General features: G+C 45.4%; 2 protein-coding genes across 2 annotated transcripts; one reads left to right on the forward strand and one right to left on the reverse strand.

Annotated features, from left to right (window-relative positions):
• The first annotated feature begins 14589 nt into the window (after window positions 1-14589).
• On the forward strand, window positions 14590-16183 carry LOC105043062 (LOB domain-containing protein 16-like). Its single transcript, XM_010920477.4, has 2 exons — window positions 14590-14987; window positions 15699-16183. The coding sequence occupies exons 1-2, from the start codon at window positions 14718-14720 to the stop codon at window positions 15996-15998; spliced, it is 570 nt and encodes a 189-aa protein (XP_010918779.1). The 5' UTR covers window positions 14590-14717; the 3' UTR covers window positions 15999-16183.
• Window positions 16184-44659: 28476 nt separating this feature from the next.
• On the reverse strand, window positions 44660-45901 carry LOC105043102 (LOB domain-containing protein CRL1-like). The gene is made up of 2 exons (XM_010920522.3): window positions 45444-45901; window positions 44660-45287 (listed from the first exon to the last, which is right to left on the reverse strand). Exons 1-2 carry the CDS (start codon window positions 45720-45722, stop codon window positions 44856-44858), a joined length of 711 nt encoding a protein of 236 aa, XP_010918824.1. The 5' UTR covers window positions 45723-45901; the 3' UTR covers window positions 44660-44855.
• Between the last annotated feature and the right edge of the window lie 26188 nt (window positions 45902-72089).

The raw sequence follows: 72089 nt of genomic DNA on the forward strand, positions 1-72089 counted from the left end.
CGTGAACTAATCGTATCGTGAACTTATTGATGATAACGTGAAATCTTCCTTTATTGCAGTCGTGGCAACTCATGCGTAAGCTAGTCACTCGGTATGATGGCCTGCAAGTAAAAGCATCCATCACAACTTCGTATTTTTGATGTGATTGTTTTCTCTCTTCATAATTAACATTTCTCTCAAGAATCTATTTGAACGGTTAGAACTAAAATTTTATAAAATTTATAAATTAAATCAGTACAATCATAAAAAATATTATATTATAGATTAAATTAAATTAAATTTATAATTTTTTAAAATTATTTTTTGGATAAATAAATTCAAATCTCACAGAAAAAAAAAAAATCTATCGGCTCCAATTGGATCTGACCGTCTATTTGTATGAGCAATTGTATCCTACATCGTAAGCATCAATATGACTGTGCATCATATCAACCATCCTGATGCATATAGTGTAAGCTCCATTCAATCGATCATGAGAATATAGGGAGATGTTATACATCATACCATGCGCCATGATACGGTTGTGTTGGGGGAAACCCACCGACCGACCGACCGACCAACTGTCGGAGGGCCCGAACGACCAACGGCCCGACCGACCAACCGGCCGACCAACCGACTGGCCGACCGACTGGTCGACCGCCCAACTTTGGCGGACGACTCCGACTGACCAGCGGGCATACCAACCGATTAACGGTCGGGGCGCCCCGACCAACAGCCGGGAGCGCCCGACTGACGGACGCTACCGACGGCCATTCAATGGCCCATCGCCGACAGAGGATATGTCGGGCGTATCTTTCCCGACCGACCGAACCCAGAGGTCTGATGGTCGACTCATGGGAAACTCACCGACCGACGGAGGAACCCGACGCCACTCCGCTGGCCACCGACCTAGGGTCGGCCGACTCCTCCGATCGCCGTACAGCCGCCAGAGCCTGTCGGACCTGACAGCGACATGCGGCACTGCCACCTAGGGGCATTATCCCACCTAGGGCATTGTCAACCCTAGCGATTTGACAGCCCCCGCGGCGATGTGATATCTTCACGGCGACCCTGACAGTCTACAGTGAGTTGACAGTTCCTCACTTGTCTGCGCCATTAATGACGGCGCCATACCGTGCTCCACTATATATACCGGGGAAGGCAACAGTGCAAGGGATCGATCCGCCCGTCTCTCCCACATACGCAGGCTCGCCCCTCTTTCTCTCACTCTCTCGATTGAGCTCTCTGTCTACATTTCACTGTTGCCCAGTCACCTCTCTGACTTGACCGTCGGAGGGTCCCCGCCGGAGCCGCCTCCGATCAGTGCGGACTTCCTTTTGCAGGTGCACGCTCCCCGACGATCGGACGACGAGGCGATTGGCCGCAATAGATTGGCGCACCAGGAAGGGGGACACAGCATGACAAAGATAATAGCTCAACGATCGAGAGTCACTGAGTCGGCGAGGCGCTCTTCCGTCGGGAAGAGGCCTCCCGCCTCCACCGGCGGCGGAGCCTAGCTCTCCGCGCCCTGCAGTGACCGCGGAGGCCCAGATCGCGGCCATTGTACGGCAGATGACCGTACTGACCGATGCAGTCAAAAGCCTCCAGCAGCCGCCGGCGGCCCGGCCTATGCCTTCCAGGACCAGCCGCCGACGACCGCGCCGATTCCCGTCGCCCCCATGCGAGCGCTCCCAACAGCACTCCCACGGAGAGGAGGAGGGACGACCACGACGCGACGACCGACGGTCCCAGCGGCCCTCTCCCTCCCCGTTGGAACGGGCAAGGAAGGAGAAGCGGCCGCGCATACCGTCGGCCTCCCTTTCAGAATCTTTCGGAGACTCCACTCCTGGGGTCTCCCAGCATCGACGAGCGGACGATACGAGCGACGGTTCAAGAAAATCGACCGCCGACTCACCCAACTGCAGACGGACGGCCAGAAGTCTTCCAACGACCTCGACTTCCAGACCGCCCAACCTCTCTCCCGACTGGTTCTCGACGAGCCGATTCCAAGTCGGTTCAAGATGCCGCACGTGGAGCCATACGACGGCTCCACCGACCCAGTCGACCACCTCGAGAGCTATAAAGCTCTCATGACGATCCAAGGGGCAACCGACGCTCTTTTCTGCATCGGCTTCCCCGCCACGCTCCGCAAGGCTGCCAGGGCATGGTACTCCGATCTTCGATCGGACAGTATCCATTCCTTCGGGCAGCTCGAGCACTCGTTCGTGGCCCATTTCAGCACTAGCCGAAAGCCGCCGCGAACGTCGGACAGCCTTTTCTCTCTCAAGCAGGGAGAAAACGAACGCTCCGACACTTCGTGGCGCGATTCAATGTGGCCACGCTCGAGGTCCGGGACCTCAACGAAGACATGGCTGTCTCAGCCATGAAGCGGGGCTTGAGGGCGTCCCGATTCACTTATTCTCTGGACAAGACCCTCCCCCGGACTTATGCCAAGCTACTGGAGCGCGCATACAAGTATATGCGTGCGGACGAAGGAGCGTCCGACCAACGCTTGGCCGAGCCCAGAGGCCGAAGGAGAAGCGGAGAAAAGGTCGGGAGCCCGCCGAACCAAGCAGGCCCCCGACCGATAGTCGGGTCTCACCGCCCGACGAATCCAAAAAGCCATCCGAGCAGACTCCAAGGCCGGTGCGTCCCAGGTACGACTCCTACACTCCTCTCTCCGCTCCCCGTGCGCAGATCCTGATGGAGATCGAGGGAGAGGAATACCTACGACGGCCTCCGCCTCTGAAGGCAAAGGGCCTCGACCATCGGAAGTACTGCCGGTTCCATCGGAGCCACGGCCACGACACCGAGCGGTGCATCCAGTTGAAGGATGAGATTGAAAATCTCATCCGCCGGGGGTATCTCGACAAATTTCGGAAGGGATCCGCCGACTCAACTGGTTGCCGATCGACGCCCACAGCCGACTGAAGAGGCGCCGACCAACCAGCCGACGGCCGGAGTCATCAACATGATCTCCAAGCGGCTGGACCGGGGACGTCTGCAGGAGGGGAGCCGACGAAAAGGCCACGCCCGGACGACGTAATCACCTTCACAGAAGACGACGTTCGGGGCATCCAAACCCCTCACGATGATGCTGTTGTTGTGTCGGCGACAATAGCCAATTATGATGTAAAACGAATTTTTGTTGATAATGGAAGTTCGACGAATGTTTTGTTTTACTCGACCTTCTCCCGAATGCGACTGTCAACTGACCGACTTAGGAGGATCCCTGTGCCCCTGATCGGCTTTGCCGGAGACACCGTCACGACAGAGGGAGAAATTACCCTGCCCGTGACGGTCGGTACCGAACCACGGCAAAGCACGGTCTCCCTCACTTTCGCGGTCGTCCAAGTCCCTTCGGCATACAACGCCATACTCGGACGACCCGGACTGAACGCCCTCAAGGCGATCGTCTCGACGTACCATCTCCTTGTTCGATTCCCGACCAAAAATGGAGTCGGGGAGATGCGCGGAGATCAACAGCTCGCCCGCGATGCTTCCAAATCTCCGCTCAAAGCGACGAGACGAAGGATCCTCTGACATCGACAAGCTGGACCAAAGGGAGGAGGAAGAACGGGGTTCGCCCGCCGAGCAGCTCGAGGCGATCCCGATAGGAGAAAGTCCCGACAGGAAAGTTTGGGTCGGGTCTCAATTGCCCGACCGACGCCGACTGGCGGAGCTGCTGACGGCCAATGCCGACATATTTGCTTGGTCGGCAGCGGATATGTCGGGCATCCCTCCGGAAACGATTACTCACCGACTCAACATCGACCCGACGATGAAGCCGGTGAGGCAGAAGAAAAGTCCTTTCGCCCCAGAAAGGCAGAGGGCCATCGACGAAGAAGTGGACAAGCTACTCGAAGCAGGCTTCATTCGGAAATCCACGTATCCCGATTGGCTCGCCAATGTCGTCATGGTCAAGAAAGCCAACGGGAAGTGGAGGATCTGCATCGACTATACCGACCTCAACAGAGCCTGCCCAAAGGATAGTTTTCCACTTCCGAAGATCGACCAGCTGGTGGATGCGACGTCGGATTTCGACTGCTCAGCTTCATGGACGCCTTCCCGGGTACAACCAGATCCGGATGGGCCTGAAGATGAGGAGCACACCGCGTTCGTAACTCCCAAGGGCCTCTACTGTTATCGGATGATGCCCTTCGGATTGAAGAACGCCGGCGCCACCTACCAGCGACTCGTCAATAAGGTCTTTAAAGACCAGATCGGGCGTAACATGGAGGTGTACGTGGACGACATGCTGGTAAAGAGCACGCAGATCCCGGACCATGTTCAGGATCTCGAGGAGACCTTTTGCACCCTTCGACGACACCGAATGAAGCTCAACCCGACCAAGTGTGTTTTCGGGGTGACCTCAGGGAAGTTCCTCGGATTCCTCATTTCTCAGAGAGGGATCGAGGCCAACCCTGAGAAGATAAAGGCAATCCTCGACATGCGTCATCCGAACACCAAGAAGGAGGTCCAACAGCTGAACGGAAGAATCGTCGCTCTTAGCCGATTCATTTCGGTCGGCTGAAAGGTGCCTCCCGTTCTTCAAGATTCTGCGTCAAGCGGATGGTTTCTCTTGGTCGGATGAGTGCGAGCAGGCCTTTGAAGACTTGAAAAGGTACCTGGCCTCCCCGCCGCTGCTCGTAAAGCCGCAGGTCGGGGAGACCTTGTATCTCTACTTGGCCACATCTTCCGAGGCGATCAGTTTGGTGCTCGTTCGGGAAAACGAGTGCCGAACTCACCAGCCCATCTACTACACCAGCAAAGTGCTCCACGGCGCCGAAGCCAGATACTCGGAGACGGAAAAGATGATTTTCGCCCTGACCGTCTCCGCGCAACGGCTTCGACCGTACTTCCAGGCCCACGCCATCGTGGTACTCACCAACCAGCCCCTGAGGGCAGTACTGCGCCGGCCCGACACATCTGGACGACTCGCTAAGTGGGCAATGAAGCTTAGCGAGTTCGACATTCAATACCGACCAAGGCCTGCCCTGAAGGCCCAGGTCTTGGCCGACTTCATCACCGAATGCCCGACGACCGACCAAGGGTCGGGAGCTAAAGACCCGGGACGAGATACGGTCTCTGAGCCAGACCCGATCTCCACCTGGGTACTCCACATCGACGGAGCCTCGAACGCTCAGGGAAGCGGGGCCGGGCTCCTGCTCACGAATTCGGATGGGGTGGTCACCGAATACGCCCTCCAGTTCGACTTCAAGGCCTCCAACAATCAAGCCAAATACGAGGCACTCCTCGCCGGCTTGAGATGGTGAAGGAGCTGGGCATCGACAGCCTCCGGGCATTCTCCGACTCTCAGCTGATCGTGGGGCAGGTTAAGGGCGACTTCGAGGTGCGAGATCCGACCATGATCAAGTATCTTCAGAAGGTGAAGGACCTCGTGGCACGCCTCGAGTATTTCGAGATCTCCCACATCCCCAGGATGGAGAATGCCCCGCCGATGCTCTCTCCAGATTGGCAACGTCGGCCTATGACTCTTTGGGTCGGACGTTCGTCGAAAACCTCCAGCAGCCGAGTATCGATCGGGTCGAAGAAGTGCAGCAACTAACGTCCGAGCCAAGTTGGATGGACCCGATCGTCCGGTACCTGACCGACGGGATCAGTCCTGAAGATCCCGCGGAGGCCAAGCGACTCCGATGGTCGGCGTCGCAATACGTGATCATGGACGGCCGACTCTACAAAAGGTCGTTTTCCCTCCCTTTGCTTAGATGTTTGGGGCCGACCGACGCCGACTACGCTCTCCGAGAGGTTCACGAAGGAATTTGTGGGAATCACTTGGGGGGCAAGTCTCTAGCCTTCAAGGTCCTGCGACAAGGCTACTACTGGCCGACCATGAAGAAGGATGCGGCAGAGTTGGTCCGGAGGTGCGAGCCATGCCAAAAGTATGTCAATATTCAGCACGAACCGGCCAGCCAAATCGCTCCCATTGTCGCTCCGTGGCCCTTCGCCCAGTGGGGAGTCGACATTCTCGGTCCATTCCCACTAGCGTCGGGCCAAAGGAAGTTCATCGTTGTCGCCATCGACTACTTCACGAAGTGGGTCGAGGCCGAGCCCTTGGCGCAGATCACCGAGCGGAAGATGGAGGACTTCATCCAAAGGTCCATCATCTTCAAGTTCGGGTTGCCGCACACCATCATCACCGACAACGGACGGCATTTGACAACCAAGACTTCAGAGATTCTGCGCCAGGTTCCACATCCGCCATCGACTAACTTCAGTTGGGCACCCACGGTCCAACAGTGAGGTTGAGGTGACCAACCGAACCTTGCTCCATGGACTCAAGACCCGACTGAATGAAGCCAAAGGTCTCTGGGTTGACGAGCTGGGCTCTGTTCTGTGGGCTTACCGAACGACCCCCCGCGTCCCGACCGGGGAGTCGCCGTTCAGTTTGGCCTACGGGATAGAAGCTATGATCCCGCTCGAGATTGGCCTACCATCTTCGAGGGTCGAGCAGTACCAAGAGCCAGACAACTCCGAAAGTCGGAGGGCCGACCTAGACCTCCTCCCCGAACTACGAGATGAGGCTCAAATCCGAATGGCTTCATACCGACAGAGGGTCGCCCGGTACTACAACGCCAAGGTCAGACCAAAGCTCTTCAGGCCTGGCGACCTAGTCTTGAGGAAGGCGGAAGTGTCGAAGCCCTTGGACCAAGGGAAGCTGGCTCCCAACTGGGAAGGACCCTACAAGGTTGCAGACACCTTCGGGCCGAGAGCCTATCGGCTGGAGACCCTTGGGGGGAAGCCCATTCTCCGGACTTGGAACGCCGATAACTTGAAGCTGTACTACCAGTGAATTTTGTAATTCGATAGTCGGAATACAAGTTCAGTTTGAAAATCGAAGTTTTAACTCTTCGACTAGTGATCGACGCTCAGCCCCAACGTATCGACGTGGACCTAGCACCGACGACACTCCGGCCCTTACAAGGACCGATGCATCTACAACGATGGGGGTTAACACTCCTTCGACTTTGCGTCGGGCCCTCATAAGGGCCGACGGACTCTTACAAACGGGAGTTACACTCCTCCGACTTTCGGCAACACATCCACCCCTGACAAAGGCCGATGCATTTGTTGCGACGGAAGTTCATACTCCTTCTACGGTCGAATTTTCGGGCAAGATCCATCGGCCGACAGGCCGATCGGGCCCCGACCGAAGAAAGGCTAAAAGCCCACGCGACCATTGTCGCGGCTTCCGACCAGGCTACGGCCGGTCGAGGGATATTCGGCTTACCACCGTCTATCACACGACGCGACCTTAGTCGCACCCACGACTTGCCGACCGACCTGCGGCCGGCTGAACGACATTCGGCTCGCTACCGTCTGTCGAAGACACAGAACCCGACGCAAGATCATGGGGACCCGACTTACTATCGTTTCTCCGACACTGCGCCGGACGGCGACCGACTAAACGCATCTATGGAAGTCCGACTACCGAACCTTTATCAGGTCCGGTCGGCTCCCGACTCAACGGATGCACCCGACCAATGACTTCGACTATCGAAAACCGACCTAAAGTCAGGACGTACTCTACTTCGGGGCTGCATAAGTTGCCGAAGTCCTACCGACTTACGTGAGTTAGTGACTTAACTAAGTTAGCGACTCACGTTCGACATTGCAGACATGTTTGGCATTACAAACAAGGGGAGAAGGCAAAAGGAGATTTCATTCATGACTTAAAGAAACTTTATCCATAGATAAAAGAAAGTCTACAAGGAAAAGGCCGAAGCTCGATTACAAGTCAAAGCAAAACGCAAAACGAAACAAAATCGACTAATCGTCGGAGTCAACGTCCTCGACTGGGCAACGATGCGAGTTGGTCGGCGGTTCTGCACCGACTTCAGCCGTCGGGGCTGACTGGTCTTCGGCAACCGGCTCTGCGACGTCTTCGGCTTCCGCCCTGGTGGAGAGACCTTCCGACGCTGGTCCGGCCGTCTCCTCCGCAGTTGGGGCCTCCGACTCTGGCAGAACCACACCGCTGAGATCGAGTTCGGGGTACAAGCTCCGAACGGCTTCCCGAGCATCCTCGTACCCAACTTGGTACGAGAGGTAGCCGCTCTCCAAGAGCTCTTCGCGGTACTCCTCCGAGTCCCGGAAGACCTCAATCGCCCGACCCAAAGCCTCCTTTGCCGACTCTGCCTCGGCTTTGGCGACGTCTGCGTCGGCTCGCACGGCGGAACAGCCTTCTTCGGCCTTGGCGAGGTTCCCGAGACTTGCTCGGAGTTGCTCGCACTCGGCTTCCAGCTCTTTGCCGACACTGTCTCGCTCGTGACGGAGCCGACGGATGGTTCGGGACTTCTTGGCCGCGTCGTCCCTCGCCGACTTAAGCTCCGACTCCAACGACGCATTGGTCTCCTTAAGCCCGGAAACCTCCTCCGAAAGTCGGGAGACCTCGCCCTCGAGCCGGTTCTCCCGGTCGACCGACTGCTGAAATTGGTCGACAAGGATGGTCTTCTGGGCTTCGAGCCCCGTGACCTTGTCTCTCCAGGCCGCGCGCATGTCCCCAAACTTCCGATATCCGGCTTCCAGCTCGGATATGTTGAAGACCAGCTGCACGAAAAAGAGCCGACTGTTAGTAAGCCGAACTCGTAAGGCTGCAATTAAAAATGGAGAGAAGGAGAATTTACCCGAATCATCATCGGATAGAAGGACGACAGCATGTCGGAGACACGCTGGTTCTTCATCGCTTCGATGTCGGCGGGAAGGAGGAGTGCTTGGCACAATCTCCTGGCCAAGTCGTGGTTGGCCAGGCCCGACGCACCCTCGGGAAGCGAAAAGTCGGCCGACCCGCCCGCCGACCGACCTTCGTCACCCGACGCCATTGGGGCCTTGCCTCGGCTGGCCGTCCAGGCCCTGACGTCGGAGATCGACAGCAAGCTCGAACCCGACCGAGTCTCGACCGATGGAGCTGCAGTGGCATGCGTCGGTCGCTCAGGTTCGCGGACCTCCTCCCGAACCTCCGGAATCTGCTGGGCGGTCGGCGTGCCCTCGACAGAACCGGCCGCTCGACGGTCGGGCGAAGCAGCTCCCCCGACTGACGGTCCCTCGGACGGGACGTCTGCAAGCACTGTCGGTGCCGACAGTGCGATCACCGGCTCCGCCTCCGACCCGACTGGCTCGCTCGGTGGAACCACGCGGGGCCTCTTGGGAGGCTGCGACGGTCCAGCACCTGCCACCGGCCTCTTCCTCACGGCATGCTGACGTATGTCGGCTGCCGACAGTCGCGTCCTCGGCGGCATATCTGAAAAAGACGACGAAAGGTCAGAGCTAAAGAAGAAGACAGAAAAGAAAGTGAAGATGTCAGGAGAATGCAAACCGACCTAAACGGGGGACCGGGCTAAGGCCGGCGTCGTACAAGGCCTGCTCGGTGATGAGCTCGCTCTGCTTCGGCACCGAGATATCCTTTAGCCGATGGAAGTTCTTCCGATCATCGGCCTCCACCCGACTGTTCTCATTGGGATCGGTTCGGGGATTCCCCCAACGGACGGGAAATCCCCAGGGAGCGGAGGACGACACAAAGAAGAACTGGTTCTTCCATCCGTGAATGGATGTCGGAAGACCAGTGATGAAGGAAAGCCCTTTCCGAGGGATAAAGTACCACCACCCTCGGGCTTTAGGGTGGGGTCGGAGGACAAAGAAAACTCGAAAAAGGGAGATCCGAGGTTCTGTCGGCAAAAGCCGACACAGGAGGGCGAAACTGACTATTAGCCGAACCGAGTTCGGCGCAAGCTGTGCCGGGCATAGCCCGTAATAGTCCAGAACATTCCGGACGAACTCCGGAATCGGGAATCGAAGGCCGGCCCGGAGATCCTCCAGATAAAACGCCACCTGACCCTCGGGCGGGCTATTGACCCGACCATCGGCGCCAGGGGCGAACAGCCGAAACTGCTTCGGGATGCAGTACTGCTCCCGGAGCCGATCGACGTTCGGCCCCGAAAGTGAAGAAGCCTCCACCTCCGGGGATGACCGAGTGTCTTCGGTCGGTTCCCCCGACCGACTACCTCGTGGGGACGTCCTGGCCATGAGTTCAAGGAAACGGCGAGGAAGAAAGAAAGAAGGAGGGGAAAAGCCTACTCTAGCCCTTGGAAGGAGGAAATCGCAAATGGGGGGCAGAGCGGAGAAGTACCTGGAGCGGAGGCTCAAGCGGCAGAGTCTCGACTGTAAAAATGAGAAGGGTAAAAAATCATGTGGGGGGTAACTTTGTATATATAGTGCCCCCCAATGGTCGAGATGAAGGCACGACCGACGAAGACTCCCCAGATTTTGCCACGTGGCATCATCAGGGCCGTTCGACGGTCCGACGGTTCGACGCACCACCCTTCAGATTGCGCCACGTCACCTCCATTCGCTCCACCGAACGCGAGCCAATGGCCACACGCCACGTGGCGGGACGCGACGTTTGGTGTTCCCGAAGGGACGGCGGGAACGACGGTTCCTCTTCCCGATGGGACATGACACCTGGCGCCAGTTTTATCGCTGACACCAGCGAGACATTCGACGTGGCGGGATGTCCGGCGCCGACTGACACCTGACGTTGATGGGACGAGACGTCTGACGCCGACTAGACGTCGGACGCCAGCGAATCGCTCGGCATTTATGAGGCGCCTGACACCGTATCAACCGGCGGTACGGTCGGATCCTCGCATACGACGAATCCACTCCTAGTCGCCAGCTCATCACCCGACTTAGGAGTGGAGGGGGGCAACTGTTGGGGGAAACCCACCGACCGACCGACCAACTGTCGGAGGGCCCGAACGACCAACGGCCCGACCGACCAACCGGCCGACCAACCGACTGGCCGACCGACTGGTCGACCGCCCAACTTTGGCGGACGACTCCGACTGACCAGCGGGCATACCAACCGATTAACGATCGGGGCGCCCCGACCAACAGCCGGGAGCGCCCGACTGACGGACGCTACCGACGGCCATTCAATGGCCCATCGCCGACAGAGGATATGTCGGGCGTATCTTTCCCGACCGACCGAACCCAGAGGACTGATGGTCGACTCATGGAAAACTCACCGACGGAGGAACCCGACGCCACTCCGCTGGCCACCGACCTAGGGTCGGCCGACTCCTCCGATCGCCGTACAGCCGCCAGAGCCTGTCGAACCTGACAGCGACATGCGGCACTGCCACCTAGGGGCATTATCCCACCTAGGGCATTGTCAACCCTAGCGATTTGATAGCCCCCGCGGCGATGTGACATCTTCACGGCGACCCTGACAGTCTACAGTGAGTTGACAGTTCCTCACTTGTCTGCGCCATTAATGACGGCGCCATACCGTGCTCCACTATATATATACCGGGGAAGGCAACAGTGCAAGGGATCGATCCGTCCGTCTCTCCCACATACGCAGGCTCGCCCCTCTATCTCTCACTCTCTCGATTGAGCTCTCTGTCTACATTTCACTGTTGCCCAGTCACCTCTCTGACTTGACCGTCGGAGGGTCCCCGCCGGAGCCGCCTCCGGTCAGTGCGGACTTCCTTTTGCAGGTGCACGCTCCCCGGCGATCGGACGACGAGGCGATTGGCCGCAACAGGGCCAAATGGTTCTAGCTACTAGAATAGTCAAAAGAAGTGAAGGTCTGATATGAATATGTTATCAATACAAATAGGCGATTATCTGACCATTTAAAAGAGAGTGGATAAATATCTGAACATAATTCAAGAGAAGGATCTTTGGCCAATCAAACGCTTGTTTGTTATTTATCTTTATCTTTGCATTTATCTTAGATTCCAGTGGGCATGCTGGCGCTATCGCACGACTCTACAAGAGATGCCATGCCTTTCTGCCTTGACGGAAAAGAGCATCAAAATCATTGCTAGGCTAAATTCTCGAATCATCCTTGCCTTTGGTCTCTCTCACACTTGCAGTCTTTTTTGACATCCAAGAGGAAAATTGTCCCCATCTATCGTACATGTGGCATGCAAAACGGTTTGTCATACATAAACACTTGAAGTGTCCAAAGTCGAATGGTTTTGCTGGTCCATTTCCACAAGAAATTTCTACTCCCCAGGACCCAGCAACAGTGACTTATGTTCTAGCACAAAGTCGTCTTCTCCAAGTAACTCTAAGATGCTTTACTAATAAGTATGCCTGCATAAGATAGCATAACATGATCGCACCTGGTGAGAATCACTGCCATTGGAGGATATGTACGATGAAATGTGAACTACTATGAATGATGTTGATAAAAAGGCAGCTATATATGTGAGATAAAATCTATATTTTTAGTAGTTTAGTCTACAATGGAACAGAACATACCACATCCAAATTGTGAGTACTCATACATGCATGTATTTAGTTCCACATCGATTATTTACCGAAAAATATTGGGTACTTATAAGGAATGAAGGAATCTAAATAATAAGTCTTTGTGGATGACTTTCTTGATTGTTATAAATGATATCAGAGTCGATTGAGCTTATGGTCCATATAAACTAGAGAATATTGCAGCACAAGTTCATTTAGGTTGACGATGGACTATTCATGATGCTTATAAAGAGATGTATAGTTTTGAATCCTTAGTCTGGTGAAGACGCTAGGACTTAAATAGGAAAAATATATGAGGCTTATGTGGGTATGTATTTAGTGCTAGGAAGATCTTGTATGCTTATACAAGATCAAAAAATCTAATAATACCTATTAGCTAGACTTTTTGGGTGAAGCTCTGGATTGTTACATAAATACTGTTATTTAGATAAATAATTCGTAGGTCAAACTCTTTTTTGCCACTTGCAAACACCATATTATATGCATATTTAAATGAAAATGTAATTCTAGACCTTCCTTCAAAGTACTACCGTTGTCCCACTGATTGAAAACAGAGGATGTCAGATAGAAATTAGAAAAAAATGTAGAAATTTTACATGCATGGTCTATTAAAGATTGTGTCATGTTATTTTTACTGCATTCATATCTAGTAATGGTTAGTGACATCAAGCTCTCGTCCACCTGCAGCTCCTTTACAGCCTAGGATGCATATCTTGTTTCTACGCACTTTATTGGTTGATAAGCCTCTTGTAAGTTTTGCCGTAAAACAAAATTATTGGCTTATGAGGTAGGGCTTTCAGTTTTATTTCTTCTATAAGCCAAATTTAAAAGCTATAATTTTTACATTATCCCATATCCAACATCTCCTATAGCTTGGTTAAAGAGTTAACTCGATTGGTGTAAAATTTGTGAGGATCCATGCGGTTGTGTATTTTGTCCCATATCAATTATTTGCTCGAAAGATTTTAGATACTTATACAAAATTAAAGAATTCAAATAATATTTTTTAACTAATCTTTTTAAATGAGATCCTGAACTATTACAAATGATATCAAAATTAATCTAGCCTATAGTCTATGTAGATTAAAAAATTCTACAGTACATGTTCATTTGGATTAGCCATGGATCGATCGTAATATTTATAATAGATACATGGATATGAACCCTTAGTCCGATAAGAACATTAAAGCTTAAATGTAGAGAGTGTTTGAGGACTTATGCAGTTATGTATTTAGCCCTATATTAATTATTTGTTAAATATATAGATCTTGAGTACTTATGCATGTCGATAAATTAAAAATAAATAATATCTTTCTACTAATCTTTTTGATGAGATTTTAGTTTGAATTTATACTCAATTATTATATTTTCAAACTAATGGCTGAAGGAAATAGTTATATAGGATGCCAACTAAAACTAAGAAGCCAATATCTTGGTTCCAAAGAAAGTAACACCAGCTTTGGCCTAACTTATAGGCCGCTAAAACCTATCCTAGTCCGTAATTAAATATTTTGAAGTTCCTCGTCGGTGATTAGAAATAAAGAAATTGTGAATAATTCAAAGTGGTTACGTGTTTAATGTTGCCTAAGTTCATCTCAATTCCTCAAATTCAGGAGTGCTATGATCCCAAAAGCTGAACATGATATGGGCAGTAGAACATTTTTTATGGTAGTGCAAACTTAGAGATGGTATTTCCGTCTCATAAACCGTTTCTTGTAAGTTCACAAACCAGAAAAGATCAAGTTAAAGTATGCCATTTTCTAATATTGTTTTCAATTTTACTCATATAAAATATACTCGTAATTTGTCTTTTGTCAAAGCCCCACGTTTGTAATAGCACCTTTTTTTTTTTTTTTTTTTCTTTTTATTAAAAAAATCTTGAGCAGTAATCTATCAAGTTTGATGTATGAACTGAACCCTAATTAAAAAAATACCCCATCATGAGAAGAAAGTGACAAAACCATCATTTGGCCCACACTCGAAGGGTTGACCGGCAGGTGCCCGTAATCCGAGCCACGCGAACCCAAAGCAGCACTCTCGTCGGCAGTCACCAAGTGCGGCGTTCGGCGGAGAAAAGTTTTATATAATCCATTAGTTTATCAAAAACCCAACCACTCGATCACACTCATCCCACCATCCGTTTTTATTCTACTCCTCCTCAACAAAATCACCACCCATCTCCCCTCCAAATGTATCCCAGAAGCCACCCATCTCAAACACACCATTGATAGTTCTTGTCCCCTTAGAACCCTGCACCCTTTCCCTTTCCCATGTTCTCACCCCCACCCTCTCCCTTCTATAAAACCCCCCCCCACCACTACCCTCTCCTCCCTTCCACTCTCACATGTATATCTCCTCCATTTATAATACTTAATTTGTCTAATTAATATTTATCTTTTAGTGTCGGTTCTGGTGTGCTGGATTGCAGTGATCTCCAGCTAATGGCCTCTCCATGCGGCGCGTGCAAGTTTCTGAGGCGCAAGTGCACCGCGGACTGCATCTTCGCTCCCTACTTCGGCTCGGAGCAGGGGGCTGCAAGGTTCGCGGCGATCCACAAGGTGTTCGGAGCGAGCAACGTCTCCAAGCTGCTGCTCCACGTTCCGCTCCACGACCGGTGCGAGGCGGTGGTGAGCATCGCTTATGAGGCTCAGGCAAGGCTGAAGGATCCTGTTTACGGCTGCGTCGGCCACATCTTTGCGCTTCAGCAGCAGGTACTACCGCATGTTTCTTGCTTGCATGGAACCCATGCATGGGTCCGCTTCCCAAGGCCGATGATATGTCTTCTTTAGTACCATTTCATTACATGATAGATAGATAGATAGATAGGAGGTTGGATAAATTTTGTTGAGATTAGTTTTATTACCACCTCGTTCTGCAAGAAGGAAAAAAAGTATTAAATGATGATAAATCAGAGGTTATAAGTCATAGTTAGCAACTTCCATTTGAACTTGAGAAAAATTTTGGTGATTTGTCTTGGAATATTGATTTTAATATTTAATGGTTTATTTGGATTTGATGATATGGAACCTCTTAATATGGCATGCAATATTCTGTGCTAGCTAGCAATTGTTAGTTTAGGATGCCGACATCCTTTTTTTCTTTTTAATTCTTCCAAATCATGAGACTTTACTGGCAGCAAGTATATCATGTGTATTTATTATTAATATAGGATTGCCGACATAGGGTCATTTCTAGAAGAAATTATCATTTAAATTTACCTGGAGGAAATGGATTAATATAATGATCGTGATCATCATTTGTTTACTATTCATGGATGAAATTGATCCATGCCACACTGCCGAATAAAATAAATCTGAAACAAAAACAACTCAGATAATTACTTTTTCTTTGATGCGTATATATGGGTTAAAAGTTGATGTATCGGTTCCCTTATATATTGTTTCATGTTGAAAATTTTGTAGGTAGCAAGTTTGCAACTGCAGTTGATGCAAGCCAAGGCACAGCTAGCTCAGAGTCTGAAAAATTCACAAACACCAGAGAATCAATACATAGGGAACGCTGCCAACCCTCTAATCCGACCATATTCGAACACCAAGTCCTCGTCGCCACAGAGTTCGCTGGACTGCATTGATCAAAATCCTGATGGACTGTTGCCCATGCAACAGATGCCCTTTAGGGGCGAACTCTCCACACCGAGGGTAGTAACACAATATGAAGTTGGGGAGCTCCAAGCCTTGGCTTCGAAGATGATGAAGAATTGATCGTTCTCCTGTTGGGAAGTCATGGAGCCTGCGGTGTAAATACAAGAGTTTCAGAAGAGATTTGGTCCTCCGACAATGCCCATTTTTATGTTTGCTTTGGGAAAAGAGAGAGAAAGAAAGACAAAATAATAACATGTCAAGAGCCGTTGCATCTCTACAACTCCTAAATCTTTAATATCTTCTATTTAATTTGGTTTATCCTAGTAATTGATGACTTCTTTGGTTTGGCTTAAGAGAAGTTGGTCATATTTGGTTCCCCTTCAATAACTTATGCTAAAATTATTTCTGAACATCAGAGAATCCTATAGACAAAATTTCCAAATTGTCAAAGCCAATTATTAGTTTTCATGTAAGCACGTATATACCTCGTTTTGTAAGTTTAAGTTTCTTTAGAGGGAGAAGAGTTTATGTTTGAATTTGGTGCCTATTTACTACAGCAGGTTTAATTAAAGCCTTTGAGAGAGTTTTTCTTTTCTTCTAAAATTAAAGAAATAGTGGGTCATGTAAAAGAAAGATGTTTGTTTAGTTGATTTCTTATATCGTTAGTGTACATGGGTTGCCCTAAGATAAGTGGGTCTTCTAAAAGCTAATGATTGGTGGATGCATTTTCATTTGGCTTGAGGTGTGAGTAGAGAATATTACTTTTTGGTATTCTTCAATTACGTAGGATGTAATTTTAGCTGAAATTCAGTGTTACAAAGTACAATAATGATCGAAGAACATTTGCACCCTTCGATATTAGATGCTTTAATGTACACACATGCAAGCATGCATGCCATTCATACATGAATAGATTGACAGATATATAGATACTAGATAGGCAACTAAAGGTGGTTTCCAGATGGAACTTACATTATATTTGTAAAGCTCCAACTTTTTGAGTTTATTCTTGGGCATTATATTAGCTTCATGGTGGGTCATCAGTGGCTTCATTGATATATACCTTCCTAATCAAGCATTAATTTTCACCTTCAACATAATGAGGTTGTTAGATATAATAATAATAAGAACTAATCCTCCACCTGAGTTTGTTCTTCATTTCAAGGCCTCCTTGATGCAATCTAAAGGATAAAAGGCTATCATTTAGCTTTACCTAACACTTACTCTAAGAAAACATTAGCTTTGTTATGTACGAAGCCTAGTTTGTACATATAGATAATGCCGAACTTTACTGTAAAATAACTTTGTTGCGCGCATGGGTGGACAACCATGTTCCCTTGATTGAGAACACATTGTAACATCAAAGGAGTAGTTTGCAGATACACCTCATTTCTTTGAATCCAAAGACCCTGTTCAAACTCTATCAAAACTTTCCATGGCAAAGACTTTAGTGGGTCAAGAACCAATATCAGATCCAAGATAAGAAAGCCATTCATGTGGCCCTTGTCTTAACCAAGGCAGAGAAACTATTATATGCAAAACTAGGAAGCCTCAAGCCCCACTTACATGTATAATTGAGGGCATAATAAACTAGCTTTGCACACTAATTATGTTCATCAAGCTCAAGGATTTTGATCATAAATAAATGAACAATGCCAATTTGCTACCTTTTGGTAAGGTGACAACAATAGAGTATGTGTAGACGTAGGCCTAGGTGAATCATATATATACAGCTTCCTTACCGAAAGGCAATGTTATAATGATCTGCCAAGATTGCGAAGGAAGATGACATAAAATAATCAACACATCCACCTCACATTATAGATAACTGAGAAAGGCTAGCTATGGCACCATGTCCATGTGAGCAATGGGTAGATATAACAATAAACTACTACTAGTCCCACATTAGGCCTAACGCAAGATTTGTTTACAAGCGATGACTACTAGCAATCATATTTTCGAGAATTATGGCTTCTTTGTAAGAGGAATCCAACCATGGCATTAGATATATGCACCGACTTCAGTGAGAATTCGAACTATTTTATTGCCATCAATCTTTGACCTTCCATGTATGATTCCAAGCTTTGGGTTTGGAAAGGTGTTGAACTTGAGGAACGGCGTGTATGTAAGTCTGTGTTTGCGACCTTAGGTTTTAAGTCTAGTGCTTTGATTGGTCGCAGCAAACGTATTACCATGTGCATTGGGAGAGACGAAGAAAAGAAATTCACAAGAGATATTAAAATGAGCATGTATTAACAAGTATTTCATTCTTCCAATGGGTGCAGCAACAACCTCAGCAGACATTAAGACATAATTTGAACGCAAAATATGAATATATATGAAGAGTTGGACTTCGTTGGAGGCTCTTTTGACTCTTCCTATGTTTGGACACAGGTTTTTATGAGCTGTATAAGTTTCTCGCAAAAAATTTAAAAAAATAAAAATAAAAACAATAAACGTAGCAAATGCAAGTTGACTTTTTGAAGCAGAAGAAGCTTTTATTTTACCACCCGGTGGTAGCTCAGTGGAATGGACCGTGGCATCCGTCCCAGGTGATGCAGCTTCGAGCCTGCAGGATTCGATTAATGAGGGAGATTTATCCTTCTCGTCCTATGCGGGTGTGGACGAGATATGGTATTGATCCACTATATGCTGAGGTGGGGCGAAGGGTGACGTACTCACCCAACTTAGAGTCGGCTTCGGCTGTGCTCAGGCATCGTAAACACTATATGCTGAGGTGGGCGAAGGGTAATACTCACCCAACTTAGAGTCAGCTTCGGCTGTGCTCAGGTGTCGTAAGGAGGGGATACGCGTTTACTGTTTCCACATTGAACATTCACTCCGGAGTGGGACCTTCATGGTTACATCCCAAGAGGATTGCTATGCAGGTCGCCCCTCCTCACTCCATTTTTTGTTTGTACCCAAAAAAAAAAACAGGAGAAGCTCTTATTTTGATTATTCTATCCAAGCGTAATTTGATGCTCAAGCTGGGCAAGCGTAGTCGAGCATAAAAATTTAATGAATTAGTCCAACAACATATAGGAACCATTTTTCTATGTTTGTATTTTTTATAAGATCACTTATATAAATTTATTATATTTTAGAAAATTTAGTTTACTTTATTTCTAAAATTTGTAATTTTAAAGTTAAGGCATATGTAGGAATTTGCATGCTTTTCCACTTTATTTTTGGTAACAATATCCTTTTCCACTTTAACTGCTAAGCTCTATTCAAGATTAATTGTAACGTTCATTTCCTCTTCGTTTGTGAAAGTTGTAGATCTAAATGAAATTTTTTTTTTGAGAAAAACTCTAAATGCAAGTTGAAGTATCTTCAAGTTTGTCAAGTTCATGTAACTTCTGTGATATATAAGTCCATATGATATAAAAGTCCATCAAAATACATAATTATTGATTTCTAGGCATTTTTTTAGGTGATATAAATCACATTTTATGTCAGGGATCTTTAATTTTTAAAAATTCTTTTATTGATTTTGGAATATAGGTGATTAATCGTCTCTTCTCTCGAAAGAAGAATAGTCTGTATAGAAAGAGAAATGGAGTTTGAGAGAATATTTGCTCCTCTCGATTCCAATATCAATAATAGGCACCAAAATTGAAAATCCACATTGTTGAGTATGATTGATACCATAAAAAAATTTTCAAAATTAAAAAGGTTTAAGTATTTTTATTATAATTCATGCGAGTGTGTATTTAGTCCTATATCAATTAGTTGTTAGAAAGATCTTGGAGATTTATATAGGTCTAAGGAATCTAAATGATACCTTCTAACTAGCATTTTAAGTAAGATTCTGGATCGTCGCAAATGGTATCAAAGCAGCCAGCCTATAGCCTGTGTAGACTAAGGAAAACATATATAGCAACGGTTTATTAGGGCCGACCATGGACTAATTATGGTGTTTACGAATGGATATATGGATTTGAACTTTTAGCCTGATGGGAACATCGAGACTTAAATGAGAGAAGTATTTGAAAATCTGTATGGATATGTATTTGATCCCACATCGATTATTCGTTGAAAAATCTTAAATATTTATACAGAACCAATAAATCCAAATATCTTCTAGCTAGTATTTTTGGTAAAGTCTTTCGTCATAACAAATAATATCAAAGTAAACCTAACTCATAGCTTATATAGACCAGAAAATAGTACAACTCCTATTCATTGGAGCTGACCATAAGTCAATTATAGTATTTATGAATGGATGCATAGATTTAGATCTTTAGCTTGACGAAAATATTTGGACTTAAATAGAAAAATATGTAAGGACCATATAGGTATATATTTAATCCCACATCAGTTATTTACTAAAAAGATCTTGAGTATTTATATAGGATCAAAAAATTCAAATAATATCTTCTGACTAATCTTTTTGGATGAGATTCTAGGTCATTACAATTTTTGTGAGTTCTAACCAACACATCATGTGGGCACAAAAATGAATAGTTACCAATAAATATTGTGCTAAATGTATATAGATAGAGAAAATTAATATATTTTAGTAATTAAATTATGGTAAACATGGTCTTACATCATTTTAGCTATTCATTGTTATGCTAGTATGATGCATAGATTAAAGCCAACCAAAATATGTGAATTTTTGATTTGAAGATATTGTAGTATAAAAATTTAGATTCCCATTATTGATTTGGAGTGAAGAGGATGTAGATACTTATTTTCTTGGGAGGAGCAAAAATAAAATCCATCCCCTACTATATCTATATATGCACATTTAAGTGAAAATTGATTAAATACAATAAAAAAGATGAAACGACAGAAGTTTAAAAATTGACTATAGTATTTTAAATCAATTTTAAGATTTCATCTTCCATAAGGAACAAGGGGACAGATTTTTGAGTTACAGTTTCTTCATATTTTTTAAAAAGATATTCTATCCATACCAACTACTCTTATGACCCATCTGAGATAAGTACCATCCAAACCCAATTTCATGAGATAAAATTACCCTGACAGAGTAAATGTGTTTTGTTGTTGGGCATTAAACCTATCTACATGGATTAGGCAAAAGTGATTTTTTCCTAATGTTATCGAAGGAAAAGTTTAACAACTCAGCCAATATATATGACCAGAATTAAGATCCTGCAATATATATTCAGCTAGTTGCATAGTTAACTGCACCAAAGCCCATCTATATTAAGCATGAAGGACCAAATGAGCAAAGAAGAAGCCTAATGGAAAAGCAAAGGGGAGGAGACCAGAAAAAAGTGGTGAAAGAAAGAAACAGCTAGCTTGAGTGAAGCGAAAAAAGTGGTAAAACAGGGTCCTAGCTCGTGACTAGCATGAGTCCAACCCAATCTAATGAATGATAACAATAATTGAATAGATGAATATAAAAAGATAGACAAAGCAAGAAACAAGAGAGAAAAAGCATATGTAAGCTTAAAGACAAGACAAACACCAAACAGCTCTCGCGCCACACACAATATAGTTAATGACCAGGTAGATGTAGTGATGATAATTTTAAACCTAATCTGAACTTTAGAGTCTCACAAGGACTCTGCATAATTACACTGAAGTTATATAAATTATACAAGACATTAAAATAACACTTCGTAATGTTGCAATAGGGTGCCAATTGGCCCGGTTAGTATAAAAGCCTTCCAAGTGCAAAATGTGTCTTTCCTTATCTCCGTATTTGGCGAGTCTCATCTATTCTAGTTTGTAAATAAACAAATAAAATACTTCATTTTGGAATTGTCCAAGTATTTTCCCCAAAAAATAGCAAGATGTGGTTAACTAATTATTTTTTAAAAAAAAAAAAACGTCCAAATAAGAGTATTTGAATGACCAGTATCATGTAGTGACATGCAGTTCTTTTATGCATCCATGGCAAATAGTGGCTATACGTTTGCACAAGAAAAGAGAAGAAATTAAAGAGCGGCCATATGCGTTGCGCACGATTTACTACATGCTGTATTTGAATATTAGTTGAAGAGCTAAAATATGTCTCAGTACAAGACTCATGTCCCCAAGTCAAAATTCCTCTTCCCTGAGGTACGAGGGGAGTAGTGCTATTAATTGGGCTTGGAAGAACTCACGAAGGTGCGACTCAATCATGGCATGCCACGCCAAGACTAAGTGAACACAAGAAATTCAGCTTTAGCCCCTCTACAAGGACAAATTTTATGTCACTGTAAAAAAATTCTTTATATCTGTACAAGGCTTTCAAATAACGAGATATCGATTAATATACTGGATAGCCAATATCAAAATGAATCCTTCCAAACAAAATCTTGCTATATCTCGCCCACGATGGAAGGTGGAAAATTTTGATATCGAATGATGATTGTTTTCAAATTTCTTTCAACTCATAAAATTATTCGAAATAGTAAAAAATAAAAATAAAAATAAAAATATTATGGACAACATATTTATATCACATTGGTTTGTTTTTGATAAAAAAAATATATTTATATCATATGGTTGATGTCTTACAATCTATCAATTTATATTGGTCAACTTTTTGTGTCCACACCTACACGGAATCAATATGTACGAGGGACAGGAATAAAATATACCTCCATGACCATGAAAAGCTTGTCTTGTTGACGGCCATACATGTCGAGCTAATAATTTTTGGGTAACCTCCCTGCGTTTTTTCAGAGTAATCTTTAAATTTACTCAGTATTAAGTTTGGAAAGCGGAAAGAAAGGAAGAAGGAGAAGCCGTTGGTTCAAAAGTCTACAGAACTTTTCACGAAGAAAAGTAGAAAAAAAGAGCCAGAAGAATTTTGAAGCTCTCACCTGCTTCTCCCTTTCATTATCTTTCTTTTGAAGGCCGAACTCGAGAGACGACAAGAACTAACCGTTGGGTGTGCCTCCTCGTAGAATCTAAGCCATCTGATCACGTGTGTCATTATCCTATAGAGGTAACGGACGCTCTTTCTGACGTGGGAAATGAGAAGAGAATATGCCCCTACGTCAGGGCTCCTTGTTTGGTTTGTCTTCGTAATTTGTATACCTGTGGGTTGGTGGAGTGGGGCTTCTCCAAAAGCTGACAAGTTGAAGGGCTTTGGCCAAAGGGAAGAGAGTACCCACGGCTTTAGAAATAATTTGTTTATGCATCCTATCAGGCCACAAGTGTAATATCCGATCCATTTGGGCTTTGGATCAGGCTCAAAACCTCAAAAGCCCAACGCAAAAAAAAAAAAAAAAAAGAAGATTCCCACGGGAAGTCTTCTTCTTCCTCCGATGGCTCTTAATCGGAGTCAAAAACACTGCCGGAGAGGAGTCAAACTCCTCCCTCCGATTCTATTTAAGGGGAGACCCCTTCTCCCTTCTTCCACCAAGAAATCCGAAGCGAAACAGTGAAGATCGCCAGAAATCGCTCGCGAAGCCATCACCGTGCTCGCCTCAATTTCTCGCCGGAGACGTCACCGGAGCTTGAAATAAGCCCCGATTCTCTCCCTCTCTTCTTCCCTTTTCCTCCCGTGCCAGTGTGCATGATCGTTGGCGACTGGAGTCGTCGGATTTTGTCGGAGAAGAAGTCACCTATTTTTCATTATTTTCGGATTTCTATCGACCGAACCTCGTCACCGACCGTCCTTAGCTCCATCGCCACCTTCACCTATTGCCGACCTCCGACCATGCCACCGCCTTCGTCGGAGCCCGAGCCATCGAGCCTCTCCCCTCAGTCCCTCCTCCGTTCGGCCAAGAAGGAAAGAAGAAAAGAAAAGAAAGAAAGAAGAAGAAGAAAAAAGAAAAAGAAAAAAAAAAAGAGAGAGAAGATTTTCTCTCTCCCTCTTCCTCCCTCTTTTCCTCTCTTCTCTCTCTAAAACTATTTCTCTCTCTTGATTGATTTCTCTCTCTAAAAAGATTAGACAATGAAATTTTTTTTTTAATATTTTTAATCTGATTCTAATGAAGAATCTTGATCCATGATTATCGAGCAGATGGTCACAAACTTATAGTAAATAATTATAAATTTTGAGATATAAATTTATATTTGTTTTTGGATTTAAATGCTCTGAACCAATATTGATTTAATTATCTGATGAATAAAGGAATGAAATCTTTTTATTTGATGGATTTTAGATGATTACGATGAATTGGCTTCGTATTATCGTGGGCTCCATCCCTCGGTAGCATGGCCGTGTTAAGTCTCGAATTTGGGACGTGATAAAATAGTTTCAGAGCTTAGGTTATAATCAGTAGGGATTATGATATAAGTGATTAGGATATGATAGAATAATATCAGAGCTTAGATTATGATCATTGAGGATTATGATATAAGTGATTAGGATATGATAGAATAATATCAGATCTTAGATTTAAGATCGCTGAGATTATGAAGTGATATCAAAACTTTATGTATGATCAATAGGATGTGACAGAGTGGAGTATGGTGGATAATATCAGAGCTTAAGATTATGATCATTAAGGACGTGATAGAATGATATAAAGTTTAGGTTATGATCACTAGAGAATATGACTTAAGTGATATTTGAGTTTAAGGTTATCATTATTCGGGATTGTGACTTTAGTGATATTTGAACTTGAGGCTAAGATCGTGAGAAATATGATAGATATAAAAAAAGGATTCAATAATTTGATTTCGAATCAATAAGTATTATGATGAAATTTATATATAAGTGGCATATGATATCTATAATAGAATTGACGAGTTATATCTTGGATTTCAATTAGTAGGGTTGACTTGAGTATGAAAAGTGTTGACCCTGAAATGAAGTGGGAGGTATTGATATATTATGTTGGGTATATTCGATGACATTGAAATGCTAAACTTATATGGATAAAGGACATGATAACTTTGCTGATTTTGATGTTAATTATTTTGCAAAGAAAGGTTGGTTTGGAAGTTGTCTAAATGATTGTAAAGTAAATCGAAGGTTAACTCCAATTAATTCTAGACATATTGGATTCTTGAGGAGTGGTGAAGCTTATGTAATAAGTTCAAATATAGAGGGTGAATGAAGATTTAATTTTGATGTACTATGCTTAAGAAATAGTAATGACAAGAAAACTTAAATTTTTGCCTTAAATTTTATATGAAATCTGAAAGTTGGAACTATCTTTGATTGATTTAACATACAAAGATATTTTTATTTTTGATAGACTTAGATAATTTGGTAAGTTGAGATCAGAGTGCGCAGCAAAAATATGATGGTCTGAATTGATTAGAAATATTAATCCTTTAAATCAAAAGATAATATAGAATACATTAGTTGTAAATAAGGAAGGATTTTATTATAATAAAAGGATACTATAGATTTTAATCTAATCTGATCATAGCCCGATAATTTTTGTCAGTAGATTATTTTATTGTAGATAATGTCAAGAAGAATCCTAAATATCTCAAACAACATAACTTAATTTCGAGGATAAAATTATTTGAAGGGGGGAGAATATAATACCCAGCCCATTTGGGCCTTCGACCAGACCCAAAATCTTAGAAGTCCAACGAAAAAAAAAAAGAATTGAAGAAGACTCCCGCAGGGAGTCTCCTTCTTCCTCTCGATCGGCTCCTAATCGGAGTCGGAAACACTGCCGGGGAGGAGTAAAACTCCTCCCTCTGATTCTATTTAAGGGGGGACCCCTTCTCCCTTCTTCCCACCGAGGAGTCCGGAGCAAAACGGTGAGGATCGTCAGAAATTGCTCGTGGAAGCCGTCACCGTGCTCACCTGAATTTCTCGCCGAAGATGTCACCGAAGCTCGAGGTAAGCTTCGATTTCTCTTCCTCTCTTCTTCTCTTTCTCTCTCGTGCCAATGTGCATGATCGCCGACGATCAAAGTCGTCAGATTTTGTTGAGGAAGAGGTCTCTTATTTTTCATTATTTTCGAATCTCTATCGATCGAACCTCGTCATCGACCGTACTTGGCTCCATCACCACCTTCACCTATTGTCGACCGCCGACCATGCCACCGCCCTTCGTCGGAGCCCGAGCCACCGAGCCTCTCCCCTCGGTCCCTCCTTCGTTCGGCCAGGAAGGAAAAGAAGAAAAGAAAAGAAAGAAGAAAAAGAAAAAGAAAAAGAAAAAGAAAAAGAAAAAGAAAAAGAAAAAGAGAGAGAGAGAAGATTTTCTCTCCCCTCTCTTCCCTCATCCTCCCTCTTTTCCTCTATTCTTACTCTACTTTTCTCTCTACTTTCTCTCTCTAAAATTTTCTCTCTCCTTTTTTCTCTCTTTAAGAAGACCTATGGATCCCATATCAAGCCATCTTTTTTCCTTCTAGGGACTTGTGATCCCGAATCGATTTAGTACCTGGAGGATTTATCTGACTGGTCGTTCAGTCAATTATTTTTTATTATTATTTAATTTTTTAAATATATAGAATAAAAATTAATCCTGATTTAATATTTTAAATAGGATTATCTGATTCATTTAAGGAAGACTAAAGATCTAGGATGATTGAGGTAAGTGGATCTTATGCTCCTTATTTATTTTTAATTCTCCATAATTTTTATGCATATGATCTTTTATTGATGAAATCATATTTTTTATAAAATAAGGATCAGCATATGTGATATAAAAAAGTATATTTTATTATGAGCATTGATTTCATGAATATGTCTTATGAAAATAGTATAATTATGAAATATGAATTTCATTATTTTTTCCATCTATGTATATGTATGTTTTAAGAAAAAGATATAAAGATTTCAAAGGCTCTGAGATAGCTATGAACGAATTCCTTCGGGAAGGTCGACATCCGGAGCTAGCATCCATATAAAAAATGGCCCCGTCAATGGGTATAAAGTTGGCATACGAAATAAGAATTCTATCGATTAAGAAATATGATCCTATCACGAGTATAATAGTGACCTTAGTACGAATATCTTGGAGCAATATTTTAAACATGATACGAATACATGATAAAAATGATTTATAATTCATGTTTATGAAATATTCATGATTTATATATGCATAATTGGTTTATGACTTGTTTTATTATATGCTCTATGAAATGCTTTATTTTGTATTATCTGTTATTTTCTAAATATTATATTATCATGAAAAATTTATGTTTGATCCTATAAGAAAGCGTAAGTTCTACTTACTGGGCTAGTATAGCTCATATTATTTTTATTTTTCTTTTCTTATACAGAGAAATAGGGCTAGAATCGATGAAAGAAATCCAGGCTTTGGAGATCTGCGATGCAAGCTTGAAAATTTTATAGATGAAATTTAGTTATATGATGATCATGAACTTATAGTAAATAATTATGAATTTTCACATATAAATTTGTATTTGCTTTCGGATTTAGATGCTCTGAACTAATATTGGTTTAATTATCTGATGAATAAAAGAATTGAATCTTTTTATTTGATGAATTTTAGATGATTATGATGGATTGGTTTCGTGTTATCGTGGGCTCCATCCCTCGATAGCATGGCCGTATTATATCTCGAATTTGGGACGTTACAACAAGTACAAGCTTTCAGATAGATTGGGTTGAAGAAGATCAGCTAAAGAGCCACCACAATCATTTGGCCTTTTTCTTTTTTTAGTTTTTAGAACACTGCTCCTTATGGAGTTTTTCTCATAAGTGGTGCAATATTAGGCATGTTTTGAGAATTGGAATTGGAGAAAACATGGCTAGATTCTAGTTGAAAAATAGCAACCCAATTCTAAGTCAGGTTAGAATTTAAATTGAAGATGCAAACAATCTGATCAATCCAAAATTCTCATATTAGTTGTTCCAATCTTAGAATCTGAGTATTGCCTGTATATATGTTTATGACGTGAATCAGATTGGTGTAAAAGGTCACATGCATATGCTTAAAACTAAAATTTCCAGATCCAAGACTTAGGTGGTGCACCTCTTAAATGTTTAGATCTCTTACTTTCTATATCCAAAAGATAAATAAACAAAACTAATAATCACTATTCTTAGGAGAATAATGATATAACAAGGAGCAGCCCTCATAAAACAAGAATAGGTTGTCCGGGATTTCTACCCATAAGAGAGATGTGCTATCAAGGTGCATAGCCCGAACATGGATTACTAAGGTGCCAGCACTATTCCTAAATGTGGTCCATTGGTAGGTTGAATGTTACTTTAAATGACCTTTATTATGGAATCGACTAAATTTTGGAGAGATTTGGATGAATTCATAACTTTTGTTAGTCGACTAGTGGAGTAACATGGCGAAAAAAGATGATATTAAAAGGATACAATTTCGTTAAATTACCTCAGATGACGTAGGTAACATCTATTCAAAAGGAGCATGACTAGTTGGGTTAGAAGTATAAGCAAGTTGTGCCATGATAGATTTCCTATAAATATTTCTAAATTAGTCTATTATGAAAAAAAAAACATATTTGAAATGTTATAATTGCAAAAGTTATGAACTGAAATAGAATTTGTTGGGTATAAAATATCCTCCAGCCGAAGTTCGTGGCGAGGGTGACCCTCCGGGGATCCAGCTGACGAGCCTCGATCGGACTCCTACGGGAGCCAGATCTCGTCTCAGACTCCAGCTACAGGTGAACTTCGTCCGGACACCTACGGGAGCCGGACTTTGTCCTCGACCTCGACTGCGGGAAGGATTCGTCCGAACTCCTACGGGAGCCGAGCTCCGCCCACGACTTCACTTCCAGGTAAACTCCGTCCAGGCTCCTACGGGAGCCGGACTTTGTCCCCGACCTTAATTGCAGGTGAACTTCGTCTGGACTCCTACGGGAGCCGGACTTCGTCCTCGACCTCGACTGCGGGAAGGCTTCGCCCGGACTCCTACGGGAGCCGAGCTCCGCCCACGACTTCACTTCCAGGTAAACTCCGTCCGGACTCCTACGGGAGCCGGACTTCGTCCCCGACCTTAATTGCAGGTGAACTTCGTCCGGACTTCGTCCTCGACCTCGACTGCGGGAAGGCTTCGCCCGGACTCCTACGGGAGCCGAGCTCCGCCCACGACTTCACTTACAGGTAAACTCCGTCCGGACTCCTACAGGAGCCGGACTTCGTCCTCGACCTTAATTGCAGGTGAACTTCGTCCGGACTCCTACGGGAGCCGGACTTCATCCTCGACCTCGACTGCGGGAAGCTTCGTCCGGACTCCTACGGGAGCCGAGCTCCGCCCACGACTTCACTTCCAGGTAAACTCCGTCCGGACTCCTACGTGAGCCGGACTTCGTCCCGACCTTAATTGTAGGTGAACTTCGTCCGGACTCCTACGGGAGCCGGACTTCATCCTCGACCTCGACTGCGGGAAGGCTTCGCCCAGACTCCTACGGGAGCCGAGCTCCGCCCACGACTTCACTTCCAGGTAAACTCCGTCCGGACTCCTACGGGAGCCGGACTTCGTTCCCGACCTTAATTGCAGGTGAACTTCGTCCGGACTCCTCCGGGAGCCGGACTTCGTCCTCGACCTCGACTGCGGGAAGGCTTCGCCCGGACTCCTACGGGAGCCGAGCTCCGCCCACGACTTCACTTACAGGTAAACTCCGTCCGGGCTCCTACGGGAGCCGGACTTCGTCCCCGACCTTAATTGCAGGTGAACTTCGTCTGGACTCCTACAGGAGCCGGACTTCATCCTCGACCTCGACTGTGGGAAGGCTTCGCCCGAACTCCTACGGGAGCTGAGCTCCCGCCCACGACTTCACTTACAGGTAAACTCTGTCCGGACTCCTACGAGAGCCGAACTTCATCCCCGACCTTAATTGCAGATGAACTTCGTCCGGACTCCTACGGGAGCCGGACTTCATCCTCGACCTCGACTGCGGGAAGACTTCGCCCGGACTCCTACGGGAGCCGAGCTCCGCCCACGACTTCACTTCCAAGTAAACTCCGTCCGGACTCCTATGGGAGCCGGACTTCGTCCCCGACCTTAATTGCAAGTGAACTTCATCTGGACTCCTACGGGAGCCGGACTTCGTCCTCGACCTCGACTGTGGGAAGGCTTCGCTCGGACTCCTACGGGAGTCGAGCTCCGCCCACGACTTCACTTCCAGGTAAACTCCGTCCGGACTCCTACGGGAGCCGGACTTCGTCCCTGACCTTAATTGCAGGTGAACTTCGTCCGGACTCCTACGGGAGCCGGACTTCATCCTCGACCTCGACTGCGGGAAGGCTTCGCCCGGACTCCTACGGGAGCCGAGCTCCGCCCACGACTTCACTTATAGGTAAACTCCGTCCGGGCTCCTACGGGAGCCGGACTTCGTCTCCGACCTTAATTGCAGGTAAACTTCATCCGGACTCCTACGGAAGTCGGACTTCGTCCTCGACCTCGACTGCGGGAAGGCTTCGCCCGGACTCCTATGGGAGCCGAGCTCCGCCCACGACTTCACTTGCAGGTAAACTCCGTCCGGACTCCTACGGGAGTCGGACTTCGCCCCTGACCTTAATTGCAGGTAAACTCCGTCCAGACTCCTACGGGAGTCGGACTTCGTCCCTGACCTTAATTGCAGGTGAACTTCGTTCGGGCTCCTACGGGAGCCGGACCTCGTCCTCGATCTCGACTGCTGGAAGGCTTTGCCCAGACTCCTACGGGAGCCGAGCTCCGCCCATGACCCCAGCTACTGACTCCAACCGAACTTCAGCCGACAAGTATGGTCCCACTGGCGAGACGTAGTAACGGCCACGGCTCTGCTCCACTCCCTGCGGTGGATCCTACGTGGCTCCATTATTCCCTGGCAAGCCGCAGTGACGGCCACGATACTGCTCCACCTCCTGCAACAGATTTCGTGCGGCTCCATCACTCCCTGACAGATCACCATAATGACCATGATTCTGCTCCACTCCCTGCGACGGATACTGTGCGATTCCTCCCACCTCCTGGCAAGTCGCGACAACGGGCACCGTTCCACTACCTGCAACAGACTCTACGTGGCACGTACTGGCGATGGCCACGATCCCATTCCACTACTCTTCGCAACAAACTCCGTCTGACTCTGGGCAGTCCACTGCCAGACGGTTACAGATATCGCTATCAGTCTACTGCCCCTTTTCGCCTATAAAAGGAGGCCCCAGATACGTTATTCTCTAAGCTCTCATTTTTACCTACAAACTTTGCTAAAATTTTTGTTCGAGCACTCCATTCTTGTTGAGGTAGAGAACTGACTTGAGCGTCGGAGGGTCTTGCCGGAGCAACCCCACCTCCGGTTTAGACTTCTTTTGTAGGTCCCGACGGCGACCGCAACTCCCTCGACTCCAGCTTCTCCGGCGCTAGTGAGTTTTTGCACCAATAGGATTGACGCTAGAGGAAGGGCCCTGTGTCTTCGCAGTATCCTTATTCTTAAAGGAGCGCTCAACGGGACCACCTCTGGTCATCTTTCCCGACGTCCACTCCTCCTTCCCTCATTTGATCTTCACCTGATGCCTCCCCGCAAAGCGTCCGCACGGCGACCCACGGCCTCCACGGCCAGATCTCAGGCTCCGGTCTCACCTCTGATTTCCCGGGCCCCACATACATCGGCAATGGTCGCCGGCATGGAGTGGTCGGACAATCGGCCTCCGATGGATTTCGCCAACACCATCTCGGGAGGATCCCGGCAGGAAGCCACCAACGTACTGGCCGTACCCCCCAAGCGACAAAAGATTGAGGAGCCCATAACCTTTACTGAAGAAGACGCTCAGGGAGTTCAATTCCCTCATAACGATGTGGTTGTAGTTTCTTTGAGTATAGCAAATTACGACGTCCGCCGCATTCTCGTCGACAATGGAAGCTCGGCCAACGTTTTATTCTACGACGCCTTTTCAAGAATGTCCATCCTCGACGACCAAATGAGGCCGATTAGCTCCCCTCTGGTAGGGTTTACCGACGATGCCATTATGGTGGAGGGAATAATAACTTTGACTGTGACCGCAGGTCGATATCCAAGGCAATCCAGGGCTCTGGTGAATTTTCTGGTGGTGAAGGCACCGTCAGCCTACAACGCAATCCTCGACCGACCTGGCCTCAATGCTCTCCGAGCCATCGTGTCAACCTACCATTTGAAGTTGAAATTCCCTACCAACCAGGAGATCGGAGAGGTCCGAGAAAACCAAGCCCTAGCCAAGCACTGCTACAACATAGCCTTGCAAAGAAGCGACCAATTCAACCCCTGTCCAGTTGATGGGCTGGATGCTCGCGACGACCTCACTGAAGAGAGGGGCGGCCCAATCGAAGATCTGGTACCGATCCCTCTGAACGACGAAAATGCGGAGCACGTGGCGATGATCGGCTCCAACCTGGGGGAGGAGGTGCGGACGCGTCTCATCGATTTTCTGTGAAAGAATGCGGACATTTTCACTTGGATTCTAGCAGACATGCCAGGGATTAACACGGAAGTCATAGAGCACCGTTTGGCCGTCGATCCAAAGCATCGACCGACGAAAGAAAAAATATGAGGTCATGCACCAGAGAGGCAGAAGGCGATAGCCGAGGAAGTGGACAAGCTCCTTAAGACCGGATTCATTAGGGAAGTCAATTATCCTGATTGCATTTCCAACGTCGTCCTAGTCAAAAAGGCAAACGGCAAGTGGAGGATGTGCATAGACTTCAAAAAGCTGAATAAGGTCTGTCCAAAGGACAGCTATCCCCTTCCCAGAATCGATCAACTGGTGGACGCGACCTCGGACCACGAGCTCCTCACCTTCATGGATGCATTCTCCGGCTATAATCAAATCAGGATGGTGTCGGAAGACGAAGAAAAGACCACTTTCATTACTAACCGTGGCCTTTACTGTTACAGGGTCATGCCTTTCGGCCTCAAAAATACAGGCACAACCTACCAGCGGTTGGTGAACAAAATTTTCAAGGAGCAGATCGGCCGCAACATGGAGGTCTACGTAGATGACATGCTCGTAAAAAGCAAATCTTTCATGGACCACGTCGCCGACTTCGAGGAAACCTTCGACGCCCTCCGAAAATACAAAATGAAGCTGAACCCGACTAAATGCGCTTTCAGAGTGACCTCGGAAAAGTTCCTGGGCTTCATGGTGTCGGGACGCGGGATTGAGGCCAATTCAGAAAAAATTCACGCCATCCAGGAGATGACCGCCCCAAGGTCGATAAAAGAGATTCAGCGCCTTACAGGGAGAGTAGCAGCCCTGAATTGCTTTATCGTGAGGTCAGCCGAACGGTGCTTACCCTTTTTCCAAACTCTCAAGCAACCGAAGAACTTCTGTTGGACCCCCGAGTGCCAACAGACATTCGAAGAACTAAGGAGCTACCTCGGCTCACCCCCACTGTTGGCAAAGCCAGAGCCTGGAGAGGAACTATTTTTATACCTGACGGTCTCTCCCATGGCCCTCGCGGCAGTCCTTGTTAAAGAAGAAGCAAAAGTCCAACGGTCGATCTACTACGTCAGTCGCATGTTGAGGGATGCCGAGACCAGGTATACCAAATTAAAAAAACTGACTTACGTCTTGTTGATTGCAGCCCAGAGGCTCCGACCCTACTTTTAAGGGCACACCGTAACACTGCTCACCGACCAACCAATCAAGGCAGTTCTGCACCGGGCGGATGCCTCCGGGAGGATGGCCAAATGGGTGATCGAGCTCACAGAATTCAACATCAACTATCGACCCAGGCCAGCAGTGAAGGCCCAGATATTGGTAGATTTTGTAATGGAGTGTACTATCCCTGAGGAGGCCGAACCTGAACAAGGCGAAATTGACGGCCTGAAGCCCCGACCAAACTCCCCCAAAGAAGAAGCAGATCCCTCTGACTGCTTTTGGGCCCTATGCGTGGACGGGTCTTCCAACATGTCAGGCGCAGGTGCGGGCCTGATCTTGACCAGTCCGGAGGGAATCGTCGCAGAGTACGCTCTGCGCTTCGAGTTCCTCACAACGAACAATGGAGCAGAATATGAAACTCTGATCGTAGGACTGAGGATCGCCAAAGAGCTGGGAATCGATCAGCTCCGGGTCCACAGCGACTCTCAACTAGTAGTGGGACAAGTCAACGAAAATTACGAAGCACGGGAGGACAGCATGGCTAAGTGTCTTGAAAAGGTAAAGGAGCTCATCCCCACCTTCAGCAGTTTTGACATCAGACAGATTTCGAGGTTGGAAAATACCATGGCCGACCTTCTCTCCAAGCTGGCAACGCTGGCCCCGACCGAATTACCCAAAGGTGTTCTTTTTGAAGTGCTCAAGTGCCTGAGTACGGAGGAATCACGATCCGTGATGGAAATGGACCACGAGCCCAGCTGGATCGACCCACTGATAACATATCTCAGAGACGGGGCTCTCCCTCAGGATGCGAAAGAAGCTCGGAAGCTCCAAAATCAAGCCTCCCGATACATCCTTTATGAGGGCAAGTTATACAAGAGATCATACTCTTTGCCCCTTTTAAAATGTCTCCGACCTTCGGAAGCTGACTACGCCTTGTGGGAAGTACATGAAGGAATTTGCAGAAGCCATCTGGGGGCTAGATCTTTGTCCCACAAGTTGCTCCGCCAAGGATATTACTGACCTACGATGCACCATGACTCGATTGAATACGTCAGAAAATGTGACCGATGCCAGAGATATGCCAACATCCAGAGACAACCCGCCACCGAGCTTACACCCTTGAGTGCCCCATGACCTTTTGCGCAATGGGGGATGGACATCCTCGGACCGGCGTCGGGGCAGAGGAAGTTCCTCCTGATAGCAATTGACTATTTTACCAAGTGGATCGAAGCCGAACCACTGGCGAAAATCACAGAAGTTAAAGTGCAAGATTTCGTCTGGAAGTCAATCATTTGCAGGTTCGGTCTGTCGAGAACCCTAATCACTGATAACGGGCGGCAGTTCACGGGAGCAAGATTTGCTGAATTCTGTGAAGATCTAAATATCTCCCACAACTTCACATCAATAGCCCATCCTCAGGCAAACAGCGAAGCTGAAGTGACTAACAGAACCCTGCTGCAAAGAATCAAGACGAGGCTTGAAAAGGAGAAGGGAACCTGGGCAGACGAACTTTATCATGTGCTGTGGGCATATCAAACTACCCAAAGACTGCCTACGGGAGAGACCCTCTTTGCTTTGGCCTTCGGGACGGAGGCCGTCATTCCAATTGAGCTTAAACTCCCATCGGCACGAGTCGTGGCATTCAACGAACATCAAAATTCGCAAGATCTTAAAGCCAACCTTGACTTGCTGGAAGAAAAGCGGGAGGTGGCTCAAGTCCGGATGGCAGCCTACAGACAGAAGGTCACCCGCTATTACAATTCTTGGGTCAAGAATAAAGTCTTTAGAGCAGGAGATCTAGTGCTTCAACGAGCCGCTGTCTCACAACCTCAAGATCGAGGGAAGCTCGCCCCAAACTGGGAAGGCCCGTATGAGGTCAAAGAAATAGTCCGGCCCGGAACTTATTACCTCAAGGAGCTCGAAGGAGCAGACCTCCCGCGACCATGGAGCTCGAAAAACCTACGAATATACTACCGATAACTTTATTTTAAACAAAAGTTGCATGTCTATATGTCTCCTCCCTTGGCACAAGCTTATACCGACAGGGCAATCAAAACAAACCATGTCGGAAGCGGGAGGGGGACTTTGTCTCGACAAAGTCAAAGGCCCGGTTCTCTTTAGACCGGATGGGGGGAGAGGCCCTGCAACGCCCATATGCGCCCCCACAGCCCTGTTAGGGACAGGAGGAGAATCTCGCCCTAACTTGAGCAAAGTCGAAGGCCCGGTTCTCTTTAGACCAGATGGGGGGAGAGGCCCTGCAACGCCCATATGCGCCCCCACAGCCCTGTTAGGGACAGGAGAAGAACCTCGTCCTAATTTGAGCAAAGTTGAAGGCCCGGTTCTCTTTAGACCAGATGGAGGGAGAGGCCCTGCAATGCCCATATGCACCCCCACAGCCCTGTTAGGGACAGGAGGAGAACCTCGCTCTAACTTGAGTAAAGTCGAAGGCCCGGTTCTCTTTAGACCGGATGGGGGGAGAGGCCCTGCAACGCCCATACGCGCCCCCACAGCCCTGTTAGGGACAGGAGGAGAACCTCGCCCTAACTTGAGCAAAGTCGAAGGCCCGGTTCTCTTTAGATCGGATGGGAGGAGAGGTCCTGCAACGCTCATACGCGCCCCCACAGTCCTGTTAGGGACAGGAGGAGAACCTCGCCCTAACTGGAGTAAAGTCGAAGGTCCGGTTCTCTTCAGACCGGATGGGGGAAGAAGGGTTCAGCAACGCCCATATGTGCCCCTACAGCCGCGCTAGAGACAGGAGGAGAACCTCGTCCTAACCAAGACTGAAACCTGTTATGACAGAAGAATGGGAAGGACCTCGCCCCAACATCAAATACGGTCTGGTCATGCAAGACCAGATGAAGAAAAGGGGGACCTTCCCAGCGGCCCCTTCGCAATAAGACAATGTCCGGACTCCTACGGGAGCCGGACGTTGCCCTCGACTTTGATCGCAGGAGGACTCCATTCGGACTCCTATGGGAGCCGGACTACGTCCCCGATTTCGACCGCTGGTAGACTCCATCCGGACTCCTACGGAAGCCGAATTTCATCTCTAACTTCAATCGCAGGTAGACTCCATCCGGACTCCCACGGGAGCCAGACTTTGCCCCGACTCTGGGAGCCGGACTCCCGCAGCCCCACCAAGAGCGGAGGGAAAAGAGAAAAAGAGGAAGAAAAGAAGCAGAGAGAAGGGAATATAACAACAACAATAGTAAAAGAAAGAGGTTCAGCAGACAATAATTTGACGCAAAGTGCGAACAAAATAACAAAATCTTCTTCTCATTTCTCGATTAACAAGATGTACGTTACAAGACCCGGAGGGCCAGAAAAAGAAAACATTATTACAAGACTCGAAAAGGACACACCGGAGGCCACTTCGAGCTGTAGACTTCTCTTCCCGATTTTGTCCTTCCCAGCAGCATTTTTCGGTACGTGTGACGAGCCTCTCAGCTCTCACCCCCCGCCTCGTCCCACTCCATCTCCGAAATCCCAACCCCAGGGGGAAAAGGATGGGATAGAATCCAGGGGGCAGCAAAGGCAACGGCAGCGGCGACGATGACCTGTTTCAAGAAGAACCGGAGTTACCCCGGAGGCAGCGATGGCGCCGGAGATATGCGCCACCACCGTGTGCTTCACGACTACCTCCGTCCTAGGTGTTCCGGCAAGGTCGGCATGCGCTACTTCCACCGTCCCCGCAATAAGTTCTGCTGCCCCACCATCGGCGCCGACCGCTTCTGGTCCCTCGGCCCCGACGCCATCAAGGATCCCACCACGGCTTGTGACGAAAGCTCTGCCCCCTTTACCGATGTCGCCCCGTCCGGCTACTCCAAGGTTCTCAGGCAGAACGCCATCACCGGTTGTCCCCGTTATTAAACCCCTGTTGTTGAAGGAATTCTTCCTTGAGCCCCATTTAAGGCGGCAAGAACCCTCAGCGGCAGTCTGACAACCGGAGAACTCGCAGACTGCTGTTCTCCTCCTTGCACTCTTCTTAGTCCGCGGCATCACCTTAAATTGGCCTCCGGGGTGGAGGCCCCGGCAGGGAAATCCCTTGGAGAGACTCGGGGGACTGGAAACGGCAGAGAGCCGATGGAAATGGCAAGGACCGGCGCGAAGGACGCTCGGAGTCGGAGGGGGCATCGATGGAGTGGCTAAGTGGTTAAGCCCTCAGGCGAAAGAAAGATGTCGTGAAGCCCCTGGAGGAAAGGTGGGGACTTAAATAGGCAACGGAGCCTGGCGCAGTTATGGTGGCAGGTGTCCCTAGGCCAACCGGTGCCCACCACATGTCCCGCGTGTCCCACTCACCGCGACCCAGGGTTGACCGTTCGCGGACTTTTATAGTGTGACGCTTGGGATCACATCCCGGTGGGAGTTCCGAAAAGACTCTTCGGATTGTCCTAATCGGAAAAAGGCTCCAGCACGCACGCATTAAATGCCAAAGTATCTGGGGGCGATCGTGCACAGGATTCAAGGGGATAACTTCGGCTACAAAAATTTTTCTATACTTCCTTCATTCGAAATTCGAACTTGAAAGTAGGGGGACTGATGTTGGGTATAAAATACCCCCCAACCGAAGTTTGTGGCGAGGGTGACCCTCCGGGGATCCAGCTGACGAGCCTCGATCGGACTCCTACGGGAGCCAGATCTCGTCTCCGACTCCAGCTATAAGTGAACTTCGTCCGGACTCCTACGGGAGCCGGACTTCGTCCTCGACCTCGACTGCGGGAAGGCTTCGCCCGGACTCCTACGGGAGCCGAGCTCCGCCCATGACTTCACTTCCAGGTAAACTCTGTCCGGGCTCCTGCGGGAGCCGGACTTCGTCCCCGACCTTAATTGTAGGTGAACTTCGTCTGGACTCCTATGGGAGCCGGACTTCATCCTCGACCTCAACTGCGGGAAGGCTTCGCCCGGACTCCTACGGGAGTCGAGCTCCGCCCATGACTTCACTTCCAGGTAAACTCCGTCCGGACTCCTACGAGAGCCGGACTTCGTCCCCGACCTTAATTGCAGGTGAACTTCGTCCGGACTCCTACGGGAGCTGGACTTCGTCCTCGACCTCGACTGCGGGAAGGCTTCGCCCGAACTCCTACGGGAGCCAAGCTCCGCCCATGACTTCACTTACAGGTAAACTCCGTCCGGACTCCTACGGGAGCCGGACTTCATCTCCGACTTTAATTGTAGGTGAACTTCGTCCGGACTCCTACGGGAGCCGGACTTCATCCTCGACCTCGACTGCGGAAAGGCTTCGTCCGGACTCCTATGGGAGCCGAGCTCCGCCCATGACTTCACTTCCAGGTAAACTCCGTCCAGACTCCTACGGGAGCCGGACTTCGTCCCCGACCTTAATTGTAGGTGAACTTCGTCCGGACTCCTACGGGAGCCGGACTTCGTCCTCGACCTCGACTGCGGGAAGGCTTCGCCCAGACTCCTACGGGAGTCGAGCTCCGCCCACGACATCACTTCCAGGTAAACTCTGTCCGGACTCCTACGGGAGCCGGACTTCATCCCCGACCTTAATTGCAGGTGAACTTCGTCTGGACTCCTACGGGAGCAGGACTTCGTCCTCGACATCAACTGCGGGAAGGCTTCGCCCGGACTCCTACGGGAGCCGAGCTCCGCCCACGACTTCACTTCCAGGTAAACTCCGTCCGGGCTCCTACAGGAGCCGGACTTCGTCCCCTACCTTAATTGCAGGTGAACTTCGTCTGGACTCCTACGGGAGCCGGACTTCATCCTCGACCTCGACTGCGGGAAGACTTCGCCCGGACTCCTACGGGAGCCGAGCTCCGTCCACGACTTCACTTACAGGTAAACTCCGTCCGGACTCCTACGGGAGCCGGACTTCGTCTCCGACCTTAATTGCAGGTGAACTTCGTCCGGACTCCTACGGGAGTCGGACTTCGTCCTCGACCTCGACTGCGGGAAGGCTTCGCCCGGACTCCTACGGGAGCCGAGCTCCGCCCACGACTTCACTTCCAGGTAAACTCCGTCCGGACTCCTACGGGAGCCGGACTTCGTCCCCGACCTTAATTGCAGGTGAACTTCATCTGGACTCCTACGGGAGCCGGACTTCGTCTTCGACCTCGACTGCGGGAAGGCTTCGTCCGGACTCCTACGAGAGCCGAGCTCCGCCCACGACTTCACTTCCAGGTAAACTCCGTCCGGACTCCTACGGGAGCCGGACTTCGTCCCCGACCTTAATTACAGGTGAACTTCGTTCGGACTCCTACGGGAGCCAGACTTCGTCCTCGACCTCGACTGCGGGAAGGCTTCGATCGGACTCCTACGGGAGCCGAGCTCCGCCCACGACTTCACTTACAGGTAAACTCCGTCCGGGCTCCTACGGGAGCCAGACTTCATCCCTGACCTTAATTGCAGGTGAACTTCGTTCGGACTCCTACGGGAGCCGGACTTCGTCCTCGACCTCGACTGCGGGAAGGCTTCGCCCGGACTCCTACGGGAGTCGAGCTCCGCCCACGACTTCACTTGCAGATAAACTCCGTCCGGACTCCTACGGGAGCCGGACTTCGCCCCTGACCTTAATTGCAGGTAAACTCCGTCCGGACTCCTACGGAAGCCGGACTTCGTCCCTGACCTTAATTGCAGGTGAACTTCGTCCGGGCTCCTACGGGAGCCAAACCTCGTCCTTGACCTCGACTGCTGGAAGGCTTCGCCCGGACTCCCACGGGAACCGGGCTCCACGCACGACCCCAGCTACTGACTCCAACCGAACTTCAGCTGACAAGTATGGACCCACTGGCGGGCCGTAGTAATGGCCACGGCTCTGCTCCACTCCCTACTGCGGATCTTGCGCGGCTCCATTATTCCCTGGCAGGCCGCAGTGACGGCCACGACACTGCTCCACCTCCTGCGACGAATTTCGCGCGGCTCCATCACTCCCTGGCAGATCACCATAATGACCACGATTCTGCTCCACTCCCTGCGACGGATACCGTGCGATTCCTCCCACCTCCTGGCAAGTCGCGACAACGGGCACCGTTCCACTACCCGCAACAGACTCTACGTGGCACGTACTGGCGATGGCCACGATCCCATTCTACTACTCTTCGCAACAAACTCCACCTGACTCTGGGCAGCCCACTGCCAGACGGTTACAGATATCGCTATCAGTCTGCTGCCCCTTTTCGCCTATAAAAAGGAGCTCCAGATACGTTATTCTCTAAGCTCTCGTTTTTACCTAGAAACTCTGCTAAAATTTCCGTTCGAACACTCTATTCTTGTTGAGGCAGAGAACTGACTTGAGCGTCGGAGGGTCTTGCCGGAGCAACACCACCTCCGATTTAGACTTCTTTTGCAGGTCCCGACGGTGACCGTGACTTCCTCGACTCCAGCTTCTCCGGCGCCAGCGGGTTTTTGCACCAACAGAATTCATGAGCCTAGAAAAGAAAAAGTCCAATCATGGTTTTGGGCCTTTTGGCTTCACACACAACAGGATTGGGCCATGTACTAAATCGAGAATATGTGGGCGTCAGTGGCGATTTGTGGACTGGGGGAATAAACAAAATACACATTAGTTTGTGGAATTTGGTTTTAATTAGCATATGTTGAGCCATCCATTCTAGTTACGATCGAGAACCATATTTGGTAAACCTCTTGAAGTATAATGAACTTGCTTGAAGACATCTACCGTTAGAGGGACTACCAGCTTTTTGCCACTCTGCACCTACATAGATGATGGTACAATAGGATCTAATACTCGTACATAAAGAAAATAAAGCTTCATTTGAGGCAACATATATCTATACAAAAACTAACAGCGCTGCAGATTGGATGACGATTCCAATCATATTCGGACTACATTATGCGATTCCGGAAATGATCTTGGCTCAATTTTTGTGAAGTTTCAAATTTGGCATGCCCCATGATTCTTCTCGGCATCATGGTGCAAGGTAAATCATTTTCCTTTATGCAGTCTCATAAACACACTACATCATTGCTTTTGATTTGCTTTAATCGCTTTGTGGAGCAGTCCTTAATGTTAACTCACTGGACTAGGATAGAATCAGCTATAGAACTCATGGAGGCAGTCCAGTCTGCTTATGATCAATAACCCTAGCAAAATTGGACCGGTGCAAGATTGAGCTGCTCGGCAGCTTCAGGTTTAATCAACTTAACGTGTACTAATAGGTAGCGTCTGTACGTGATCTGCAGACAAAACTGGGGTGCCTATCCCAATTAGCTTGCATATACCAGAGCAAAAATTTTAGGTCGACATAAGAAATTTTTGTAGGCCTTATCCTATGATCATCCTATGGACTGGGCCTGGCATGTCGCTTTTCAACTACCAAAGGCCTGCACATAAATTCTTTTGGCATGCATGCAGAAGCTTGTGAGCATGGTTCAATCAATTTTTCAACAATGTTTTATCATTTATTCAAGTAGATGCTTTAACAAACAGTGTTTATATCGTCTGAAGAGCTCTTCATGCTTCGCAGCATCCCTATTTGTTGATTGCGGTCCGTGGGCATGCAGAATTTAGTGAATGAGAAATTGAGAACTTTGAATAAGAATGCCTATCTTTCATGCTTAAATCAAGCTTAGAATACCTTTGTGAGCCTCACGTACTGCTTTATGTTGGGATTTCTGTCCTTATTTTAAGTTGGTTCCTCTTAGCATTGTATTGCCCGTAAACATTGTAGTTCTGTTTGCCATGGTCATTTTAGTAGGTAAGCAGGTAAAGAGATCCACTTGGTTGAATTTGTGCAACCAAGCAACAAGATTTGGTACTAGGTTTTCACTTAAAAGGTGGCAAGAAGAAGGGTGAATAAGATTTGATACAAGGTTTTCATTTACCTTTGGGATGAAAATTGATAACTAAATGCACCGTTCCGTACCACCACTCACTGATCAAACTTGGGAACTCTCACTTGGAGAGTGCCAACAAGCTGAGCTACCAGTTGTTAGCATGAATAGAACCCTTAAATTTTATTTTTATTTTACACTTGATCCTTGTGTGCAGACTATCACCTTAATGAAAGAAATGGAGGAAAGTATGTCTGAAACAATTTTGGCCCCTGATCATTACTAGGGTTGTAATCAAGTTGAGCTTGGTGAAGCCTGAGTCTAGACAAGCTTACCTTGAAATTATTTTTTATCATGAATTTTGAGCTCAAGTTTGAAATATTTATGCTTTGATCAAGCTTATTTTTGAAAGAACTAGTTTGTCAACTTCATTATCTCAAATCAAGATGAAATAAATTTGATCTTGTATCAAGCTTGAATTAAGTTATAATTGATTCAAAGAGCTAGGAGTTTGGGGTTTAAGGTTCTTTAATAATACTTTCATTATCCAAATCAAAGCTATACCAACCATTAGATTAGATCCAGTGTTTTGCTTATAAACTTGCATACATATAATTTATATCATATTAGTATTTCTGAGCTTCATGGAACCAGAGTAACTTCTGGCTTATCTATGAATTTATTTCAAGCCTGTGACTTAGGTTCAAAGTTAATTCAATTAAGTATATGTTTTGTTCATAACCAGAATTAGAACCAGAATTGGAATGAATTGGAATAGAAATCGGAATTATCATATTCTCTAATGTATTTAGTTGATAACGAAAATTGAAATTGGATTTGAATACTAGAAAAATATATAAATTCGATTTTGAGAATTAGCATATTTCTATTCTTTCTTTAAATTAAAATGGAAATGACACTCTCTCCAACCAAACGAATAAAATGGAAGTTGTTTATTTCCATTCCCATTCCAAAGTCCAACTCACCCCACCAAACATGCCGTAAATTTAAATTTGGTCTTATTCGAGAAGGATTCAAACCAAGTTTGAGGCCTGCAAGGTTCTCAGATCAATTAACAGCTTTATCCAAAATAAATTCCATCAATTTATTAGTAATCAACCCCTCCTATTCTGTAAATACAAATTTCAAACTTATGATGCATTTTGCTCTTGTATTGTACTGCAGAACTTGCTATAAAAACAATGGAACCGAGACATGGTTCACTCTGAAACATGAAAAGATAAATAAATGTTCGAGTGTTAGCTCTCTAGAACATTTCATCCGACTGTATAAAATGTGGAAAAATTTTCTTTTCCTGCCACTCAGCGGAGCTTACTTTTATATAACATGGTTGAAGCGCAGTCATGAGAAATCCCAGTGTGATATCTAGTACTATCATGTATATTTTTGACATTGTAGTTGATTCTCTTTGTTCCGGAGGAAAGAAAAAAAAAAAAAAAAAATTCTCTCTTTCCCTTTTAGAGTGCACGGCCTTGTATTTTGTGGGCCCCAAAAAAAGAAAAGGAAAAAAGAAGAAAAAAAATGTAACTACTTGAAAAGCATTAATTAGTGAAACAATTCAAATGGATGGTTGGCTCTTGAAGATCCAATGTCAACAATCTTCCTCTAAATGGACTGACATGGTACTGCTCCATGCTGTTCTTCATGGAAAGCAAACACTTTTACCTACTTATATCGTACTTTCTAACTAATATTTCTTTACAGTCGTACATAGCAGTGTTGGTAGAAAATGTTAATTTAGGAAAATGCCGACACCTTGTGATGTATTTGGTCTAAAATAACTTTATCAAACTACTAATTAATCTTCGTATGGATTGGTATAAAAAAATATAAACTCTTGTTAAAAAGACATTGCAAAACCGCTACATCTTTAGAAAATCTTGAGAAAATATAAAATTAGCCCAAGTGTTTCAGAAACTTCGGAGGATATAATAGAGGAAGAATTATGAAGATCCATGCAAATATATATTTACTTCAACATCAACTATGTACTGGATAAACTTTAGATGCTCATACAAATCAAGGAATTCAATCAATACCATCGAGCTAGTTTTTTAAGGTGAGATCTTCGATCGTTACATAAATTTTATCTAAAATACTGAAGTTTCAGATTATTATGTATTAGGCTTTCAATAATAATGCGCAAGAAGCAAAAAGCTAAGACTTAACCCATTTGTTCTGCACAACCTTTAAAATTACAGAACTTGCAATTCTGAATCAGAAGAAGTTGCAGACGCTCAGATACTAAATTGAATGGCATCGAAAAGATAAATCAACTTTTAATTGTTTCACTGTCCTTATTATATTTGTCTACAAGGTATGCTGCTTCACTTTCTTTACATACAACCCACTGATGTTCCCGTTTAAAAATAATCAAATCATCTGGTGCATGCCATTTCCAAATGTTCCCCTTATAATAGTTCAAGCATCAATTACGAGGTGTCCGATCCCAAGGACATAATGTTCATCATTGGAACCAATAACCATTATTGTGAGAATCAAACAAATATATATTAACATTATAGATAAGTCAGTTTTTTACTAATCCCAATAAAAGTGAGTTAGGTAGTTCCCCAATCTTTTCTCAAAAAAATAAGAAAAATAACTCTGATAAAAGGATCAAGAGGCTAGAAGATTTCTAACTTCTTATTAATGCCTAGTACTGGTACACTGCCATATCTTATGAAACGCCATGAAGGATCATAGGAATATTTCTACTTATATTAGTACGTTGTCAATCGTTTGATCATAGTATGACTGCCTGCATGTCTAAATACACGAGATATCAAAATTTAATGAGGATTTCACTGTTGTACATTCTCATGAGCCATGAAGATAAGCAAAGGTCACTGATTGAAGGTCCTCCATGTCATGATATGCTGAAGTCCAAGGGCTTGGTTGCATGCCAAGAGTGGCCATGGCACAAGAAGGGTCGTCCTCAATGCCAAAGGACATGTTCTCATCGCTCAAGCCAGAATGGGGGTTGTACATCTGAGAGGATTGAATGGAATTGGATTCTGAAAGTTCACTGTTGTAGTAGTTCATGCTCTCGGCATTCATAGAGGTATTTGGAAGAAAAGATTGCATCCTTCCATCTCCAGATTGAAAGAAACCCTGCCCATCTTGTTGGCAAGGTGGAGATTTTTGATGGAGCTTGTCTTCTTGAGGGGTGAGAGTGGCACAAGAGCCATTGCCAAGGCCTTGTCCTGCTTGGGCCTGGAGAGAGGCTAGCTGTGCTTGAAGATTGACAACCTAAAGAACATGGCATAAACACAAAGGAATCAAAGACCGAACTACATATGCCATAATACAAGAGCTATTGCGATGTGCCAAGTTGAGATTAAATGATTACTATGTTGATTATAATGATTGATACTCTTGTTGCTTCAATATCAATGGAGCACTTACTTGTTGTTGGAGTGCAAAGATATGGGCAACGCAGCCATAGATGGGATCTTGGAGCCTTGCTTGGGCCTCATAAGATATAGTAATGGCGGCCTCGGACCGATCGTTTACGGGGAGGTGCATGAGGAGCTTGGAGACATTGCTCGCCCCAAAGACCTTATGGATGGCTGCAAAGTGTGTGGCCCCTTGCTCATGGCAGAAGTAGGGAGCGAAGATACATCCCCTGACACACTTCCTCCTCAGGAACTTGCAAGCTCCACAGGGAGAGCCGAACCCTGTCATCTTGGCCTTTAGGAGTAGGTGGTATTTTTTGGCTTGTGGGCTAGGGAGTGAACCATCCCTTTGCTTATAAACACTAGAATGAGAGGAGGGTGGATCATATTGTGATGAGTAATTTATTTGGCTTGGTCTCCTTAATGGCCTACAAATTTCATTATTTTTTGCTTTTCATAGCCCTCTTCCATTCACCTCATCTCCAATTTATACACATATGAGATTCCATTCAAGAAGCCTAAAAGGACAAGGCGATAATCTTAATCATTCGAGTAGGTTTGGTGATACGTTGATCCTGTTGCCATGATAACCACAAGGACATTTACTTTTATAGCATAATGAAGCATTCATTAACCAACATCAGAGTTACAATAAGATTACAGCAATGAGATAAGAAAAGAGCATCTGGCCTAGGAGCAAGGAAAAAAACAAAACACAAGCAATTACTGCTTGTGCAACTCGCCATTGCAAGCTTGTTTACAGGTAGTCACTAAATTAGTCACACCGCACGGTAGAGTTGCGGTTTGTTTAAGATTTTTGATCACTATCAATCAATTTTGCGTGCCACATGAGGTGTTGCAATTTTTGTGAAAAGAAAAAAGGATCTTGCAATAAACTACATGACCAATTACTCTGCCTAATCCTAGCACTTCAGCTAATTAGATTTTTTTTCATGAATGGTTCTTGGTGCATTTGAATGTGTGGCCAAATCAAGAAAGTTTTGTGATTGCACACATGCTTGGTAATAGCAAGGCACAATTCTATAGAAACACTAGTAGGGATGGATTTGTTTGAACCTGAACTTTGAAAGTTCCAGGTGAGTCAGGCAGTATTTTCTCATCTATTATGGTCATCATTTGTAAGCTCTGTAACAACTAATTACTTCTTTGAACTTTTTAATGAAGAACAGTTTGAAATCCCTCAACAAAAGAGCTATGATCTTAAAAAAAACCAAAGGATTCCATCCTTTTAGACGATATATAGGAGATCAGGAGACACATTCTCATTCTTAATCCTCACCTAACTCAACTTTTCTTGATCATGGTGCCCCTTAAAGATATGGAAGTTAAATTATAAGGATGCAACCTAAAACTCAAATCCAAGGTTGACAAATGCTGAGAAATAATATTTAGATCTACAGTCACTTTTTCGCGACAAATTAAGGTGCATTGTTCCAGCTGAATTTGTTGGGAACCGGCGGCGCCTGGAGTGGATGGGGTCACTTAGGCCTGCCTTTTGATTAGGAGATCATAAGTGGCAGAAGCTTGTGCATGGCATGAGCCTCCCTGGAAGCCATTATTCCCCACCTTTGCCATGGTTTCAGTCATGTGTGCTTGTTGGCCACTTAGCCATAGGGGAGTGAGTGATTTTTGAGACAGCAAGGCAAAGCCACACCATAGACTTAAAAAATTATCAGCTGTTCAATTATTTGCAGATTAAACTAGAAGTAGCAAATTAAAAATACTTGTAAAGGGGGGTGCTACTTTCCAAATTTCTATCGTTGAGAAAAGAATTATATAATTTACACCCCAACTGCCCCCACCTATAGCCTTCCCTTCAGCCTTAGAAAAGTGGATGCAACTTCCTCTCCTGCCCTCACCTCAGAAAACCTTCTCTGCTGCCCATTCTCCCATCAAAACTACCTCACTGAATCAATAAGCCAAGCATTTGCAACCCTATGTCTATGTGGGTATTTTGCTCTATGGGCATCTCATAAATGAACTGGAATATATATATATATATATATATATGCTCCTTTCTTAGTGTCAGATGGTCCTAAAAGGTCCACTAATGCATCATTCTCTAAATACTTCTCTTATCCCCTTTCTTAGGAATCTGTATTAGTTTCCTTGTCTACTTTATAGAAAGGGCAAATCTTGACTTTACGGAGTGGTAAAAAACTTCAAAAAGTTAGCATCCTACATTTAAATATAACTATTAGAATTCATGCTTTACATAAGTATGAGAATTCATGCCTTTTCCTATCGAAGCATAAGGGCTTCACATATCAAAAGAAAGCCTAATGCCTTTTGGTCCTTCTCATAACAAGTGCATTTGTGGTTTGAATAGTTATTTGTTTGTTTTCTCCCTGTGCCCTGGGTTAAAAACTATTTAATCAACATATTTTAAAGCTAGTCTTCAGGAGGCCGGTACAAGTTGTTAAGAAAAAAAAAAAAGCTTAGGGGCCTTTCCTGCGTCAGTTCTAACGCAAAGTAGACCTTCTCTTTTCCTTTTCCTCAGTTCATAATTTTATTTCTAAAAAAATGGTGGCTAGTTCTGAGTCATGCCATACTAGGGTCTATTTATGGATTGAGACCATGCTATTGTATTTGAATCAGAAAGATGAAGCTAATTAACACGTCATTGGCATTGACATGATGCGTGGGTGGTGAGCCATGCAACTAGACTAGTAATGCATCATATGGCGCTGCTCCACATCAATGACAGCTATTTATTTATTCAAATGCTTATCTCGGTGCACTATCATAGGAATGGATGTCTATGATTAGTATGGTACAGCATCTCATGGTGTAGGGTATAATTTTGGAGGAATCCCAAGTTGCAGTAACAGACCTCGTCATTTTTTGTGTAAAAAGAGTCCCCATCAAGTGTTTGGGTCAGCCGGAGAGCCCGCAGGCAAAGGGAGGAGAGTTTGTTGGGGCAGCCCTTTCATTTCTTTCTAGGGATCCTCGTCCGCGTGCCCAACCTTTCCAACATCACATCACCACCGATCAAAACAAAGAATGACTACGTGTCCCCTACGTGTGCGTCATGTGACTCTCCTGGTGCAACGCTTGCAATTGGACACATTTGAAGGGAGAGTGGTTGACAAGTATCCCTTGCCATGGTTTGTTTGGTGGAGAACAAGCAGTGGGACCCTAACGAGAAACCAAACGAAGTGGGGAGGGTTTTGATGGAACAGACCATATATAAAAAGAATGTAAGGGGGGCAGCTAGGTTGATTGAAAGCGCTTAGAGAACTTCTTAATAAGCAGAGGCTAGTTTGAGTTTACCCCCTTTTGCATTTTTTGTCATAAATGAGTTATACTTGATACAGAATCCCAGAATTATCTCCACGAAAGGTAGTTTTCCCCTCCCTTTTCTGGCCAAAACAAAAAACAACTCCTCAATTAGCTCTTATTATAGATTAATTAGTTGCATGGAAACAAAGAGCAATAATGTGATAAAGTTGCAGTTATAGTTGCTATCCAAAGTATTATATATTAGCTAACTCTTCTTTTTCTTTCTTTCTTTTCAGAAATCTCTTGTTCTTAAACTAATAAAATGGTTTATCTGTTTGTGCACTGCTAACCATACAGCAGGTGATTGAAAATATGAACCTAATACGAGTTACAATATTGTCGGTCCAGCCAATCACCTTTATTAATAGAGAGATTCCAGTTTATGGACATCAATGGATGGATAACCGGACCGTTCATTGAATTCATAAGATAGAAAGGGTACACTTCGGTTTATCAACATTGATATTTCTATAAAAAAGAAATTGCTATATATGATATAATTAAATATATTTAGTTGATTTAATTGTAGAATATGTAAAATTAACGGTTTTATGTTCTCTTTATAAGAGACCGCAAAGGCCACTATAACAAGGCAAAATATTCCATTCAAAGAATAAAGTTTTCGTGCCATAAGTGCATTAGATTATTGATGACTACAAATCTTTTGATCCTATATGTAGTCTTTTGATCGAACATTTGATCCTATGGTTTCCAAACATGATCCATGTCTAGTTAAGTAGACCTTGCATGTTTCACCCGTGTGCGGCTCCGCATCTTGGACAAGCCCTAGCACGAGAGCAAGAGCACTAAAATTTTAATTTTAATAGTTCTTTCCATTTGTTTTGTGGGTGTTTATTTAGAGCCAGCTTCCATGTTTAAAGGAAAAAAATGCTAGCTTTCGTGCCTTTGCAGTCTGTACAAGAGTGATAACATCTTCACAGGACAACTGGTTAATTAATATGCAAGAATAAAATACAAAAATACCACAATCTTATGGTATTGTCACAATAATTAGGTTTTAAACATCACCGATCTTTTTCAAAAAAATATATCAGAATGCTTTATACATTTTATTATTTATTGCAAAATCTAAACAGTATATCATGAAGAAGAGAACAGGTCAGAATTTTTTAGAATTATGTTCCAATCAAACAAATGATCTTAAGGAGTCTTTGACGGTGCGACTAAGCCCCAGCTGTTTCCAGTCATCCGATGTAAGACAAATTGTTAGAGAAATGTCACTTGGAAAGTGGACAAATCGACAAAGAAGCCAAGTGGCCTTCTTCCACTGCATATGAACTCCTTTATATGGAAATGAAATAGTCATTCGTCTGTCTAATTTGCTGGAAGACACCAAATGGTACTTCCACCGCACTTAGATAGGATGGAGAAAAAGACCTATCTGAGTAAAACTAGAAATTAATCGACATTAGCTAGTAAGAAGAACCATAAAGGTAGGGTTGTCTGCAGGGATTGGAAAGCGTCTAATCTTCGACCGACACGGAATCATTTGATATGTAGTCTATTTCTTTCATACAAGTTGTTTAATGGACTTATGAGGGGGTTGGTTATGGTAATCTAGCTGAAAGATCATGCGTATGTTTGCAAATTGATCCCTTATGAGAAAAGAAACATTTGCATAAGAAAGCGATGGCAAGAAAATAATTCATAGTTCATGAATCATGAATTGGAACTCATTCTGATGTAACAAGCTTGCACACCAGGCTAAAACAACCACTCCGAGTAGGTCATACCTGCATCACTAGGTGCAAAGAAAAATCCTAGTAGAAACTATTTCACATGTTGAAGCTAGCCGGCCCCAAACTTTAGCGGTGCAAGAAATGTTTTCTGAAGTGATTCATGGCTTAATCAGCCAACGTGTGATCTACTACTTGTTACATATCTAGCTGGCTGCAACGATAAGACTCACAGCAATACAAAACATGTACTTCAACACGGGATGGATGGATTGGCATTCCAAAGCCAAGTAATGTTGAGATCATTCCTTGTTTTCCATGTCTTTGCTTGATTAAGCTATTCACCTCGATGGAGAAAGGACTCATAAAACAATTCTCAGAGGTCACGCTCACGTAGTGTTCACGTGTGAGAGATCACTGGTTGTCATTTTTGTTTGGTAGTTGGTCAAATTTGGCGCGGCTTGGAGGGTCGGATAACGGGTGGTGCGGTGCAAAATAATTCTATTAACGGATCATTGAAGACCGGTCAGGCGGAGAAGTTACATGTGGGGTCACCACGCATGCTTTCTTATTATCGTCAAATTCTGGGGTTTCCTTCCTTGTTCTCCCATTATTTTCAAGGAGCTTAAAGAAGTCGCAGCTATATAACAATTGATTAGGCAATAATGTTAGATGTCATAATAGTTGTTGTATGCCAAGGAGTAAAAATTTGTTTTTATTTTTTAAATTCTATTTCCTCCCTTTTGGTTTCCATGGAGCCTAGCAATACATGTATTATATTTAAAGCATTGATTAAAGACTATGACTCGAGTAGTCGAGGGAGCCAATGCCATACCAAACTTAATGTGTAGGCATTCACTTTTGGTTTTTAGCTCTATGGAATTAAGAAACAAAACCATCTTCCTTTGGGTGCATTGCAATAGTCTTGTTCACTTGAATGTTCAATATTTCAAGTCCATGGGTCAGGATGTAATTTAAATGCTGTGTTTTCCCCTTCAAAATGATCCCAAAGAAAATGGGGGAAAAAATCCTTGAAATATCAAATAGACTCTCCATTTTATTTTCAATCGAGACATTCCAGGTTGGATAATTAATGCCTACACGTTTACGTATTCACAAGTAGCTTCAGTGTCTAAATCTATGCTTTGAATCAAAGGAAAATTAAAAAGGAGGGGGATAGAATTGGTACAATCTCTTGGAAAACCTCATAGGCAAGCAAGAAATGGATTCCCTCCAATCCCAATGAAAAGATCCCATTGTGTGAATCCAAACATTAGTTGAACATATGTCAAAAAAACACACCATCAGACCGGACACATTCTATATGGAATGACTTGAATTGCAAGTTAGATGCAACAACATCCTCAGACTTTCCTATTGCATTGGATTCTGTCCTCTCCAATTTAGGTCTCGAGTCCTTGTCGAGCTTACTTAGACTATTGGATGCGGCAGTTATTAAGGGTCACGAGTTGGATTAGATCAATTGCTCCTCTCCTCGTAAGCCTCTAATGTCTCCCAATCAAATTATGGAGACAGAGAAGGCCACACGAGCGGACCTGCCTGATGGTGGCTGGACATGACGCTATCCCTTCGCTTTCAAGCCAATGTGCACCAATTTTTTTAGTCACGCATTGTTGCAACTCGAGCTTAGATTAATCGGGGATGGTGTAGTCTGATCTGGAGGCAGATATTCCAAGTCCAGGAACCCCTCAACCTAAAGATAATACTCATCCAATGTTTACTAACCACAAAGGACAAGCATGGGTGTCACCTCATGAATAGTCCAACCCCAATGAAGGGGAACGTGTGATAGGGGCTTTTGCTGTTGCTCCGAGCATCGAAAACTTGAGGTACAGAGCGGAAGACTTTTCTCATTCTAAGAGCAATTGGTAGGAGAAATAGTGGGAGATTTGGAGGAATGTTTCATCCACATAGACTCTATACTGCGAACATGTTCTTGTTTAGAAGCGATGCTAGTAGCTAATAAACCTACCAAAGCGACCTTTTGGACTTAAAGATAGCTGTTTTTATTTGGAGCCATCGGGTCCAAACCTCGCAAAACATTTTAGAGTCAAGATAAGGGTCCTATCAGCTGGAATTTGGAGTGGGTAGTGTTGAATTCTGATGAGGTGGTTGCAATTTGGGAGCTGCGAGGAGATGTGGGGAATGTGACATGTAGTTGGCGCGACCCGCTATGATTAGTCCCAAGAGGGGGGCGTTTGAGCCACTTGGATGCCCCTATCTAGGCCTTAGCGGGGGGCTGTCAAGGGGTTTTTAGGAGCGATTTGATTGGAATCATGGTGATGGATTAACAAGATATCAACAGTACAAGAAACTACGGGATTAGCAGCAAGGATTTGGTGGCGACAAATAATATTGCTATCACATGTATTCTTATTTTTTTCACAGTGAGTATATGTTTGAATACATTTTGTTGAAGATTTTTACAATAGTAATATTACTGAGTTCTTTACCCAGATAATATTAAAAAAAAATTTATAAAATTAGTGTATCTTTTAACTTATTTACAAGGATGATGCAAAACTATAAAACACCATTTGAAATGATATTTATTTGATGAAAAATATCATTTCAAATGATATTTTTTTCGCTCCATGTTCTCATCCCCTGTGGAATCAAAAATCAAACTTCGCTCCACATCATCTCCTCCCCATCCCCGATGGAATAAAAATTCAAAAAAAAATCAAAAGCGCCATTTCAAATGGCGTTTTCAAATTCCTCACCTTTTTAAAGTGCTATTTGAAATGGGGTTTACGAAAATAATATTTACCATTAATTTTAAAATAAATTATGAAAATAATCCACCACCGTCCCTATTAAATTTAATTTTTTACTAATTTACTGTAAATTTTAAAATAATTTACGAAAATAATGTTCGATTTTTTACTAATTTATTGTTAATTTTAAAATAATTTATAAAAATAATATTTTTCAAAAAAGTATTTATGAAGATCGAAAGAGAATCGCTCAAGCGACTTTTGGTGCCTTCACGCCATATGGGAGTGCTGAATCACCCAGAAAAATTGGATCACTCAGGAAAATGGTGGTGCGGAAGGAGAGTCGCCATATCAAAGGGCGTCTCATAAAGCCTTATGAATGCCCTCTCACATCTCATTCTCAGATCGGATTCGGCTGTCCTCCAGTCTGATCCTCCTAGCTCTCATCCTCTGGTCGGATTCGGATCCTCCCAGCTCTCATCCTTCGATCGGATCTGGTCGTCCTCCGATCGGATCCTCCCAGCTCTAATCCTCCGATTGAATCGGGATCCTCCTAGCTCTCATCCTTCGATCGAATCCTCCCAGCTCTTATCCTCCGATCGGATCCGGTCATCCTCCGGTTGGATCCTCCCAGCTCTCATCCTTCGGTTGGATCTAGATCCTTCTAGCTCTCATCCTCCGATCAAATCCGATCGTCCTCTGATCGATCCTCCCAACTCTCATCCTTCGATCGGATCCGATCGGATCCTCCCAGCTCTTATCCTCCAGTCAGATCTGGATCCTCCCAATTCTCATCCTCCGATTGGATCTGGTCATCCTTCGGTTGGATCTGGATCCTCCCAGCTCTCATCCTTCGATTGGATTTAGATCCTCCCAGCTCTCATCCTTCGATCGGATCCGATCGTCCTCCTTCAGTCGGATCCTCCCAGCTCTCATCCTCCTCCGATCGGATATGATCGGAGGTCATGGTTCGATGATCAGATGTGATCAGATAGAGCCACCCTACTATAGTAGGGAGGAGATGATCTCCAGGCCATCATCATGGATGTGCACTAATGTGAATGGATGCCTGTGACCTAATTCGACCTCTAAACCCTAAATCCTAAATCCTAAATTGGATCGAAGGTCGCTAAGGATGTCACTAATGTCCAACCAGCACTGTTCTGATGTGCACTTACGCTTATGATGTGCACTTATGCTTACATGTTGCAGGCACCTGACACTCGGACACTGTGACCTGACCTAAAGTTTTCGTGATCTATCCGTGACTTGCTTGGCACCCGGATACTATGACCTGACTTACAGTTTTCGTGATCTGACCTAAAGTTCTCATGACCCACCCATGACTCAACAGGAGTGAGCCACCCTGTGATCCAACAGGAAAGCCAGGATATAGGCACCTTGCATCTGGGATGTAGGCGTCTACAATCCAAATGTAGGTGCCTACATCTGGGTTGTAGGTGCCTACAATCTAGATGTAGACGCCTACATTGGGTTGTTCCGATCTATTTTAAGACGGTCTGTTCCACGGCTTTTATATATTTTCAAATCGAATTAGTTTGGATCCACTCCTTCATCTGCTTCCCCTTCCATTCCTCTCAGAATCCCTAACTCTCATCTTCACAACCATCTCCACTCGAAAAATCTCCTTCTGCTCAAAACTTCCTTTCATCTCTTTCTCTTCATCTCCTTCTCTCCATCTCCTTCTCGGAGCAATCTCCTTCTATCTTCTTCTCTCCATCTCCTTCTCAGTCAATGGCTCCGAAGATGCATCTTCCCCAACGCCAAAGAGCAAGCAGAAGTGAAAAAAGCAGAAGCGGAGAAGAAAGCAAAAGGGGAAGGAGAAGAGAAGCAAGTGAAGCACCATCACCTCCTCCTTCAAGATCTCCTCCTCCGAGAACTTCTCCTTCAAGATCACCTCCTGTGAAATCACCTCTTGCGAGAACTCCAGTAAGTGATAAAAATATTCTTTCCAGCCGCATTGTTGAACTTTTTAAATTCAGATTTGAGATTGGAAACTTAATTTTGTTGATTGTTCACCCTGAATTCTTACTCCATGATGTTTAAAGATATGGCTCTAATTAAGTTTGCAATCTCAAATTCCTCCGAATCTAAAAAGTTCATATCAACATTACGGCTGGAGAGAATATTTTTATCACTTACTGGAGTTCTCATAGGAGGTGATCTTGAAGGAGGAGGAGGAGTTCTCGGAGGAGGTGATGGTGCTTCGCTTGCTTCTCTTCCCCTTCCCCTTCTTCTTTCTTCTCCCCTTCTGCTTTCTTCAATTCTGCTTGCTCTTTGGCATTGGGAAGACATGATATTCATATCTAGAGCAGAGATATCCATATCAGCCTGCCAGATTTATGTACGTGATGCATGGCAGTGCGAGGCATCTTATAGAAAGATATGGATAGCTAAACAAATTTCATCATCAAAATAAATTTTTTTTTCTTTCACTGAAGATGCTATGGTATCTTCTTTAAATAAAATATTCTCATAAAATTCTCTAACTAACTTCATAAACATTGGGGCTTCAGCTGTACAGATGAATTCTCACCCCATAGCTTTAATCAAGTTTGCAATCTTGAATTCCTCTAAATCTAAGAAATTCATATCAACAATACAAGCTGAGAGAATATTTTTATCATTTACTAGAGTTCTTGGAGGAGATCATACTATTGGAGTTAGAGGTGATCTTGAAGGAGGTGATGAAGCTGGTGCTTTGCATGCTCCTCTTCTCCTTCTGTTTTCACTTTTGGTAGGTGATCTCGAAGAAAGTGATAAAGCTGGTGCTTCGCTTGCTCCTCTTCTCCTTCTGCTTTCACTTCTGGTTGCTTTGGCGTTGGGGAAGACGCATCTTTGGAGCCATCTTTCAGCCGGAGATGGAAAGAAGATTTTTGATTGGAAATTTAAGATATGAGTGAAGATGGTATGATGGTTATAGAGATGGGAGCTAGAGATTTTGAGAGAAACGAAAAGAAAAGAGAAAGAAGATGAAATCGATATTCCAAACTAGTTCGGTGCCTGGGTCCAGTGAACATAAAAGTGATGGAATGAAGATGCCTAAAATCGCAACCAATAGAATAGATGTAGGTGCTTACATCGGAACCAATAGAATGAATGTAGGCACCTACAATCCTGATGTAGGCACCTAAATTAGGATGTAGGTGCCTACATCCCTTATGTAGGTGCCTACATCAGGATGTAGGCGCCTACATCTCCATGTCCCTGATGTAGGCGCCTTCTGTGTCCTGATGTAGGCGCCTACATCTCTGTGTCCCTTTCTGTGTCTTATTTCTGTGTTCCTTTCTGTGTCTTATTTACATTTAATCTATTAACTTTAAAACATAAATGTAAGTAAGCAAATACCTCCTATTTGGAATCAATAAAAATATCAAAAAAATTAAAATTTTTAATTTATATTTTAAAATTACGGATTCTGAAAAATTTTTAAGTCAGAAAACTAGCACCTATATAGGGGGTTATATAAAATATGTATTTTCTTGAAACCAAAATTGACGGTAATTATGTTAGTGAGTCACAAAATAATTTTTAATAAATTTTGAGACCCTTTAACCTATTCGTTCGAAAGTTTTAAAAGTTTCAAATTTAGAAAAAATTTGAACTAAAATCCATGACTTAGATTTTAATTTTACTGATATTTTTATTGATTCCAAATAGAGGTATTTGCTTATTTATATTTATGTTTTAAAGTTAATGAAGAGTAAAATAAATAAGCATATAGAAAAGAGGAGAATTTGAACTAAAATTCATGACTTCGATTTTAATTTTTTTTATATTTTTATTAATTTCAAATAGAAAGTATTTACTTATTTATATTTATATTTTAAAGTTAATGAAGAGTATATAGAAAAAGAGAGAGTCGCCCTATGAAAGGGCGACTTATAAAGGCGGGTAAATGAGGATATAGAAGAGGAGAGAGTCATCCTATGAAAGGACGGCTTATAAAGCCGTCTTATCAAAGGGCGACTCATTTCTCTCGTCCATCTGATCCCTAGCTGGCGGTTAGGTTGGTGAGTTGGCAAAGAAAGTCTTCCTTTTAAAAGGCACCTTTTTTTTAGCAGTATTTTCATAAATAGTTGGAGTTCGGCATTATTTTGATAATTTTTTTTTAAAAATTTAACCGTAAATAGGTAAAAAATCTATTTTTTTTTAATCGAGAAAGGATGTAACCAAGAAAATGTTATTTGTTATAGCGTCTTTGAAAATGCTATTTCAAATGGTGCTTTCAAAAATACCATTTAAAATGATGTTTTTGAAAATACGATGATGTTTTCAAATTGCTCTACCGATTTCACAGAGGACGGGGGAGGAGATGACGCGGAGCGAAGAAATTTCATTTGAAATGATATTTTTTATCAAAAAAATATTATTTAAAATAATATTTTATAATTTTATATTTTTTTATAAATAAATTAAAAGATATATTAATTTTATAAAAAAAATTTAATATTTTTTGGATAAAGTACTCCAATATTGCTGCTATGAAATGCTAATCTTTGCAGTGCACGGGCTCATGGCATGTGGCCTGGCCCTAAAAGTCATGGTATGGTCAAGAGGACTGTCCTGTCGGCTGTCGGGGGGGAGTGCTTTATGCTTGGCGAGTGTTGAAATTTTGACAGGGAGGCTGCCAGACTTCCCAATGTGGACTACATGACTTCTCTCGAGATTTCGTGAAGCAAGCAGGATCATTTTTGGTCCCCTTTGAAGTCCGGAAAAAATGAATTGTATTAGAAGCAAAGGTTGCATTTAATTGGATTATGATATTCAAATAATCTTTTCTGACTAATCTTTTTAAGTGCATTCTTAGATTATTAGAATGTATCAAAAAAAGAGACCTGCCTTGGCCCATGTGGCTAAAAAACACTGCAACCCGAGCCCATTTAGAATTGATCATATGTTAGTCATGGTTTTTATGATATCAAGTTTTAGCTTAGCAAAAATGCTAAGACTTAAATGAGAAAAGTATGTTAGTGCTTGTGTTGGCATATGTTTAATCCCACATTTAGCATGTGTTTCGTCTTATATTGGTTGTACTCTTGGAAAACCTTCAATACCTATAGTAGTCAAGCAACGCGAATGATAAAATTTAATTCGTATTTTTAGATGAGGTCTTAGATAATTACATATTTGATAAATTAAATTTTTTTCTTGATTTAATTGTCGATAGAGGATTTCAACAATAAGAGTGCCCTATTATGACCTGATGGTTATAGGTCTAAAACGTCAAAGTAAAGCCTATTTGCATGTTGAAACAATTACTGCATGCATTTGATCCTCTCTAAACTCCGTAACGAATCTCACGAACTGAGTTCGCTCTTCCTTTTAAAGGGCCCTGCTAAGTAGGTTTCTTGGATCCAGATGCTTCCCTCTGGTGCTCAAGCGGCACCTCTTATTAATGGTATTTCTTGTAGGTGGATTATGTGTCATGAAAGTATTGAGACCAGGAGAGACTGTCTCCAGATCTCTTTAACTTAGCGGTGGACATCCTCACTAAGCTTCTTCGGAGGGCAGGAAGAGCCTGTATTAAAAGACCTGTTGGACCGAGCCAAATGCCTATTGATCTAAGAAGCCTTCATTTTACAGTCATCACCTTAGGATTCTGTGCTGGGGATAAAACCAGTCTTACTACAGTTAAGACGCTGCTTCCCGTCTTTGCGAATGCTTTTGGGTAGAAGATTAAATTAATAATTTCTATAGGTGTTATTTAATCGGCATTAGCATCTCTGAGTCGGAGGCTTTGGACCAGCACTCCGTGATAGGAAGCAAAGGAAGAGAGATTGGATGCTATTACTAGAGAAAATGGGCAAAGTCGTGGCCGCATGGCAAGGGAAGGTGCTCTGTGTAGGAGGGTAGGCTAACGTTAGCTGATGTAGTCCTAACAGCTCTTCCTTCTTATATAATATGATATGTTTCAGCTGCCTGAATGGGTGTTTAAGAAAATAGATCAGATGAGAGGAAGAAAGGCCCGGAATAAAAATATTGCAGGTTGTCACAGTTTGGTGAATTGGAACATTTTCTAAAGAAGAAGGTGGATTGGGTGTGGAACATCTTCAAGACTTGAACTACTCGTAGTTGGAAAAAAAAAAATGGGCTTGAAATTTTCTTCAGAAGGACGAAGACGTTTGGAAGAAGGTGATACAATCAGCTTACTATTCTAGAGAGAACTGGTTTTAAGATCAAAAAGATCTAGATTTGGCATCTCTAATATTTCGTTTGACAACTCTAAAACTTTCTGTAACTGAATGTGTTTCAAGCTCGGAGATGGAGAAGCTATTCGATTCGTGGCTCTTCAGATTCCTTTGCCTTGTACTTTTCGGAATATTTATACATGCTGCGTCAAAAACAACTCTACGGTCTCCTCTCGATAGAATTGGAGATCCATGTATTGGAACTTTAGCATTTTGAGACCTCTTAGTTGGCAGCAAAATATGGTTCACACAGCTCATAGATCTTCTATCTTCTTCGTTGCCATCAAGGACCAAAGATAGGTTGATATGACCTCCTCTTCCTCTTTGTATATTCTTTGACATTTTAGTAAAAGCTGGAGGTGAGTGCTTTATTCCTCTTCTTTTCTCTCAAAAACAAAAAAAGAAAGCTGTCGATCAGTCGATGTGGTTGAATGTAGTTAGTGAAGCATTTGATCCTGGATTAATTGGATTGGTCTGTTTTCTACTTTTAAGGAACAATTGGGCTGATTGAATATGTTTGTTGGCCCTTCTCTGGGAAGCGGAAGGGCAAAGGATTCGGCCCTCCTGAGTGAGTATGGGTGCAACTTAGGTTGGCCTCAACTCAAACCAGGCCATTTAGAGTTGGGTTCAGGCTATAAATGGGCTTGGGCTTCCTCTGAAAGATCCCAACCCATCTCCGGAAGAGTTGGATTAGAGTTGTTCAATCCAACAGGAATGCAACCCTAACCTGACAGACTTGATTCAACCCGATATATAGATAGATAAATAACTTATATCTATTTAGATACTTAATATATTTATATAGCTGCATTTTGATCTTGTTAACTTATGCTATATGTATCATCAAAATTGTTGAATTGTAGTGGCCTCAATGCAAACTTTTCCTTTCTTGAAATTCCTGTTAACCCTATCTAATGCAATTAACATGTCATAATCAAACCCAACCTCCTTAATCGGACCTAGCCCAAATTTAGTTTTACATGATGTTGGATTGGATTGTGTTAGGGACATTTCAACAAGAGATCGGTTTGGGTTGGCCAGGGATGAGCTATATGGAGGTTGGTAGGTTGATGCTTACACTCACTTCAACTTAACCTGCTCGAATTGTGGTCTTACTCTTGAGTCTCGTAACATACTAGCATGACTTTTGCAGGAAAGGTGCAGGTGGAAATATAATAGAATGGTCGTTAGGCCAATTTTAGCCCAATTAGCCCACATAAGACTAGTTCTGAAAGCAAAAACATTGTGCTACTTAGGGTCACAAGCTAATTTGAGTATGTCAATTAATCTGATCTAGTGCTAAGTAAATCATCACATAGTTTTGGCCTAGTGTGCAACTTTGATGAACCTTAAATAATGAGCTTAATTCCTAGAATTAATATATGCCAAGTGACCAATTTTTGGGGGAGGAATCGCTAGACTCGCTGTCATGGTTGATGCTGGGATAACTTTGGAACTATTCATTCCACAGCTTGATGGGATGGGCTCATCTAGGATTTTTTTCCAAGTTTGGTTTTTGCTAAATCCAAAATTGCTCCATCACTAAACCTACATTTATATTATGTAGAATACAGTAAATTATTACATATGATAGAATTATTATATATATAGCATAATATGTTTATATAGTATAATATTTAAATAAATGTATATTATAATATATGAAAATCACATATTTTTAGTATTAAAGTAATATAGTAATAATCATTTTATAGTAAGAATTGAATATCATTCTTGATTTATTTCCATAACGTATGTTATATTTTATATTTAATTATAGGATACAATATTTCTTCTTTACAAGTTTCTATCAGCTAAAAAAATAAATAAATCATGATATTTGGCATACTTTGTATCTTCATTATTTTATTTTTCAAAAAAATAGCGAAGGCTGTCGATAACAAGATAGATTTCAATAATGATATTATTTTATTACGCGCAATGAAACTGTTCTTGACCATTGTAATAATTATCATATTCTTTGATCTTGTTTGTCCTGGAGTTATTTATATCAAAAAATTAATATCATAATGGTTGCAATAATGATACTGTTGGTGCAAAAATTTACTGGCGTCAGAGAAGCTTGAGTTGAGGGAGTCGCGGTCGTCGCTGGAACCTGCAAAGAAAGTCTAAATCGGAGTTGGGGGTACTCCGGCAAGACCCTCCGACGCTCAAGTCAGTTCTCTGCCTCAACAAAAATGGAGTGCTCGAATGAAAATTTTAGCAGAGTTTCGAGATAGAAATTAGAGCTTAGAGAATAACGTATCTGGGATCCCCTTTTTATAGGTGGAGGGCGTAACAGATTGATAGCGACGTTTGTAACCGCCTCGTAGTGGGCCGTTCAGGGCCATGAGGAGTTTGTTGCGGAGAGTAGTGGCGTCAGGGGCTGTTCAGAGCCACGTGGAGCTTGTCGCGGGGAGTGGAGTGGTGTCTGTTGTCATGACTTGCTAGAGAGTGATGGAGTCGCATGAAATCCATTGCAGGGAGTGGAGCAGGGTGGCGGCTTTTGTCGTGGCTTGTCAGAGAGTTTGGATCTATCGATCGAAGCTCGGCTAGGATGCCTGATGAAGCAGAGCGGCTCTTCACATCGTCATTCTGGGAGAGGCCCGATGTTCCAAGGTCGCTGACATTTTGGGCGAAAGTCATCTGCTATAGGAGCTCGGACGAAAGCTTTCTGTTGGTGACGTCCGGTTTCATGTGGAACTCGGCAGAAGGTCGATCGGTGGGGGATTTCGGATGGCGTTGGAGAGGGTCACCCGCTGGGAGGGGGTCTAGAGGGTTCTGAGGAAATCCGATCGGTGCTGTTGAAGTCCGACTGACATTATTTGAGGTCGATGGTTGGGGAGGTACGGCAGACGTCGGGGGCAATTGGCTGTTGGGGGAGCCCGGTTGCTGGAACCCGTCTGTCGTAGGAGTTCGTCCGACATCTATCCATTACAGAAGTTCGATCGGAGTCTGATTCTCGTAGAAGTCCGGATGGGGATCGTTTATTGAAGAAGCTCGGCTGAAGCCCGCCTGCGATAGGAGTCCGGAAAGAATTCGTTCACAATAGAAGCTCGGATGGAGGCTTATAGTAGAGATCCGACGTGGATCGCTCGTAGTAGAAATTTGGAGTAGGTCGCTTGTAATAGAAGCTCGGAGGAGACCATTTGTAGTAGGAGTTCGGAGTAGACTGTTTGTAGTAGGGGCTCGGATGAAGTCTACCTGCAATAGAAATTCGGGGCAGAGGTCCGGCTCCCGTAGGAGCTCGGATGAAATCAAAAAGGTGGTCGACCGTCGTAGAAATATGGGTGGAGTCGGGTTGCTGTAGAAATCTGTCCTCGGGGAAGTTCGGTCGTAGACGAAGTCTGGGAAGTTCGGATTAGAATCTGTCATGGCTGGAAGATATCTGGAAGAGGTTCGGAGAACGGTCGATCATTGTAGAAGGTCGGTAGATAGTGAAGCCCGGAGAGCATTTGAAGCAGTCCGGTGGACGACTGAAGAAGTTCATCGTTGGAGAAGTCTGGAAGGGCGTTATCATAGCTCAGACAGTTGGGGGAGTTTAGAAAAGCGTCGCACCAGGTCAGAAATTCGGCTGTCGGAGAAATCCGGAAAAGATGCCGCACTGAGTCGGAGGGATCTCGGGAGAGTTGGCCTCTTATGAACTTCGGCTGGGGGTATTTTATACCCAACACTAGTCCCCCTACTTTCGAGTTCGAATTTCGAATGAAAGAAGTACAAAAAAATTTTCACAGCCGAAGTTGCTCTTTCGATTTTCGTGCTTGGCGGTTGCCAGATATTTGACATTCGGCATACTGGTACCGGAGCCTCTTCGAAAAAGATTTCTTCTTTTTAGAATTCCCGCCAGGACGTGGCTCTAGGTACGGCATAATAATGACTTTGCCAGTCGCCTGCCATTTCCAACAGCCTATCAAGGTAGGTGGGACACGCGGCGAACACAGACCGGCCAACGGGGATCCGAAATCATAAGTGCACCGGATCTCGGGTCCATTTAAACACGTTCTCCTCCTTCATAGGTTTCACTTTGTTTGAGAGAATCCCTCGATTCTCCTCTTCTTCCCTGAGAGCTCCAGTTTCCTCTAGCATCCTTCCCGGCCTTAGGCGTTCGTCGAGTCGACCTCCATCGTTCTCGCCGTTCCCCTGTTCTCCTGGGGTTGATCTAGGTTAGTTCCGGAACTTCCTGTTATTTTTCTGTCCTTTCTTCTTCGTATTCTGTTTATTTAGCTTTCTCGGGGCCTGTCTGCTACTTTTCCCAATTTTTTGAGATTTTTGTGGCTTCCGTCTGATCCAAAATATCCTCTGATATCTCCTCCTCTAGCTGTTCTAGGAGTTCGTCAGCCCCAGTTCCCCATAGTACCGGTACCGTAGACGAACCCATAGCTAGGACCGAATCTTGTCCGGCCTTTGCACCGGACACCATCCCTGGTTCCTTGACTCCGGATGAACTCTCACTGATAAGGATTCAGTATGGAGTTCCTCTGGAGTACGAGCTGGAGCTTCCTGGGCCATCTGACCGGGCAAGCGCCCCTCCTCCCGGCCGCTTCTGTCTGTACCAGGAGGCCTTCCGTGCTAGACTTCGGCTCCCACTGCCGCCCTTCGTTGTTGCTCTCTTTCATTTTCTGAATATTTCTCTAGTTTCCGTCATACCGAACTCCTTTAGGTTTTTGATAGGGTTTTTTTCCTTTATAGTTTAGCCGAAGTTCGGTCAACTCTTTCTTTATTTAGGAACTTCTACACCTTCAAGCGCCATCCCTTAGCAAATGATTGGTGGTACTTCTCCCTCCAGTTCGGTAGAAAGGGGTTGCTGAAAGGTGCCCCCTCTTCTGTCCATAACTGGAAGGAGAGGTTCTTCTACGTCCGATGCCCAACCTTAGAGCTAGGGTTACCCCCTTGGGGTTCTCTGAGGGATTCCGCCCACCGGGCCTCTAGCCTGGAAAGGGACGACCTTGAGGCCTCAAAAAAACTCGAGGCCTATCAAGCTCCCTTCCTCTTCGAACTTCTGAGGGAGCAACTTTTGTTCAACGTCGGTCTGAGCCCCCTTAACCCTGTCGGTATCTCTCCCCTTTTTGTTTCTTTTTTCTTCTTCTCTCTTCTTTTTTTTTTTTTGGGGTACTTTTCCTTCTTCTTATTCCATCTCGAAGCCATGCTGATCTTCTTTTATCGCAGATATGGATGCAAGCATGGCTCGGAGGTTAGCCCAGGGTCTCAAGACCCACAAGAGAAAAGATGCCTCAACTTTGGGGTTGGTGAAGAAAGCCAAGACAGAGGGGACAAGCTCGACCGCACCTGCTCCGACGCCCGTCGCCGTCGAAGTCCCCTCCGACGCCGAACCTAAAGTCCCCCGAACCCTTTCACAGAGCCCCCCGACCGAGGGTCCCGTTGCGGAGGTTCGTCCCGAGGGGGCGCCTGGGACCAAAGGGAGGAAGAGAAAGAAGACCCTAGCCCGGAGGAGTCGCAGTCACGGGCTGCCACCGAGGGGGTCGGCGGCTCCGAGGAAGACCTGGGGGAGAATCTCTTCAACAACAGAGACTTGATAAAGAGGCTGGTCGAAGGATGCATCCTGCCCGAGGTCGTCGAGAGGATCGTCCTCGCTGATCCCGAGCTGTGGGTCTGGGACTCTCTGAGATCATTCCTCGAAGTAGGCTAACTCGCCTTTTTCCTCCCTCCTGCTTCTTCAACTTAGTCTTGAGCTCTCATATCGACTCCCCGACCTTTCTTACAGATTGGGCATCAGCTCGTCGCCAACGTCGAGGCGGCGAAGATCGCCAAGAGGGAGGCAGCTCGGGCAAAAGAAGGTCGCCTAGCCGGGGCCGCCCGTCGTGAGGAGAAGATCGTCGAGGTCTTGAGCCTTCAGGAGGCACTGAAAAAGGAGGGACAAACCTCATCCGATCTGAGGACTATCTTGGAGGAGGAGAGAGGGAAGGCTGAGGCCGAGGTCTCCGCATTGAGGGTGCAGGTTTTCGAGTGGAAGGAGCAGACTTCCGAATTGAAGGAGCAGGTTTTCGAGCTGAAAGTGCGGATTCCATCCCTGATCTCGGAGGCAAGGGCTCGAGCAGTGGAGGAGTTCAAAGGCTCTTCCAAGATGGAAGATCTGAAGGTCCAGTTCGGCCAGGATGTCTTCATCAAGGGGTTCGAGCTCTGCCAAGAGAAGGTGGCTGGAAGGTTTTTCGAATTGGATCTCGGCTTTCTGAACGAGGCGTCCGATGATGAAGCCGGACCATCTGAAGTCGTCACTGATCCTCTTCCAGTCGGGACCTCGTCGACTGCTGTGGCCGCCGTTGACGATCTTCCGGGGATGCCGACCCCCTCTACTTCTACCCCAGAGGTCCGGAACCGCTAGTTTTGTATTTTTTCTTTGTGGTGATTGTTCCTTCGTTCTCTTGTACTTGAAGTTTATTTGATCAATGAAGCCGAATTTGTCTTTACGGAGGATCCCCCCTCTCTTTTTTTGTATCCTTTTCCTTCTTTTTATCTTCTGGCATTAATTTGAGTCATGACGCTTTTGTCCTCCAACGACAGTGTCCTGCTGAAGCTCTTCCCCTGCCGGAGGGTATTCCCTTGAAGTCGATGATACGAGACCTTCAAAAGGAAGTTCGTCAGTTGACAAGAAAATCCAAGAGGCTGGAAGATGAACTTCGTCGGCTGAAGGAGAGCCATTCAGAGGTCACTGCGGAGGCTACTCGATTTCGGGACCTCCACAGGAAAAGTCTCATGGAATACACCAAAAGAAAAGTCGACTTCATCACGGAGCTTGAGGAACTTCGAAAATGTGCCAGCGATCGATCGTGGACTCAGACTTCCAAGATCAGCTCCCTTAAAGTCGAGCTGGCGGCCGCACGGGAGAAGATCAGCCGACTAGAAGGGAGCTCATCCCGGCTCTCAGTCCGAACTGACCGCGATCAAGACTGGTCAAAGAGGTTCTCCGACCTTCAAAAATAACTGCAGGACGTCGAGGCGACTTACGACACCCACCGAGTCGGCTGGAGCAGACAAGTAGAGGACTACCGAAGGAGGCTCCAGACGGCGACTGACGAAGTTGCCCACCTTCAAAGGCGGTTGTCCGAGAGAGTCCAGCTTGTCCCTGCACAAGGTTCTGATGAGCTTTGCTTCTTGAGGGGGACTATGGCGGAATTGTCCGTAGCCCTTGGGCGGGAGGAAGCCGAAGTACGGCGACTGAAAGTTCAGCTGGTCCACAAGCAGCAGGCAGTCAAGGACGCCGAGGCGGAGTCCGAGGTCTTGAGGAGGAGGCTTCGAGAGTCGAAGGACGAGTGCCGGTGATTCCACCGGATGTTCCAAGATATGCTGCTGAAAAAGATAGAGCTAGAAGAGGAAGTCGAAGCGGGGGCTAGAACCGAGAGCTCGAATTCGGAAGAAATTGGGCTTCCTTAGAGCCTCTTTTCCTTTTCTTCTTGTTTATCTTTTTATTTTTTGGCCTTTAAGGCTTTATAATGAGTACTTCACCAATGAAATGGAAATGAAATTATCTGTTACCTTGTCTATTCTGGTATTGAATGGTTGTTTACCAAACTCCATTTGTCTTATGTCTTGTTCTGCGCCGATGGAGTTCGTAATCCCTTGTCGATTTTTGCTTTGAGTCATCGTTTGCTGAACTTCTTTTGTCTTCCATCTTGTTCGGTGCCGATGCAGTTTGAAGGTTCCTAGTCGTTGCCATGTCAATTTGCCTTTAGGGACCAGAGATTTTCGACAGGGGTTTTCTCTTCCATCGAGATAAGGTTCCTTGTGCTTTTGATGTAGTTCGTTTTTTATCTATCGCTGGTGTAGTTCGTCGCTTTTTCTTTTCGCTTCCCCCTCTTTTCTGTGTTTGAGTGAGGATCTTCCCTCTGCTCTTGATGGGATCGTGAGAGTATAGAGGAGTCATTGGGGAAGCTTTCCTCCTTGTCGATCAACCGAATCTCTGCTTGCGTCGGGACGAGATCCTCCCCTTGTTTCTGACAGTCAGTTTCAGCTCGTGTTAGGATGAGATTCTCCTCCTGTTCCTAACAAGGCTGTAGGGGCACGTAAGGGCCATTGTAAGGGCCTCTTCCCCCATCCGATCTTTAAGAAATCGGATCTTCGACTTTGCTCATGTTAGGACGAGGTTCTCCTCCTGTTCCTAACAAGACTGTGGGGGTACATAAGGGCCGTTGTAAGGGCCTCTCCCCCCATCCGATCTTTAGAAAATCGGACCTTCGACTTTGCTCATGTTAGGACGAGGTTCTCCTCCTGTTCCTAACAAGGCTGTGGGGGCACATAAGGACCGTTGTAAGGGCCTCTCCCCCCATCCGATTTTTAGAAAACTGAGCCTTCGACTTTGCTTATGTTAGGACGAGATTCTCCTCCTGTTCCTAACAAGGCTGTGGGGGTACATAAGGGCCGTTGTAAGGACCTCTCCCCCATCCGATCTTTAAAAAATCGGGCCTTCGACTTTGCTCATGTTAGGACGAGGTTCTCCTTCTGTTCCTAACAAGGCTGTGGGGGCACATAAGGACCGTTGTAAGGGCCTCTCCCCCCATCCGGTCTTTAGAAAACCGAGCCTTCGACTTTGCTCATGTTAGGATGAGGTTCTCCTCATGTTCCTAACAAGGCTGTGGGGGCACATAAGAGCTGTTGTAAGGGCTTCTCCCCCCATCCGATCTTTAGAAAATCGGGCCTTCGACTTTGCTCATGTTAGGATGAGGTTCTCCTCCTGTTCCTAACAAGGCTGTGGGGGTACATAAGGGCCGTTGTAAAGGCCTCTCCCTCCATCCGGTCTTTAGGAAACCGGGCCTTCGACTTTGCTCATGTTAGGACGAGATTTTTTTTTCGTTCCTAACAAGGCTGTGGGGGCACATAAGAGCCGTTGTAAGGGCCTCTCCCCCCATCCGGTCTTTAGAAAATCGGATCTTCGACTTTGCTCATGTTAGGATGAGGTTTTCCTCCTGTTCCTAATGCGCTTAATTTCGTTTGTATGGGGGGGTTATTTTCTGTCGTTATAAGCTCATACCAAAAGAAAAAAAAATATGCGAATATGAAAAGAATTCATATTCAGGGCAAAGTTGTTGGTAATACATTCGTAGACTTTTTTGAACCCTATAGCCACGGAAGGTCTGCTCTCCATCGGGATCCCCCTGAGACGGAGTTGATAATCCCAATTGGAGGCCGATCTTCTGGCTGCTCCTCCCTCCTTGACGGTTTCGGCTGTGGCAGGGCCCTAGGCCGATCTTCTCTTCTTTCAGGTCGGCGTCGAATGAACCTGTCGAGCCGATCTCGTCTGATGAGCTCCTCGATCTCATCTCGAAGCTGAATATATTTCTCCGTATTGTGGCCGTGGTCACGATGAAAGAGGTAGAATTTGTTCGGGTTGCACTTTCTGAGGTGCGAGCGTATCCTCTCCGGCCTTGGGAGCTGCTCCCTAACCTCTATCAGTACTTGAGTTTTCGATGCGTTGAGAGAGGCGTAGCTGTGGAATCTTCCGAGAAGAGAGCCTTGCCGAGCTCGACGGTCCGGACTTCTCTATTTACGAGTTCGGGGAGGAGTCTGGACGTGCCTATGTCCGGGAGGAGTTCGAGAGCATGGCGAGCTTCACTCGACCCTTTTTCGGCTGTGGGTTTGCTCGAGTCTACCGCCTGCCGCTCTCTCGCGGTCTCCTCGTCCTTCATCTTGAAGGCTTCTTCTGCTCGGGCATATCCTTCGGCCCGAGCCAGTAAATTGGCAAAATCTCTGGGGTATTTCTTTTTCAAGGAGAACAAAAGGTCGTTCTTTTGAAGGCCGCCTTTCAAAGCGGCCATTGCGATCGATTGGTCCAAGTTTCGGACCTCCAACGCGGCGATGTTGAAACAGTTGACGTAAGCCCGGATAGACTCCCCCTCCCTCTGCTTGATGTTGATGAGGGACTCCGAACCCCTCTGGAGACGCCAGCTGCTAACAAAATGAGCCGCGAACTGGTGGCTCATCTAATCAAAGAAAAAAATGGTATCCGACTTCAACGTCGAGTACCAGTTCCTTGCTGCTCCCTTCAGGGTGGATGGGAAAGCTCGGTACAGAATGGCGTCTGGCGCGCCATGGAGCAGCATCATTGTCCGGAAAGCTTTCAGGTGGTCGATCGGGTCCGAGGTCCTGTCATAGCTTTCGAACTGGGAGAGCTTGAAGTTTGCCGGGATCGGTTCCTGCATGATCATTTGAGAAAAAGGAGGGTCAGTACAAATGTCCTCACCATAAGCAGGGGAAGCATGGTGGAGTTCTTCAATCCGTCGGTTCATCTCCTGGAGCCTTCGATCCAGGAAGTCCTCGCGACTGCGGGTCTCAAGGATCTTCGAGCGGAATGGAGATAGAGATCCTCTGGGAGTAGAATCATGATCGGACTGAGGGCTCTCCACCCTCGGGTTCATTTTTTCGGGAAAGATGGGGCGACTGGCCCAAGTGGCCCGCCCTACCGTCGGATTTTGGAATTCCGACGATGTTCTCTCCAACCGCACCGACGCCTGTGGCTGTTGTTGCTGTTGCATGGCCTGCACCGCTTCAGTGAGGCCCTTGATCTGCTGAACCAGCAGGTTGAATGCTCCGCTCCGACCGCCGTTGCCGGAAGAGGAGGAGGAGAAGCTTGAAAAACTGGAGGTGAGGCCGGAGCCTGAGATCTGGCCGCGGAGGCCATGGATCGCCTGGTGGATGCTCTACGGGGAGGCATCAAGTAAGGGTCTAGTAGAAGAAGGAGAAAAGAATGTCGGAGAAGATGATCGAAATCGATCCCGTTGAGCACTCCTTTAAGAACAAAGGTACTGCAAAGATACAAGCCCCTTCCTCTAGCGCCAATTCTGTTGGTGCAAAAATTCACCGACGTCGGAGAAGCTAGAGTTGAGGAAGTCGTGGTCGCCGTCGGGACCTGCAAAGAAAGTCTAAACCGGAGTTGGGGGTACTCCGGGAAGATCCTTCGACGCTCAAGTCAGTTCTCTGCCTCAACAAAAATGGAGTTTTCGAATGAAAATTTTAGCAGAGTTTCGAGATAGAAATTAGAGCTTAGAGAATAACGTATCTGGGGTCCCCTTTTTATAGGCGGAGGGCGTAACAGATTGATAGCTACGTTTGTAACCGCTTGGTAGTAGGCCGTTCAGGGCCATGAGGAGTTTGTTGCGGAGAGTAGTGGCGTTAGGGGCTGTTCAGAGCCACGTGGAGCTTATCGCGGGGAGTGGAGTGGTGTCTGTTGTCGTGACTTGCCAGAGAGTGGTGAAGTCGCGTGGAATCCGTTGCAGGGAGTGGAGCAGGGTGGCGGCTCTTATCGTGGCTTGTCAACAAGTTCGGATCTGTCGGTCGAAGCTCGGCTAGGATGCCTGATGAAGCAGAGCGGCTCTTCACATCGTCATTCTGGGAGAGGCCCGGATGTTCCGAGGTCACTGACGTTTCAGACGAAAGTCATCTGCTGTAGGAGCTCGGACGAAAGCTTTCTGTTGGTGACGTCCGATTTCATGTGGAACTCGGCAGAAGGTCGATCGATGGTGGATTTCGGATGGCGTTGGAGAGGGTCACCCACTGGGAGGGGGTCTGGACGGTTCTGAGGAAATCCGGTCGGTGCTGTTGAAGTCCGGCTGACATTATTTGAGGCCGATGGCTGGGGAGGTACGGCAGACGTCGGGGGCAATTGGCTGTTGGGGGAGCCCGACTGCTGGAACCCGTCTGTCGTAGGAGTTCGTCCGACATCTATCCGCTACAGAAGTTCGATCGGACTCTGATTCTCGTAGAAGTCCGGATGGAGATCGTTTATTGAAGAAGCTCGGCTGAAGCCCGCCTGCGACAGGAGTCCGGAAGGAATTCGTTCACAATAGAAGCTCGGATGGAGGCTTACAGTAGAGATCCGACGTGGATCGCTCGTAGTAGAAATTCGAAGTAGGTCGCTTGTAATAGAAGCTCGGAGTAGATCATTTGTAGTAGGAGTTCGGAGTAGACCGTTTGTAGTAGGGGCTCGGATGAAGTCTACCTACAATAGAAATTCGGGGCAGAGGTCCGGCTCTTATAGGAGCTCGGATGAAATCAAAAAGGCGGTCGACCGCTGTAGAAATATGGGTGGAGTCAGGTTGCTGTAGAAATCTGTCCTCGGGGAAGTTCGACCGTGGACGAAGTCTGGAAAGTTCGGATTAGAATCTGTCATGGCTGGAAGAGATCTGGAAGAGGTTCGGAGAACGGTCGATCATTGTAGAAGGTCGGCAGATAGTGAAGCCCGGAGAGCATTTGAAACAGTCCGGTGGACGACTGAAGAAGTTCGTCGTTGGAGAAGTCTGGAAGGGCGTTATCATAGCTCAGACAGTTGGGGGAGTTTAGAAAAGCGTCGCATCAGGTCGAAAATTTGGCTGCCGGAGAAATCCGAAAAAGATGCCGCACTGAGTCGGAGGGATCTCGGGAGAGTTGGCCTCTTATGAACTTCGGCTGAGGGTATTTTATACCCAATAGATACCATGAGCAAAGTGACAGATTCTAAGAATATTAGCAGTGTTGTTATCCCAATTATTATTATTTTAATAAAAATATATTTTTAGATGAAAGAAATTTTTAGAAAAAAAATTTAATTTGCTCTCTTGAATCTTCTTTACTTTCCATAATCTGGAGCTATACAAAACGGTAGGCTTTATTATCATTTTTTTAATTTATTTTACTTAAGTTGGTCAAAGATACACCAATCAAATGGTATACCATTAATATTTGTCCACCTTGCCATCCAATTTTGATTATATTGCAACTA

Source organism: Elaeis guineensis, chromosome 4 (assembly GCF_000442705.2).
Source record: "Elaeis guineensis isolate ETL-2024a chromosome 4, EG11, whole genome shotgun sequence".
NCBI classification, from domain to species: domain Eukaryota; kingdom Viridiplantae; phylum Streptophyta; class Magnoliopsida; order Arecales; family Arecaceae; genus Elaeis; species Elaeis guineensis.

Bases quoted from the DNA above. Each gene is read 5' to 3' on its own strand.
- LOC105043062 (XM_010920477.4), top strand. From the start codon at position 14,718: ATGGCCTCTCCATGCGGCGCGTGCAAGTTTCTGAGGCGCAAGTGCACC. The intron at 14,988-15,698 runs GTACTACCGCAT...AAAATTTTGTAG, and splicing joins TCTTTGCGCTTCAGCAGCAG to GTAGCAAGTTTGCAACTGCA.
- LOC105043102 (XM_010920522.3), bottom strand. From the start codon at position 45,722: ATGACAGGGTTCGGCTCTCCCTGTGGAGCTTGCAAGTTCCTGAGGAGG. The intron at 45,288-45,443 runs GTAAGTGCTCCA...CATGTTCTTTAG, and splicing joins TCTTTGCACTCCAACAACAA to GTTGTCAATCTTCAAGCACA.